Raw genomic sequence first — 63,491 nt, 5'->3', positions numbered from 1 at the left:
TAGAATTATGGCTAAGTCCGAGAGGGGGGACGAGGACCCTTTAAAATTATTTACCAATTAATTCAATTAAATAGGTTCAACATCATATACTATAAAGATACAATTATATGTTCAAGGTAGTCTATGATATAAAATGTGAATATCATGTGTGTGCACTAAACTCAACGTCTAACATACAATCTATTCATGCATCCATATATAATATACAAATCAGATCACAAATACAAATAAAATTGCATACACATTAACAATCGCAAACACAATGATGTATAGTGGTTCGATTAAATCCCTACTCCACTCTCGGATGACGAACTCAAACTCGAGTTTTTCAAATTTCACTATCTCAATGGTTTTCTATAGGTTCACAATTAATCTTTAGAATGATTTTCTATAGATTCACAATTAATCTTTATAATGATTTTCTATAAGTTCATCACTAACCTTTGCGATCCTACATAAAGATCTACATACTCGTTAGAGGCTTGCACGGAGACTACGTATACTCCTGTCATAGGCTCACACAAAGACTAACAAATGTTTTCTATAGGCTCACCAATAACCTTTACATATACACCCGTCGGTGGCTTACATAGAGACTTAGTTAAGTTTGTGTTTCAAACTCTATACTTAAATCTACACAATACTTGGGTAAACAATGGATTCAAAATAAACTCTTGCTAGTTGAATGAGCTCGTTAGATAACGTCTTTCTTGAGATGCTTCTTCACACTTTAATCAGCTTATCTTCAGCTCCCCCGATATTTGAAGTGAATCTTCTTCAGCTCCTATGTCTGACTACCTTGCAATGATATACCTATAAGTTCTCCAAGGTAAAAAGAAAGTAGTGGTTGAATCTCTTATAATTAATGGGATAGTTGGTTCCAAATGAAGATTCACCTATTTGGGCATTATAGAGGATGATAGACAAATGATCTACCTATATGATTGATGTCTAACCACTAAAAAATGTAGGAGAACATGTATGTCTTTAAAATGAGCTTAGAATGCTCATTAGAATGATGAATTATAAGCAAGATGACATGAACTCTTTGGTTTAGAGTTTAAATGTATATGATAGGAATTGTATACATAGAGCCTCAAAAACCACTAAAAACCATCTCTCTTGCCAAGATCCGAGTGTCGAATTTATAAGAGAAAGCCCTTAACGGATCTTTAACGACTTGTTGTTTGGTCAGACCTAAGAAGGTTCAGTTCAACTGAAAATAGCCAGGCTAAGTCCAGAAGGTTGTTCAACAAAATTTGACACTTCGGTCAAACCAAATGTATATTTCGATCTAATCAAAATGAGTTGAAGGCTCAACCGGTTAGACCAAAAATGTGCTAAATTTTCTAATTGCTTGCTTGACTATTTTGGTCCTTTGTGGTCGAACCGAAAATGATCCAGGTCAAACCAAAAATCCCTGGAATACCTCTAAAGCCTAGCTGATCTTATTCAAATTAATTCATAAGGCTTGGAATGATAAAACAAGGTTTTCCTATTAAATTGTATCATCTGGAGATAGGTTGTTTTGGAACTAAAGGAGTCTAACGTTAGGTTCACCATGCACCTAAATTTACCTGTTTCTTCAAGCCTTGATGCTTCAAGTCTTCAAGTCTTCAGTTGTCTTTGTCTTCCAATGGAAGCTCAATCGACTAAAGACACACCAACACACGTTATTGACAAACCGATGCACTTACAAATTACGATAATGCACCAGTATCATCAAAGTATTCCGTTCAATTTTTTGAAGGAATTGAAAGATGATTTCACTACATGTTTGATTCGAGAAGAGATGTTTAGGAAGACACATTTTGGTTATCTTTTTTACTTCTCAGTGGGAGCGTGGAAGGCCCACGGTCAAATAAGTCATTGCCTAATGCAAAGGCATATATGGTAACCTGACTTTTGATGTTCATGGAACCATTATGACTATTGGAGTTGGACTTTACCCTGATTATATATAGGCCTGAAGTATTGTGAACATTATCAATCTAAGGAGTCTGAAGTGGGTGAAGGAAGAATATGAAAGAAAAAAAGAACAAGGGAATTAGGAAAACTTATTTGCAGGAAGCAAGTGAGAAGAAGGAACATTTGATGGAAGCTTTTCTGTCACTCTATAGGAAGAACACACAAGTATGCAATAAAGTTGGCTCTATTGTTGTGTGTCAAACATTTAATAGTTGCATCTCTAAGTAAGAATAGTTGTGTAAGTAAGTACATAAAGTTTGTGAGTAAATTATATGAGTTTAATAGATACCCCTGGGGCGCTGCGGGGTACAAATATTTGAAAGAATGGGCCAATATAGTAATAAATAAGGAGTACCCCACTTCATATAACATATATGAAAAGGAGCATGTGCTACAGGTAAGTTATTGATGTCCTAATTCATTAAGGGTGTTTGTTTCTTGTGTTTGTTCGTTAATGTGTAATACATCATTTTTTGAGATAAATAGGTATGGGCATTCGAGTGATTCCCCAAGCTTTCCGGCGATAAGGGATGGGTTGTGAGAACAACTCCAACCCAAATCCTATGATTCCTTAACTGAAGGTTGTACAAAGTAGGCCAATATATAACCACATCGAGGGTCTTCCCACATGTGTCAATAAGGATGATTCTTTATTATTGCTTCATAATAATGCATTATGTTTATATCTTATAACTGAAAGATCATTATTGCTCATGCATGTGAAGATTGTCGGGGAGCTTACACCCACCAAGGAAGAGGAAGAGACAATCGCCAATAAAGATGTCAGAAATTATATCTTGACGAAGAGAGGCAATAGCAAAGAAGAGTTAGTGGAAGAGCTTGTGAAGAAGTACATGGCTAGAAAGAAGTTGGAGAGGAAAGAAGCGATACAGGAATAGAGAAATGAGTTGGAGAAAAAGGGGAAGAAGAAGTTCGGTAAGAAAGAAGTGGGAAAAGAAATGAAACCACGAAACTATAATTGGATTTAGGTGCCTCGCTTGAGGGATCAACGAGAAAAGTATTTAATCAGAATTGGAACACTAATTTCACTCTGAAGATGTTTGACAATAGAATTGGGAACATCACACTGAATGTGCAGGAGTATGTATCGGTTGAGTTGATAATCCAGGAATATCTCCATATTCTTCATATTCTTCATTGACCGGTAAGCCTATATTCAAGTTAATAAATGATGAAGCGAATTGAACCGAAGAATCAAGACATAGAGCATTGGTTGAAGGGATGGGGATATCATAATCACCAACTCTTTGATAATGACATGATCATTACTTGAAGAGCCGGGACGGGAATATCTGTCGCATCCTCACTATCAAGTAATTGAAACGATGATATCTCGCAATCGTCGGGTCTTTGATCATGGAACGGATCATTACTTGAAGTGCCGAAAATATCTGTCGCATCCTCACTACCCAACAATCAAAATAACCATATTTCACATTCATCAAACTTCAATCATGGCGCAGATCATTGCTTGAAGTGCTGAGAATATCTATTGCATCCTCACTACCCAAAAATTAAAACGACGGTATGTTGTAATTGTCAAGTCTTCAATCATGGCACGGATCATTGTTTAAAGTGCTGGGAATATTTATCGCATCCTCACTACCCATCAATCGAAATGACAGTATCTTACAATCGTTGAGTCTTTGATCATGGCATAAATCATTGCTTGAAGGGTTGGGAATATCTATAGCTTCCTCACTATTTATTTTCACACCAAATTCAGGATCCACTGTTGGTAGGGCTATCAATAGCCTAGGCCTGGGTTGGTCTTGGCCTAGATTTTCAACTGTTTCAGGCGGGGCCGTCGGGCCGACCCTATTTAAAATTCTGATTTTGCAGGCCCTACCCATTGACACCCCTAACTATTGGGCATTGTTCATTCAACTCTACTATCACAAATTCACGAACGTATGTAGGATCAGAAACACTCTAAACAACATACTGAATATCAAGACAGTATATTCGAATGTATTGGAGGGTGTGTGCTCATTTCTTGGACAAATGGTGTATGCCTCACGACAGGTGTACACTTCACTTTCTCTATATACAGTGGTATTTGTGAAGATGAACTTTTATTGCAAAAAAGCATAAATGCAAGGACATCTTCGTCGTCTTTGGTTGTATGTGGAGGAAGTAATTCATGTACTTCCTCAGCATATACAACCCTCATTCTCAAATCAAATTCATTTGGTGCTATCTTTGTAATCTCGCACATTTTATTTACAAGCACGGGTATGTAAATTCATTTATCATAACAAGACATTTTTGAGTCCCCACCAACATACGAGAAACTCCCATTTTCGTATACACACTCCCATTCGTAATAGCATATAATAGGTGAAAGAGCCATAATATTCTAATATGGGTTAACCTGCAATACAAAGTGGACAGTGTATTATTATGCTTATAACATAAAAGGTCTAGGTTGTGATGTATTAAGGGCAACGTTGACATGTGTTAAGGGTCTTTGTTAGCATTTGTTAAGGGTGGGTCCAGGTTGTTAACCTGTTTAGTAAGGGTCGACGTTATCATGCAGGTTAACAACCTCGACCCATAATGGATGATAACCTTGACCCTTGTAAATATTGTTATTTACATTGGATGACAACCTTGACCCCTGCGTATATTTCTATTTACCATGCATGATAACCTAGACCCTTAATACATGCTAACCTAGACACTAAACACATGACAAACTCGACCCAAGGTTTAAGATTTTACCTTCGATAACAACTAAAACTGTAGTTCACTAGGATGATAGGGACATTGGAGAATGGAACAAAGAGGCAACTTTGCCGAAAAATATAATGTATGAACGTGATGGTTGAAGTGGTTAACGAAGCTTCAAAGAAGGCGAGTTTTAGGATGAATGCTGGAGAATTGCACGCCGAAGAGAAATACTGGAGAGATGCTGGAGAAAAACGCCAGGGAGAAATGCTCGAGGGAGAATGGTAGTGGGTCCCACAACCAGAGGTTTCCCAAGAAATAAGAAGGGCCCCTTGCAAAAACTAAAAATGCAATGGTTGACACTATCCGAGGGAGATCATACATCATCTGTGGAGCCCACCATTGCCTATGTGTGGAATCCACTCCATCCATTATCTTCAAAATTTCATGGAAAGCCATGGTTGAGAGAATGACCAACATCCGTCCAATCATATGGACCATATCACAAGAAAATAGTTGGCAGTAAATGAACACCATTATGGGTTATTGAGTTTTGTGGGCCACATAAAGATCATATCAGCGTGAGGTCATCATCTTTCAACATAAATGGATGGCTGCAAAGAAAATAAACGGATTAGATCTACTTTTCAGTGGGCCCAACGACAATTCCCATTCACATTCTTCCTTTGGGATGAGTTTTACATAACTTTTTCATAGTATAAAAAAAGGGTAATTTTGTTTCAAAAAAATTGAAAAACATGTCAAAGGATCAAAGAAATAATTTTTTTTGTAAATTTCGACCTTGGAAACCGGTTCAAAAGGGTTAGTTTAAATTTGTGGACCCCATTGTGATGTGTATTATATATCCATTCTGTCCATCCATTTTACCATAATATTTTGAGGCATGATCCGAAAAATGAGGCAGATCCAACACTCAAGTGGCCTACACCAAAAGAAATAGTGGCCCCAAGAGGTTTTTAACTGTAAGCATTCGATTTCCTTTTTCCTATGGCGTGGTCCTCTTGAGATTTAGATATGCCTCATTTTTTGGCTCAGCCATACATTCAACTGGCATAATGGATGAACGGTGTGGATAAGCAATATGCATCACAATGGGACCCACAAATATTTTGTAGCCTTACATGGTTTATGCGTCTAAAGAGTAGCACGTAAAATCAAGCAAAGCACGAGTAATAATGCTGTAAATTAGAGATGAAATAATTATTACCCCAGGATATTTACCGCTTAATTGAAAATTCAAACAAGCCCCACGGAAAGAGGAAAAGAGAAACGCGGTGGGTTGAATTCGAGCCATGGACTATTTCGTGACCGAGGGAAGGGCGTCACATCATCTTAATAAAAAGAAGAAGAGAAAAAAGAAAAAAGAAAAAGAAAAAGCTGTTTTTGGTTCTAGAATTCAACGACTCTACGGAGAAGATGGTACTGAATCCTCTGCAACGGTGGTATTACCGGTGCGTAAAATACCCAAATTCTGCAGGGCCTACATGTGGTACATGTAAAATCCACTCCTTTAAAGTTTCCATCCTCCATATTAGACCCTTCCAAAAATTAGCTAGATCAACAGCTTAGATGGGCCACATGATCACATGGAACTATGGGGATAGGCTGCCAACTATATGTTTGTAGATGGGGGTACCATGGTTTGTTTCTTTAATCAAACCTGTTAATGAGGTTTAATTCACTAGGATGAAAAGAATGAAAAGAACATAAAAAATCAGCATGATACAAAACTCAAATTGAGCTACACTGTGTGAAAAACACTACATTGTTCCCATTAGTCCTTGTGGCAAAAATTGAGTCACTAATCCGACGTTGTAGACAAAAAACAGTTTTTAGTTTAGAATTTAAGAAGTCTATGCAAAGAATCGAAAGAGAGATCAGGTATTTGATATAGGGTCATCTTCCCATCAGCCAAACCATGTTTTTATGTAGACTTTCCTAGATTTAGATTAAAATAAAGAAAACAGAGAGCTGATTCTTCAGTTGTTGGTTGACGCAGACTCATGATGATATATATATATATATATTTATATATATATATATATATATATATATATATATATATATATATATATATCCATCCTCTCCTTTTGCACAATATATTCGATTCTGATAAGTGGGGTCCTTGGTTCAACGATCCAGATCATTCATACATCAGCCTCAACAGTGGATGGACTATGCCTCTAAAATCTCCTCGGTAGAACAATTCTAAACCTTTGATATATGGCTTAAACATAGACGGTTGTGCGAGAAATATAACAAAGGTCAACATTCTACTTGGAAAAAAAAAACCATCATAGGAGGCCAGATCTTTCTGGTGATGATCCATCGAGAGTGGGACGCAACGAACCAATGTCATGGATTACTAAACCTCTGGCCCCACTTACCAGAACTCGAAATCAGGGTATACCGTTCAGAACCTGGGTTGGAGGGGGTTATCAAACAATGAAGGAGAAGAACAACATGATGCATGGCTGGCGTATTTGCACGATAGAAATGCGTTTTCAGTAATTCAGACCAACTGTTACAGAATGGACGGTACAGAAGAGGAATTCAACATCTACCTTCTTCTTCTTTGTTTATTTATTTTATTTTATTTTTAAGGACCACTCTCATTTTGAGTTTTACACGTTGAATGTAGACAATTGACCACTTCTCTAAATATGCTTTGCCTGGGCTCATCTCTACAGCGGTATGCTGGGTCGCCATGCAATCGTAGCCCTTGGTGGAGCACCAAATCAATAGTCCTAATTATGATCAACATCCACAAGTGTCACGTTTATCAAGCAGTCTGGATCATCGGATTGATATGACTTTTTAAGTTCTTGGGTCATCAAGGAGGAGTTTGAAATGGAAGGAGGAAGAGCAGGTTAGAGCCATGATACCAACGTGGTCAGAAGACCTTCAAGGGCCTGCTCCACACATGATTTACATACCCTTGTAATAAAGAATTGAAGATGACTGATCACCTACCGGGAATGGCATGGTTAACTTGTCATGCAGGCCCAACTTTTCTGCCAACATGCCACTTGTTTACACACATTCACACCATGCAAACAGTAGGCCCCACCATGATAAAGATCTCTCATGTCAAAGTCAGGTTAATCCACTTGTTAGATGGACCACACGTATATGTTGAGTCAGCCCATTTGATGAGGCATGATTTTTATGCCAGTGGATCTTCATTGTGGGGACTAACATTTGCATTGTATGAATGTCCTGCACAAGTGGCATGTTGGCCGAAAAGATGGAAGCGTAAGCGACAAGGTGTTGCGCTTTCACCAGTAGGTAATTGGTTGTCTGCAATAGATGTAGGTGTTCCAGTCGCTGGAGCTACTCTCTGATGAATTTTCAATGTTCTTGGAGAGCCTGTTGATAATTTAGGGCAGGCCAAACCTAAGCCAGTCTAAAGAGCCCAACAGATAGGCTGTTGTTGGACTGAATTTAAGCCAGATCAGGTCAGGTCGATCCTCGACTGTTATCTGTCAATGGATCAGGGACTGAAGATTGGGCCAAAGACTGGACCCATTCTGTCCATCAACAGGTTGTAAATTTTGGGTCCATCTCTGCACCAAGAAAAATAAACAAAATAAAAATTTAGAATCTTTCCTCAAGACTAATCATATGACAAACACAACTAGAAAGAAAGAAATAAAGGAAGAAAACTAATTGCCACAACAGCCTCAAGAACATACAAACAAGGCCAAAAGCAGTTGCAAGTTCCTTTTAGAGGCATGATCAAACAAAGCCATTAACTAAAGAATGATGATACACATGTACCTAATATGTTATTAGGTGACCAATATTACACTGGATTTCAAGGATGCTGAGATTGCAAGGAATCCTCCAGGCATCTGTAGGAGCATTCAGTCCATGCTTCAGGCATCTCCCAAGCACACAACTGCCTGAAAGCTTCAGACAACGCTCCTTGCACTCCCAATTAAGCCTGTTTAGATCCTTGAATTGGCCAATCCTGGATTGAGCAATACAAGGATCCAAACAGACCCTAAGACTTTAGCCATCTATTGTGGACACTGGACCTGTGGATTCAAGAGTGTGATAGCTATTCACTCCCAACTTAAAGGAAGTACGTTAACTGTTGTTTCTTCCTGGAACCTCCTTCCCCATACAATTCGTTCCATTGCTTCAGCTCACTCATGATAGAGCCCTCGGATGCAAAACTGGCTGCAACCTGCATTGCAAAATCTACGTTCAGGAAACAAGTAGAGAATAACTACTGTCTTCAACTCAGTTGCTTGCTTTGCAATTCCCCAACATACTGAATAAACTAAACAGACAGGCGAAAAGTGCTAATTAGCTTGCTGAAACAGAGGCTCTGATGATGGGTCATAACCAGATAATCACACCAAATGGGTGACCCCAACTGCCTGATTGGAAGCCATCAAAGGCTTGGCTAAAACAGAAAAAGAGGTCAGTGTTCCAAAGTCAACAAAACTCTGTTAATTAGAGGTAGGAACAATCTGGTTTTGGGTGATGCCCAACCCACATTAGAGCCAACAATGTGGAACAGATCAGCTATAACTATGCCACATGTATGCGTAGAGAGAGGGAGGGAGAGAGGGAGGGAGGGAGAGAGAGAGACTTGATTCTTTGCGAGCCTCATGTCTTCCATGTTTAACGGCCTGAGGACAGTTACTCTTTCCTCCATTTCTTCTTCTTTACTGTTTGAACCCTCTGCTGCCTTTTGTCTTTCTTCTGCTTTCCGCTTCCTTTCCTGTGAAAAGGTATCTTGGTGAGACGACAGTGAGTCAAGGAATTGTCTTGAAAGTGTGAAACAGAATTATCTCAATATGAGTTCTTACCAAATCCTTTAGCCTTTCTTGTTGTATTAACTCTCTGACAGGCCGATATGCCGCCGTCATACACAAATTCTGCTCTCAACAGTTGTTCAAAGTATTCTTTTAGAAAAGAAGAATCAAAACAACATGTTAATTGTCAAATGGCTTTAAGAAACATACAGACCTTAAGGTCACTTCCACTATATCCTTCTGTCAGGGTCGCAAGCTCCTTATAGTCAAGTCCTTCTTTGACCTTCTCTTTTGACAAGAGTGTTTTCAGTATCAATTCCCTATTCTCAACGGATGGCAGACCAACCATGATTCTGTTCATTGCAGTAACGATTAAGGATTAGAATATTTAAACATCACTTTAGTTATTACATGACCATGCACAAATACCTGCGCTCAAACCGTCTGATGATTGCTTCGTCGAGGTCAAACGGCCTGTTTGTCGCTGCAAGAACAAGGATCCGCTCGCCAGGTTTTGTCAGGAGCCCATCCCAATGTGTCATGAACTCATTCTTGATCTTCCGCATGGCCTCATGCTCCCCTGCTCTAGTCCGTTGCCCCAACATGCTGTCAACCTCGTCCACAAAAATAATAGTAGGAGAGACCTTTGCTGCTAGAGTAAACAATGCCCTGACATTTTTCTCATCTTCTCCAAACCATTTTGAAGTGATGGTGGACATTGAGACGTTGATGAAACTCGCTCCAGCTTCTTTGGCAATAGCCTTAGCCATCATCGTCTTTCCAGTACCAGGTGGCCCGAACAACAATATTCCTCTGCAAGGCTTTAGGAGACCTCCTTCAAAGAGATCAGGTCTTCGAAGGGGAAGCATGACCAACTCCTGAAGTGATTCTTTTAGTTCATCTAAGGCACCTATATCTGCAAATGTCACCCCAATTTCACTGGCAGGGATGACCTCTGGTCTAATGCGCTTCTCGAACTCATTGTCGGGAGCAACTTCCTGTGGTCAAAACCAATGAACTTGATCTAGTAGTTTGGCAGGAATACATTATTGCAATTCAAACAAAAGGAAATAACCAACAGGGGAAGACTAAAGAAAAAACCAGCTTCATATAGTGATTAATATATAATGGTCTTGATAAATAATATCCAAAGAACTTAAATTAAGAAAAAAGGTAAGAAAATCTAATTTGTATCAGATACGGATGTGTCCATGAGTTGCCAACTGCTAACCAAGTCCAATTTTAATATGGAAATTTATTCATACTCATTGCCTGTTTTCCTTTGATATCTAAGTGCACGGGACCTGGATCTGTTATATGTATTGGCAGAACAGAACTGCAGGATATTATTACAAGTACCGAGCTAAGGTAAGAGAGTTATGGAAAGAAAGCCTGTTTACTTATTTCGGAAGAGAATTGAAAACCGTGGCATATCGCCACTATATTCTGGATGTCGAAGAAATAAAAGTTGCAACAGGACAGGATGTTTGAAGTAAAAAGCAAACTATTCCATGTACTATTGCATTTAAACTCAAAGATACAATTATAAATTGTACCAGTAATGCCAGTCACTACCATGCCTGAAATTGAAGAAATATCCATTGGGAACTAAAAATGCAGTGCTTTGAGCCAAAAGAAGAAGTTCCAAGGGCATTTTTGGTAGATGACTAAAAATGAGTTTATCTCATTTTAGTTCATCATAATAATGTACTAGAGATCATGATTGTTGGTTATCGAGATTATGATTCTAACATATAATTACAAATAACTAAAATGATATGAACTTGTGTTTAAGCATCCACCAACCAGACCCTAAACATTGCATTGGGAAATCATGGACATGTTTAATAACTTCCATTTTTTAACTCAATGGACGCATGGCTAGCAAATTCCAAGGGAGAGGGCCCACTCCAATTCCTTTGGTCAGCCATATTTCCATTCACAATATTTCACATATGGAAGGCCAGTAATGCAAAGATTTTCAATGACAATCCGTTTGGGAAAAGAGGAAATGCTCACAAGACTAGCTACAACAGTTACGGAATTCTGCTGGGTGTGGGGTTTGAAACCAGTGAATCTATAGAGGAAATGCTTGCCCCTGAGAAAAAAGGCAGCAGGATGGGTGAAATTAAACTTCAATAGATCTGATTCTGATTCGACGCCTATGGGAGGGGCTGGAGGCATGCTCAGGTGCAGGAGTCATTGATAGCTTTAGCAGAAGAATCAACCATTGGAAAAGGAATCTAGCTGAGTTGAGATTTCATTCAGTTTCATTTGATTTTGTTTTTAATAGACTATTCAATTCTACCAAAATATGAAATGCAAAACTACATTTAATAGCTAATTGCTTGTGCGGAAGGAACTTTTCTCCCTTCTCTTTTTTGTTTTGTTCTGCCAGAGCATTTCTTGAGTCACTATGAATGGCCAAAATCTGGAAGCTAAGGACAGCATGAAACCAAATTCGAGAAATATCATGCACAAAATTAGAACAAATTAAACTTACAGGTAATTTTGGCGGAAGAGATGGATTCTCACCATCTTTCTTCACTAATGCAACAGATTTCTCTGCCTCACTCTTGTTCTCAGGTCCCGGAGCTTCAGTTTTTGTTTCAGGCGTCACACCAACAGTTGCATTTCCCCCTTCACCCTCCTAAAATGAATGAAAAGAAATAGGCAGAATCTCGTATTAGTACTCTCAAGCCTTGATGCCATTCTGATGCAAGACAATTAACCACTTGCTCTAAAAGCTCGAACTGTTAGAGCATGGAGAATCAATCCCTTTATCTCATAGCCCAGGCCCCACATCTCATGGGTTAGGATCTCGGCCGAACCCCCCTTGTGGGTCCCAAACCACATGGGTATTGCCTCACACGAGCCACCCACCCCAAGTGTGCCCCTGCATCCCATAGGCAAACCCACTCGAGCCCGGTGTGAAAATGCCCCTGCATTACATTCCCTTTCCAGTGAGAAATAAAACCAACCTTGCTAGTTTCAGCGTTTGTTTCGAGCTTTAGAGCAGGTTCTTTGACACTGAGCTTACTTTCCTGGAATATGCTCAATCCATGGGACAAACTGTTCCATGGAAGAGTTAGTAAGAAATTGAATGATAAAAGGAAAACTACTAGTCATAACAGCAGAATTATATACTATTCTAACCTCTTGGATGAAATAACCAGTTTCCCATTTCTGTACTCAGGGTTCTTGTTATTCATCAGGTGGTGTGAAATTGCTGAAACAACAATTTCTTCTATGTAATTACTGAGAACCATCGTATCCGCAAGGCAGATTGAACCCAGATCATCACAGTCAAGATCATTTGCTGTGAGTACCTCGATGATGTGGTTTCTGTTGTCCCGAAACTGGATCACTTTCATGTCTTCTTCCAGTTGGGATTTCCAGTTGAGAAGGTGGGTCTCATCTTCAGGTGGCTTAATCTCAATGTTGTAAGGGAATAGAAGAGTCAGCCTCTCGTCCACATCTCTATAATCATTACCTGGATCCAACATCCTTGAACCAAGGATTAATATTGGTCCTGATAGTTTGCTCAGCATTTTCCGGAATAAAGTGTATAGCCTTTGCGATCTAAATAGAAGCTCTTCAACATTCCTGATGTAGAGGAGAATGGGATTGGTTTTCGATACTGAAATCAGAACCTGTACAGTGAAATCAACATTTATATGCACCCATCAACCACTCTTTGAATTGCTAAACACACCCTGGAACCTACATTTCATGAATAGTTTCTAACATCTTACATCAGAAAGTCATTCAGGCTGCATTTGGCTCATGAGCATTTCACAGGCATAGAAAAACAAATTTATGACTTTGGAATTTCTACTCTTAGGCTCTTAGTAGGTTTCGAATTTCTACTCTTAGACTCTTAGTAGGTTTCTGTAAATTGTGAAATATGAAGAAAAATCTCTTTAGTATCCGCAAGTATAATTTCATGAATTTTGGAAATTTTACGAAGAATAGAAAATTGTTTTAGAATTATTTTTCTCGTGGCATGAACCAAACACAGCCATTGTTCCATAACAAACCAGAGACAACTAGGATGAAACAGGTTATGCTGTAGTCTAGACAACAAAATAGAGGCAGTTTACCTTGTAAAGTGACTGTATAAGAAGTTTCTCATCAAAACACCAGATGCTAGTGTGCCTGAGAGGAGCTGAAACAGAATCAAATCACCAACAAGCTTTTAGATAAAGAATTCCAGACATCTTCAACCCGCATGTGCAATGTGAGGAGAAGTTAGTTGGTCAGGGTTGATAATGGACAGTTTTCCAGGTATAAACATATGGTCCGCTGACACAAAAAATCATGGGATAAGAACCTGGATTAACAGGAGCAGAGTTTGAAGCAAGGCTACTGATATCAGCGGCAGCAGAAGCATTTCTACGAAGCTTTTGAGCACCATGCTCAAATTCAGATCCCCTACAAATACAGGGAGATAACACAAGTGGGAACTAATATGCTGAAAGTAACTTAAGCTTGATTCTTATAAGCTGCGCATCCCCTAAGAGTAACCTCAAGTATGCTATACCTTGACCTTAAATCCATACCACTGCTTTGCCTCCTTAATGTGCCTGCAACAATCCTCTTAGTCAGAGTCTATAACTTGGAAGGAAGAAGATAGAATTTGATATGAAAAAAAGAGACATGATTACTATACAGTTTTAAAGCATAGAAATTAATGATAGGTAACATAAAGTACTACCAAAATTTCCAACAATAAAATCCGTAACTTGGAACTTTGGAACAAACAAGATGCCTAATGATGACAATTGTAGGACCAATATTTCCCCCGCTTACCAATTTGATTTTATGGACCTTTAATTGTGCCGATTAAGCAACATTTAAGTGATTGGGCAGAAAGATGGATAAGATCAAGAAGGTTGATAATCTGGTATGCAGTTTGTTAAGTAGGTATAACAAGAAAACTAGGAATTTAGTCATCACCCACTAAAAACTCATGATGACTGCTGATTTGTGGTCAGTGGTCAAAGGTGTTTCTCATTTTCCAAAATCTATATAATTGAAAAAGAATAGATTAGATCATTATGAAAATGAAAGCAACAAGAAATGACTTTAGAGATGTCTGATGTGGAACAAAATGATTTTTTTCTTTTTTTTTAATACATGAATATAGCACTCCACAATCGGGAAAGAATTTCCCATGACAATCTTAGAAAGACAAAATTATTCCAAAAGAAAATATACTGAAGGTGAGATATGATATTTTAGCGCATTCTATTCAAAATGAAATGCAAATAATAGACACTGCAAAATAGAAGGTTGATTGTCTAGGACCTCTAGGCCCCTCGGGCTTGGCCCTGCTTGTTTCATGACATATTTTTGCTGGAGCTGAGATATAGGTTGATTCTCTGAATACTATTGTAAGCTCATGATCCCATCAAGACTTTGTGGTAAGCATATATCAGTAGTGATATTGAGATGACATTAGAACCATGGTAGGTGGATCAAATTACTAATGAGCAAGGGACAAGTAACAAACAACATTCATCAGCCCCAGGAATATAGTTCAAATTGGGGACTTTTAACCTAAATGTGCTACCAAAGAAGAAGATAGGGCTTCCTTTAATACCTCTAGATTCCTCTCTTGGTGGAAGGATTGAAAATGATCCAAACAAATTGGACATCCGCTCCAAAGTTGTCTCAGAGATGGACCTTTTGAAAGTCTACAATAGAAGGAATTGAAAGAAGATAAGTTTGAATATTTGTTCTGCTTCAAGTTTGCAGGTTAAGTCATCTCTTCGACAAGCAGTGAAGGAAATAAATGATATATTGTTTTATGCAAAATCACCATACGAAGAAGTACACATGCATGTATGGGTATGAAGATACCAATGTCCCAAATTACTGGAAATCAATTTCTACTTCATTCTCTAAGAACTCTATCCATATCTGGAGGAAGTAATGCAATCCAATTACCAAATAGATGATGATTTGATATCAAATCAATGTGAATCCAATACTCGAATTGCTAAGATAGATGAAGAAAACACAACACACAGGACTATTCAATTAGAGAGGGATAAACAACTTATTAATATCAAAATCTTACAATGGTTACATGTAATAACAACTTCACAAAACTTAGAAAAAGTGTAGAGTGTTAGACATATATGATTGCCCATGTCACATGTGCCACACATGGCTAGGCCGTGTGGCTGGATGATCGTGGTGAAGGGGTCTGTCCCCTCACCCGTTTATATTATTGATGGGGACATCAGAGGACCTACTCGGGTGTACCAGATATGGAGACAACCACTCACATCAGCACAACTTTCTTTGTGGATGGGAGACAAGTTCCATATAGGGCCTGCCGGACCATTTTGAAGACTCCACATGCATTAGACATGCATACCACTAGTTACAAGTACCTAAATAACAACTTCACAAAACTCAGAAAAATTATAATGCCTCTACCTCCTAGGAATAACCAATTTTTTAAACGTTATAGACACATCTTAGAATCCTATTGAATCTTTAACCAAGATATCTTGATTCCAATCAATCTAATCAACCCAAAGTAGGATAGTTTATATCAGCAAAGTTTTAGCCAAATTATAATCGCTAAACAAAAAACGGCATGTGTAGATGATGCAGGACAATTAACCACTTGCTCTAAAAGCTCGAATTGATAGAGCATGGCGAAATAATCCCTTTATCTCATAGTCGAGGCACCAAATCCATGGGTTAGATCCTCGGCCGAACCCTCCTCATGGGCCCCAAATCCATGGGTTCTGCCTCACATGAGCTGCCTGCCTCACATGGGACCCAAATCTGTGGGTTCCACAGGCTGCCCACCCCGAGTGTGCCCTTGCATCCCACAGGCCACCCCACTCAAGCCTGGTGTGAAAACCCCCGCATTAGTAGATCCAGTCCATTGACAAAATCAGCACTTCTAGAAACAATGACTATAAACCAAAAAACTTAGCCCTCGTAATTAACAGCAAAAAGCAAGTCAGAAGATGTTGGACCCAATGATGAGCCTTGGACATGCATTAGGGAGCCAATTTCGTAGGAATGTATGGTTCTATTAACAGTGGGTATAGACAAGAGACAATTTTATACGCAGCACAAGATACCAAATGCTTGGAACTAATATAGAAATCTTACAGGTTCTTTTCTGGAGGTGCCATATTTGCTCTGTATCTGTGGCAAAACACCAGTGGACAACATTAGTATGATAAGCAAGTAAAAACCAAGCAAAACTGCAATGGTAGCTTCTCACCTTTAGTGAAAAGTCAGTTACATCAAGCAACAACAACTTGGCTTCAAAGTAACGTGCTAAAGCCTTGGCTAACATTTGCTGGTAAAGCTCTTCAAAATATGAACTTTCAAAATCAACTTTATTATAAAAATAAACACAAACAAAAAAGTATTTCCAAACTAAATCTAAAGGAGAACATATTCCAGAAAACCTACCAGCAGGTCCTGAGAGCAAAATGGTCCGACTAGCAGGAGAGAGATTTCGGGTATGCTTAAAAAAGTCAGCTTGCTTCAAATGAACATATGCTGCACTCGTCAGTAACACACGCGTTTGCTCGCTGTTGTAGACAGAAACAGCAGAAGGAAATCAGAACAAAAATGTAGCAATGTCCAAGAAAAGAAGTATGTAAAATTGCATGAAATTGCAGAAGAGACGTCTGATACAACAAAGCCACTTGACAACCACTGCCCTAAGATAACACAAGCATCCTTTTAAACAACTGGAGTCATTGCAGGGCAGATGTTAAGCTTGAGAGTCACTATTCAATGCCTATTATTAAAAGAGAAAAGATTGTGCTGTTATGGACAGAAACTCCTGTCTGACTAAAAAAAAACTTTCCATGTGTATAAGAGCTGAACCTTTCATCAGCAGGCCCAAGAATATATGTTATGTAGCTAAAAAATTGCACCAATTCGACATTCTAACTAAACGTTTTCATGTTGAATGTGCTATTACTCATTTATTTTATTTGTCCTTTTATCTCCCATTTGTGGACCTTCCATTGAATGATGTGGACCATCTAGTCTGTGATTTTTGTGTCATGGTCCATCCATGTCAGGATCACTAAAGAATGATTCACATCTCATTAAAATGTGTCCTTGCATACAACTATTAAAAATGGGACACAGTTCTGTCTGTGACTAACACAAAAGTTGGGTTTTTATTAGAATCTTAGGGCCTGTTTGGGATCAAGGAAATGAGAACGTGAATTTGGTAAGTCCATGAACTAGTCAAATTCATGGACTTGCATTGGAATTTGGTTCCAAAGTCCATTGTTTGGGGATCCAACTAAAAATTCGTGGATATGGACAGCTTTATCACAGTGATAGAGCATTTATTGCAAAGATATTATTATTTTTTTCTTTTATAAGTGTCTTTCATTTTGACGATTCGCCTAGTCTTAAGAGTTTTTTTTTTGGGGATTTCTATTTGCAACCCATGGATTTATGGAGAAGTGGATTTGGGAAATCTACGGATTTGGCAAATCCCCAATAAAAGACAAACATGGGAGATTTGAAATCCATGAATTTCTCAAATCCTAACCCCAAATCCCTCAATCCCAACGGGCCTTAGGGCATGTTTGGGGTTTAGGGAAATGAGACTGGATTTTATAAATTCATGGACTTGTCAAATTCAAAGATTTGCTCTAGGGATTCAGATTTGGCAAATCCCAAAGTCCATTGTTTGGGAGTCAACCTACTAATCCATGAATATGGGAGCACTTATGGCAATGTCAGACCATTTATTGCAATGGATTATAGGGGTTTTTGAGAAATACCTACATCAATGATAGGCTATTTGCAAATACCCACCTAAAAAGGTTGAATTTGTAAATAACCATGCCATTAATATGTTGTTATTGCAAGTACACATTTTTCTTTTTGTAAACAATTGTTAACTTTTGGAGCATCCCTCACCCTTTGAGGTTAAAAATAAAAACCTACCTATTGCACTAAAACTTTTAAAAAAATAAAAAATAAAAATCCAAAAAACTGCTGCCTGCTCTCTCCTCTCCCTTGAGATTTGGGGAATTATTTGTGGGGTCCATCCACACAACCCACACGATCCATCTTTAAGGCCCCATAGTCAATGGTGAATGTAAATTTTTTTTATTATCTAATAGTGAGGTTTGTTATTGTTTATAGTTGTTCATACTAATTGGCATTTTCGTCAGTTTATAATTGTGGGCCTTTTGTCATTATTTAACTATTGTTAATGGAAATTGTTGAAAATTTGATGGAATGTGGATATTTACAATCATGGGGAATTAATGATATAGTCATTTGCAACGCCAATTTTTTGTGTGGGTATTTGAAAATACCCTATTTTAATGTGGGAATATGCAAAAAAACCCCAACTTTTATTGCTTTTAAAACAAGTCTTTCATTTTGTGGATTTGTAAAGTCTTTATTTTTTATTTTTGGGATTTAAATTTGCCCCAAATCCATGAATTTATGGGGTGCGGACTTGGGAAATCTGCCGATTTAACAAATCATCATATAAGCCTTATCCCAATTAAGTGGGGCTGGCTACATGAATCATGTTCCACCATTCCACTCTATCGAGGGCCAAACCTTAACCTGCGGTTAGACAATAGGTCCTCAAGTCTTTTCTCACTACCTCCATCCACGTCCTTTTGGGCCTTCCCCTTGCCCTTTTAGAGTCTTTGACATGTACCAAATCACTCCTACCACTTGCGGTTCTTGATCTTTGTTGAACATGACCAAACCATCTAAGTCTACTTTCCCTCAACTTGCCACAATCCCTCTGAACATCTGCATTTCTAATTCTATCCTTCCTCATCTTGCCACAATCCCTTTGAACATCCTCATTCCAGCTACGTTTATCCTATGACATGCTATTCTTTAATTACCAAACATTATGTCCCATAAAGCATGGCTGGTCTTATACCTATCCTATAAAATTTTCCTTTCAATTTGAGTGGCACATGGGGATCACATAAAACTCCAAAGGCACATGTCCATTTCTTCCACCAAGCTTGAATTCTTTGGGCAACATCCTTCTCAATATCTCCACTCTCATGAACTATTAACACAAGGTATCGAAAGTGGTCATTTTAGGAAACTTCTTGGAAAACAACCTTAATTGATTCCTCATTTTCACTCCTATCGTTAATAAAATTGCATTCCATAGACTCTGTTTTGTTTTGGCCAATTTTAAATCCTTTAGATTCTAAGGCACCCCTCCATATGCCTAGCTTTGTGTTTATGCCCTCGCTTGTCTAGTCAATCAAAACTATGCTGTTTGCAAACAACATACACCATGGGATCTCTTCACACAAATGCCTTGTTTACTCGCCCATAACCAATGCAAAAAAGGTATGGGTTCCATGTTGACCCCTGGCTGAAGCCTATAGTAATTGGGAACTCGCTTGCCTCTTCACTAGTGGTTCTCACATTTGTTACCGCTCCCTCATGCATATCCTCAATCATGTCAATATATCCTCTTGAGACTCCTTTCTTTCCCAACATCCCCAAATTAACTCTCCAGGGACCCTATCGTATGCTTTCTCTAAGTCAATAGAGACCATGTCGAGATGCTTCCTCCTCTCCCTATATTTCTTCATCAATTGTCTAAGTAGGAAAATAACTTCAGTGGATAGTCCTCCTAGGCATGAAACCAAACTGATGTTCCAATACATTCGTCTTATGCATTAGTCTTTGCTCAATCACTCTCTCCAAAGTTTCATAGTATGGCTCATGAGTCTAATCCCACGATAGTTAGTGTAGCTCTGTATGTCTCATTGTTCTTATAAATAGGTACCATGGTACTTTTTCTCCATTTGTTTGGCATATTCTTCAATCTTACAATCTTGTCAAACAACTTTATCAACCCAAATAACCAAGTATCTCCCATACACTTCCAAACCTCTATTGGTATACCATTTGGTCCAAGGGCCTTTCACATTTTCATCTTTCTCAAAGCTTCTTTCACTTCAAATATCATAATCCTACGAAAATATCTCTAGTGTCCTACGTCATTTGAGTTTATAGTCCCTTCTATCCCTATGCTCTTAGAGTGGTTGTCTTTTAACAACTTAAAAATAGCTTCTCTACCTTTCATTGATCTCAATGTCTTTTACTAGTATCCTCTGGTTTTCGCTATTAATGCATCCAACATGAACCAGGGTTCTACTCTTCCTCTCTCTCATTTTTGGAAGTTTGAAGACATTTTTCTCATTTGGAAAATCCTCAATAAAAAACAAACAAGGGAGATTAAATCCATGGATTTCATAAATCACAACCCGAAATCCCTCACCCTAAACAGGACCTTAAAGAACAAAAATAGTTCTGTAGAAAAAAGTTGTGCATATAAAATCAGCACTTCAATCAGGAGAAACTAAACAAATGATGGATGTGCCTCTATATTTAGCTCAGCTTTCTTGCTTTATGCTGGGACCAGTCATGTTTCCAGTTTACAATGTGTAATGCATATTTGCCAGAGAAGGACGTTAAGATAAAACTGGTAGATAGTGGACAGGGAAACACTGAGAGAAAGAAACAGGAAAAAATGTTGAAGAAAACCAGGGAAATAAATTATTAATTAGGAAGGGACAAGAAATAATTTAATTTTTACTAATGTTAATTAATTAGGAAGGGAGATAAATTATTTAATTGTTAAACAATAAGAAGATGGAGATCTGCAACACATCACAACTATAGATTCAGACACCACAAAAAAGAAAAAAAGAAGGAAGAGTACTGTTAGGCAAAAGCAGGGGAAAACAAAAGATGAAAGACGAAAATGGGAATTTCTGTGACGCTAATTATTAAACAAGCAACCTATTGATGAACACTGGCAGCTTTAAAAATCAAATGAAGCCGTAATGTATCAAAAAAGAGCCAAACTTCTCCGCAGCGATTGGTAAACAAGAGATTGTTTACCAAAATCTTGCGCAGTGCATTGAAAATGAGGGTAAAACACTTTCACGCTTGCCATTATCATAGGGTGGGAAATTTTGGTACACGATCACTTCCATATCCAATTGGTAGACAGTATTTTCTCATTTAAAAACCAGATCAATTGATGGATCTGAAACTCTATCATCTACGTCAAAAGCCACCTATTTTGCCTTGATGGCTTGTGATGCTTGCATCCCTGCACAGGCTGCACTATTATCAGATATATTTATATAGTCAACGGTGGATTGCCTGTTTACATTGAGGGTATTTTAGCCTTTAATGGTGTTACAAGACCAATAGAGTTTGCTTGCCATATAAGATTATGCTGTCCCTTTACCTGAGGTAATAAGGGAAGTCATCGAAGTTGACATTGCTATCTCTTCCATCGATGACCTGTTGCCGCAGCTCCTGCTCGATCCGATCAGCAGTCACACCAGAAGAAGAAGAATTCGACATCCATTTACTTACTGTCTGTCCAGAACACAAGCCAAGCCCGACACCAACGCCGACTCCGACACTCAGTGCCGACATGAGAACGTTTTTCTGGTCCATCACGTTGAAATGCTTGAAAATCCAATTCTTTTATCCGAAACTCCACCTTTCCTCTCTCTATTCTTAACAAACAAAGAGATGGGCAGATCTTTAAAAAGAAAGCGATCTTTCCTTATCCAAGCAGAAACTCTTGATGTGAAGAAGGAAGAATGATATCAGTGAATGAGAAGAGAATCTGTTTATCTTCTTTTCCTTTTGTTCAGTTCCAGACTCCAACCGCAAAAAGAGATTTCAAAAGTGAAATAAATAAATAAAACAAAAAGATTTCGTGGAGAATTCAGTGGCTATGAGATTTCAAAGGGCGAAGATGGCTCAATTTTTACTTTGGACGTCGGAAACTTGAAAATTTGCAGGTCCGATTTAAATGAATCAGATGAGAAAGATCACAATCTTGTTTTAATTTCACAATGAATCTCAAATGTTGGTTTCTAAAGAGAATTTAAATGGAAATCTGGATCCAAAGGAATGAGAATTCGGGCCTTTCTAGATTAAAAAGATCCAAAAGAAATCACCCCAAAATTCGTGAATTTCTTGAAACTGAATCTTTCATTCCGGAACCGAATATCGACTGAGAAATGGATATTTCAACAGAGTTCAGAACTTGGAGATCTGGATCAACATGAAATCTACAAAATAAAACAGAGATTCTGAAAATTTGTGGCAGAAACTAGTACAAGAACCGAACGGTTTATTGAAATTACGACACGAAATCAACTTTTCCTCTGAGACCGTTCCTGGCTCTCATTCTCTCTATCTATTGGCTCAGGTCGCTTCTTCGATTACCTATTTATACGGAGACCGTATATAACCCTAGAAAGTAGCCGTTAAAGCAGGTCGTCCGGGTGCATTTTTTGGAATGAAAATTTCAGAGGAGGGAGTCGTTACTCATTTGGGCGGAGAGGAGAGTGGCTCGAGTCAGTTCCCGCCTTTTCCGCCCTCTTCTTTGTTTGCTTTTCGAGTTTCGCTGCTCCTCGACCCGAGGATCTGTACAGTAATTATCTCATCCGACGGTTCCCACATGCCACGCCTGTAACCGGATGTGTGGGACCCGTTGTTTAATGAATATGTTATTTATACGAAATGGGACTGCAGTACGCTCTTATCTTCCCGAGTAAACTCATTTGGGTCCACCTTCAATGCATGTGGTTTATCCATGCCATTCGTTTTTTCATCTAGTTTAAAGGGTTAGGCCCAAAATAGAAGCATATCCAAAGATCAAGTGGATCACATCACAAGAAAAAAGTGGGGATAATAATTCCCACCATTGAAACCTTTCTAAGCCTCAAAGTGATGTTTATTTATCAGCTAACGTGTTCGTAAGATCACACATACATGAGTGAAGGGAAAACACACATATGAGCTTTATTCAAAACTTCTATGGCCCTTGAGAATTTTTCAACTGTAGACATTCAATTCAACTGTTCACTATGGTGTAGTCAAGGTGTGGCCAATTTGAATATTGTATATACTTCAATTTTGGGCTAAGTCCTAAAATTATCTAGTAAATAGATGAATTGAACAGGATAAAATATATAAATGGTTTAGCCAGTACACTGAGTGTAGTGAGCACTAGGCAATCCACTTCCTATTGCCTATCCGCTTATTCAGCTCATTTTATGACACGATTCCATGACATAAGCAGATCTTAATCTTACGTGGACCACACCACTGGAAACAATAATAAATAACAATTAAAAGCTTTTCATGGCCTAGTAAAGTTTTAGACCAATTCTATCTTTGTATTTTACCTTTAACCAACTCTTATTGGCCTTACCAATGGGTTGGATGTTACACCCTGACCAGTAGCTCATGGGGTAGGTTGAGCGAAGATACCTGGTTTCAGCACTGAGGTGTATCGATTCGCTTCTGGGGGTGGCTAACATTGGAGTGTGTACTGACAATGTTGCTTGTACTAACAAGCTAACAAAAAATAAAAATATATAACACACACCTTATTAATATTTCACCATTACAACTCTGGCATAACATTAACACCTTGTAAACAGTTTTGATAGATTGTAAACATTAAGGTGGAGCTGAGGGAGGTTTAACGGTGAGAATTTCTTTTCTCAATTTCTCCTCTCGTGTGATTCACTTGAGTGTTTTATCTGCCTCATTTTTTTGTTGCAGTTACTAAAATGAGACTCGAAAAACGAATGGATGGAATCTCACATATATTGCAGTGGGCCCCACCCAGCATCTACACACGTGGACGATCCATCTATGTGGTCGGACCCCGCTTTTAGTTATACGGTCCGAGACCGAGGCTTTGCACAGTAAATAAGTTGTGGTCGGGCTAAGAGGTGAGCCCATGGTCCAGTGATCTAGACCATTGGTCTGCTGGGCCCAGGGAAATCTCCCGGATGAAAACCCACCTTTCCCTAGTATCTTAGGAATAGACTTTTGGAAAGAAGGAAAAATATAGAAAAATATAAAACAAAAATCCACATCCATCTAAAAAAGAGTCTCAAGATTGGTGGCTAGGATCTTCCAGTCTAGGGAGAGGTGTGGTTATATGTCGTCCCATTGAATTTAAAACAGTGGGAAGGAGGAACTTTTCAATGGCTCACGTCGTGAGTAAAAATGGCTTGACCCCCCCATAGGGTCAACTCGAACCCACGAGCACATACATCTGGACTAGAGTGCTCCTGAACAACCGTCTCATATCATTTTAAAGAGAGGACCTCTTCTTCCGTCGCAAGTACTCGAAGGTCTAAAAAGGGTAGATCAGATTTTTGCATCATCAACGGCTCGCGTTCACTATTGGTGATCAACCGTCAGGATCATCACTGAAGTGTGTGATTACTGGACTATAGTTCCACAAAATGGACGGTTCAAATCATGGGACCCTCCGAGCGATGCACTGCACAAGCTGGCGTGGCGATCTCAACGCAGGGCCGAACGAGCTCGTCCAAGGTAATCACGGATTTCCAATTTGCCGCGTTCAACAGAAAAAACCCCCCCTTCTCTCTTAGGGTTTTACAGGGAATGAATATATAGAAAAAGGAGGCAGAGAAGAAGAGCAAGAAAGGAGAAGACTGGTTAGTTTCGATGGAATTCTCTGATCAATGGAAATCTCTATGGTCCATCGCCTCCGTGTTTCCGGCACCTCTCCTCCTCGCCTCCTCAGAAACCTCCTCCTTCGGCCCTCTTCACTTCTACCCCACTCTCTCTCCTCCCACCATCCTCTTCTCTTCTCCATCTCTCTCCCCTCAAATCCCTCCCTCTCTCCACCCTTCCATCTTCCGCCGCTCCGTCCGCTCCTTCTTCGAATCCTCCAAAACCAGCTTCATCCCCTCCTCCCTCCTCAACTCCATCTCCCTCCCACCTTTAACAGGCCCCCAACCACCTCCCATCTCCCGCAACTCCCTCCATTCCATCCGTCGCCCCAACTCCGACCTCATCCTCTTCTTCTCCACCGGCCCCAACTCCGACTGCATTGGCTACGTCGTCTTCTCCCCCACCAACCAACAAATCTGGACTGACAAGGATGCTGATGTCTTCAAGCTCCAACTCCCCCTTGATCACCGCATCCTCATGATTTCAGCCATTGATGCTGCGACTGGTCCGTCGATGTCGGGTAATTCTGTCACGGAAGGGTTCTTGTTGGTCTGCACTCTTTACTCTGTTCATTGGATTAAGGTTGAGACTAGGGTTTCCAGTTCCAATCATCTGGACAGACCCATTCTAGTTCACCTGGCTTCTGTGGAATTTAAAGTCTGTGTCTTGCAAGCTTGTTGGAATCCACACATGCAAGAAGAGAGCATGGTTCTGTTAGAGAGTGGTGAATTGCGTCTGTTCGATCTGAGTCAATGTCTTGGGGTATCTCGATTGCCGGTGAAGTTGCGTGGAACTCGGGTTAAAGTTTCGGAGAGCGATTTGGCTGCAGGTAGCTTGGATTCGGGGAAGGGTGATTGGTTGAGCTGCGAATTCAGCTGGCATCCTCGAATTTTGATTGTTGCTTGCTCTACTGCTGTTTACTTGGTAGATTTAAGGTTTGAGCAAAGCAGCGTGACAGTCCTGGCAAAGATTGAAATGTGCGATTCAATTCAGGTCCACTCATTGCAGACGGACCGTTTTATCGCACTTTGCAAGGCAAGTTTTGACGATTTCTATTTTTCGGTGGCTACAAAATACAATCTGCTACTTTTTGATACACGGCAGCCATTAATGCCTGTCTTGAAATGGGATCACAATCTCAATAGCCCGTGTTACATCGATATGCACAGATTGTCAGAGCTGAGGCCGTCGATGGAGGATGGTGCATTCAAGTCTTCTTCTGAATTTGGTTTTGCCATTCTGGCAGGGTCTTTTTGGAACTGTGAGTTTAGTCTCTTCTTCTATGGCCCTCCTCTACCAGCATCAGGTGCATCGATTGCGTCTAAAATCTCAAAACTAGGCAATTCGCTGTATGCATGGGACCTTCCCTCAGCTCTCTCATTATCAGGGCGTGAATGCCGCTGTGGCAACTGCCTTGTAAGAGAGGACTTCTCCAAGGCCATGCTTCCGGTTGGTGTTGATTGGCAGCTGAAGAAAGAAATGGTGTTGGGATTTTGTATCCTCCCTGAATATCTCTTTTTGCCAAAGCCTGCATGTGGTTTGGAGAATGCTCCTGAAGATAATGGTCTTGGCGGGTTCACCTTGATTAGGCTCATGTCATCTGGAAAGCTCGAATTGCAGAGGTATCGAGCATCATGTGATTTTGTGGGTATAAAATGTGACAGGAAAGAAGCTTCATTACACTTTGAAGATTCTTTGCTGTACTCTTGGGATCAGGAAGACGATGCTCCTACTAAATGTCATTATCTGAAGTTGGACAATCTCTCTGGACACCTCAATGGAAATCTTGCTGACGTCTTGGCCTCAAAGATGCAGAACCATCATTTAAACCGTGCTGGAACTGAACAAGGCGACACCCGCAAGATATCTTATACTCGGGATGCAAGGGAACTTATACGTGATAGGTTGAAGGTTGCCGGTGTCGACCCAATTGGGTCATTTCCTGCAACTGTTGATGTTCTGAGTAGCATCAACTTTCCCACGAGCATACATGAAATCGCATCCAGTAGAATATGGTCAGGTTTGCAGTTGGATCTTTTACAGATGGCATTTTTCAAGCATTTGGATCTTCTCATGTGTCAAACGGACAGGTGGGTGGAATTCCTTGATGTTCCTGGCTTTCCTCCTGGGCAGATGCCACCATTTTTCTTGAGGAAACCATCCAGAAGAAGTGAGAAATGGCCATGCAAAGCAGAGCAAGGAGATACTCTTGCTGGCCCAGTCCTTCCTCTTACTGTGTTGCTTACCCTTCATCAAATCAGTATGGGCAGTACTTTTGGCCCGAAAGGTGGAGTGGATGGATTTTCAATGGAGACGGAATTGACCAATCACTGCAATGAATTCATTAACATGGCTAATGATTTGTTATCATGTGATGACACCCATTCTGTCTCCCTTGCTAGTGACAATGAGAAGTGGGTTGCTTCTCAAGAGGTGCAATGTCAGAAAACCTTTTTCTTCTATGAACCCAAGGCACATTTAGATGCTGGCACAATGTGCCATGAAAAGAACAACACTGCTGAGCGCTCGGTAAAGGAAGAGTCCAATCAGACAGACAGAGTGTCACTGCCTCACTTGGTGCCAGGATCCACTGTTGAAGACAAGAAATTCACAACTTTTGTTTCTCGGATACAATACAAAGCATCTTCTCCAAATGATGGGCAGGAGAATATTGGGTTGGAAATGTTTGATGATCTAAGCCCGGTGCAGTTGAAGTTTGATTCACCTGCAATGAACTTTGGCCCAGAGGAGCTCAATGTTTATAAATGCTTGAAGAGACAGTTTTCGAAATGGCAAGAGAGTTTCAAGCCATATGAAGATTTCTGTACTTCAAATAAGATTCCTAAGCAAACATAGGGATTTCTTGAGTTGAAAACAATAGCCCTTATCCCTGGCATGCCATGAATCTGGAGTCTCAAGAATGCACTTTCACAAAGCTACAAAAATTGCTGCTCCTGCTTTGTAGTCAGTAGTCACACTATTTGTATATGCATCCCAAGCAATCCCCTTCTACTTTGTATCTCTGCCACTTCTAATAGGTCAGATTTGCTGACTGTGATGATGCTTGTTAGTTGGATGTAGTTTTATTAGCAGCAAGTCAAAAGGGTTTTCTTTATTTTTATTAGAGGTGTGCATGCGTGCGTGCAGTAGTCCCAGTTCAGAATAAGATGTGTAGTTTTAGACCCTCATAAAATGTTGTTCTTTACTTCTACAGCAGAAGATCAAGGGGCTCATGGGAGATGTTCCATACTCTATGCGATCTCTTCCTTCAAACTTCTAGAGGTACTGCATCTTCATCTCTCAACCTTCTTCTATTTCTATCTTCCTCTCTTTTTAGTCTCTCCTTCTCCTTGTTAGATTTGCTTTCTAACCCTAGTTTATTTGGTGGTTGTCATTTCTTAAATTCTTGCACAAAATTGCTTTTATTTGGGTAATGCGAACGGATAGAAGGTCAGTGCTTAATGTACTTCATTTTTTCCCCACATTCTATTTTTCCAAGTTTCCATGGTTAACTTAAGTTGTATTGTCATCGTTTTCCTTATTATTATTATTCTTGTCATTATTATTATTACTACATGTTTTAACACGAGGTTCAATTTTAGTTTCATGCTGTTTTCAAATTTTCCTTGAAAATTTCATATGCGCTTAATTTTTCCTGCTTGTACTTCTTTATTATTTTCTTCCTCTCCTTTTCTGCAATTTATCTAGTCTTCTTTGTTTTTTATTTTATTTTTTGTGATCTACATGAAGGAGGGAGGGCAAGTTTTGGTTTTGAAGTTTTGCATCGGCCACATGGTACATGATTACAGTTACTTATGCGTATGAATTGCTTAACTTCTATATATAACTTGTGTTGATCTAATGATGGATATTAGAATTCATAAACCTTTCATCTCATGCACTAAGAAAGAGACATTGAATTTTATCTCCAGCAAGTGTTTTGTAGACCAGATGAGTCTTTTGACAATGTCGAATTCAATTGGAAACATTGGCTCGCACTATTGCAATTGTTTCCATTACACGGCCAACTTAAAATGAATGCAATTGCAATTTGGGACTGTCCCGGCTTAGCTATCACAATCCAAGTCAGTTGTATATCCAAACGCATTCTTACTTTGTCTATATATGCATATGCGTTTTCAGGTCTATAAACTTTTGATTTGCTCCAATGAGCAAGTCTTTGTTTGGTTTTTCATGGAATGCTTTTGTCACATTTCACCCAGGTATAGGAATAAACCAGTAGTTACAATGGCGATGCTTGATTTTTTTGAAGAAAATAATTGCTTCCATCTTAGTTTTGGTGCATGGTCAAAATCTTTTTATCGAAAAACTGTTATAAATTGGGTACCATATTCATCATCTTGATTGATACAAATGGAAAATTTTATTGCAAATAATTTTAGTGGTCATTTGATCTTTGAATCATGAACTAACCTGCAAACCGGGTAGTCATAGTTCAGGTGTAATTCCTCCAGTTATTAATCTGCCATAGTAATTGCATTTCATCACGTGCCGAATCCTACGTATTCTCTCATAATCTTGCCATCTAATATCTTCATTACCTGGAATCCCTGCCATATTTTCTACTCACAAGTCACAATTCTAAGCAAGTATCGCCAAACTCTCCTTGTATTAAACCAACTCGTGGGCCATAGCTGTCTAGTGACTCAAGTCGTCTACCCCAAGCTAGCCCCGAAGCCCCAAGCTCCTACTAAAATATAAATATATAATGTTAAAACAACATTATCTTAAACAAATACAAACTAGAAATTGAAATTGAAATTCGGATGAATAGTGCCTGGCCGATCTGGGACCACTCTAATGCCCCCAAAATGATCTGAATTTTTTGTAATCTGTGGGATTCATCCCACTAATGCATATCCATTTGGCACTATTTGCCTTAAGAAATTTGAGGAAAAATTAAAATTAAATTCGGATGAATAATGTTAGGTTGATTTGGGAACACTTAAATACCCCCAACGCCTGAAATTTATGCTATCTGTGGGACTCATCCCACTAATGTATATCTCTAATCATTTGACACAATTTCCCTCAAGAAATTTGAGAAAAAAAAATTAAAATTGAATTCGAACGAATATTGTTAGGCCGATTTGGGTACATTAGAATGCCCCCAAAACAATCGAAATTCATGCAATATGTGAACCCACTAACACATATCCCTAACTATTTGACACCACCCCCCTTAAGAAATTCAAGAAAAAAAAAAATAGATAAATAGTGTTGGGGCGATGTTGTTACACTTGGACGGCCCTTAAATGGCATGAAATTCATGTAATCTATGGGATTCATCCCACTAATGCATATACTTTGCATTTGATAAAAATCCCCTCAGATATTTGAGGAGAAAGTGCCACTATTCATCTAAAAAATAACCTATAATTCCCAAAAATATCAAAAAATAGAAAAAGAAATGAAGAACATTGATTTAGTGTGTGCATATTTAGATTTAAACTTCATACATGTAATTGAACAATCTACACTCCAAACATTTTGCAAAAGATAAAACTTTTAAAAAGTTGCTGGAAATTATATAAAAACTAGCAAAAATACAAAAGAAAAGAAAAGAAAAGAAAAATTATATAAAGTGGCAAAATCGAACACAATTCTAGCAAGATTGGTCGATTTGGTAATATAATGTTGAATCAATACATTTGCAGCAAGAAAAGCTTACCTTTTTTCTTTTTTCTTTTTTTTCTTTTTTTTTTTTTTTGTCGAAAGGAGAAAATTTTATTAGAAGAATTTTTGTTTCTGTGATGGAGGCCCTTAGAAAAATGTTAGAGAAAGGAGAAGAGATAGGTCTGGTGGAAGGATTTGGGGTAGATAAATTAAAATTTCAGATTTCGTATTTACAATATGCAGATGAACACTTCTATTTTGTAAGGAAAATAGTTTTAAAGTGCAGAATCTTAGGTCGATTGTAGTTTCTTTCGAGGCAGTTTCCGGGTTGAAGGTGAATATTAGCAAATAGCAAAAGCGAGATTCTTGGAGTTGGGATCTCTAAAGAAGATACAAAATTTTTCTCGTCCATTTTTGGTTGGATCTTTTCTGACTTACCTCAACCTTCCATTGTGTATAGGCAAACCAACAAGGCACATGTGGGATATTGTTGTCGAGTGATGTGATCGGAAGATATCCAAATGGAAATTGAGTTATCTATCTGTAGGTGGGAGAATGATTATGATAAATACTATGTCTAATCTTGCAGTCTATTTTATGTCATTATTCAAGTGTCTAAAATCAGCGTTGAATACTTTCGAAAGATGAAGAAGGGATTTTTTTAAATGGAAAGGATTGGAAGAGAAACATAAGTTTCATCTCATGAAGTGGGAAGATGTATGCAAACCGAGGGATCAAGGAGGAGCAGGATTGAGGAAATTAGAGGAAATGAATCTAGGGTTGCTAGGAAAATGGGTGTGGAGGTTTGGGATAGAGGGTGGAGCTCGATGGAGGGAGATGATAGAAAGGAAATATGGGGTGGATGAGAGTGGGTGGTGGACAAAACCTTCTTTGTATCGTGCCTCTTATTTATGGAAGTTGGTGGCGTCCCTAAAACAAAGGGTGTGGGAAGTGATAGGTTTTGAGTTGGGGAATGGGAAAGACATTTGCTTTTGGGAGGATAGGTGGTTAGGGTAGACTGCATTGGCAACCAACTTCCCAAGATTGGCAGGGTTAGCTAAGGTGCCAAATATGAAGGTTTCTAGTTGTTTCTCACGGAGGGGTGATAAAGTCATTTGGGCTCCCCCTTGTACAAGCCATCTCCGAGATGAAGAAATCGAAGATTTTATTAGGCTTCTCCAACTATTGGCAGAGGCTTCTCTGGTTTCTTCAAACACGGATTCGCTAAGATGGTTAAAAGATAAAGCAGGATTTTTTTCAGTTAAATTATTGTATTGGTTTCTAACCGAGGGTGAGGGAAACGTGGGGATATCTTCGATGACATACGTACGACAATACGGGGTTGTTGTTTTTGGATGGCTAGTTGGAAGGAACAAGGTGCTAACAATTGATAATCTTTGTAAGTGAAACATGGTTCTTCTAAATGTATGTTTCCTTTGTCTCCAAGATGCAGAATCAGTGAATCATTTGTTCTTACTATGTCCTTTTGCAAGGGAGGTTGGAACCATTTCTTTTAGCTATTTGGGGTTCTTCGGGTGCTTCCTGCCCCTATAGACGATTTCCTGCTAACTTGGCATGGAGGGGTTATAGGGAACTCAAAGAAAAAGACATGGTGATTGACTCGTCTAGCAGGTCTTTGGGCATTATGGTTAGAAAGAAATGGTCGATGTTTCAAGAACAAGAGCGAGAAAGCGATATATGTTTTTAGGAGGGATCGAATAGTTTGTTGCAACTCTTGTTGGGGTGCAAATAGCGTTGCGTTTATTGGGTTTCTAATATTCTTTTGTACATATTGGCTTTTTGTCTTTTAATGAAATTACTACTTTAAAAAAAAAAAAAAAGGAAAAAAAAGAAACAGAAGCAACAGAGAAAAAAAGCTGCAGAACCAAAACAAAAGGCACCAGAAAACAAAGAGAAGAAAAGAAAAAAGAGAACAAAAGAAGAAAAAGAAATGAAAAAAATATACAACAACCCTGGCCCATGGCAGGAGCAACCCGAAAGTCCAATAAATCTAGTGGGCTTAAATTGCACTAAGTTTTCAATTTTCTCCAAGTTTGGCCCTGAATCTTTGATTCTTTGAAAATGTCTTAAAATTTGTGCATTAATTTAAAAAATTGCACAAATCTAGTTGAAAATACCTTAAAAACAGTCTCAAGAAGCAAAAATATCAAAAAGAGGGAGAAATTGGTGGAAAAATGAAAAACAACTTCCTTTTGGGGACTTATATATATGGGCCATTACACATCCTTCATAATGGACTGTTACAGGCCAGTTATATCTGATAGTTTTTTGGCACAGGAATGGCCTGTGTCATTACCATTGTGTTACTCATTTTGCATACCTTGATCCAAACACTCCCACCTTTGGTGGACCTGGATACCACCACATGCGTGCTATCGGATCGAGATGCACTGATCTTCCACCAGAACTCATCATCCAGTAAAAATATTTTAACTGAGAATGATCTTGCTTTTATTTCTTTCCATCGCCATCTATGGTTAGATATTGCAAAATTGCGCATCTGGTCTTAGTGCCTGGCAGAATCTTCTCTCTCCTTATCTATGAAGTTCCTACAGAATGTAGGATATCATGGCATCACGCCCCTAATAGTTCTCCCTTGTAGCTAGATATTCTGTCAAACCTGTCCCAATCCAAATAAATAGATCTTTCATAGAGCCATGCATCTTCCTTGAACCTAATCACCTTCTTCACCCACAACAAGGTATACACCTTTTCTAAATTCAAGGTATACTCCCATCACTACCTTCAAAATACTTGGGGCTCTATACAACGAAGAGTTTTAGGTATACCATCCTCCCTGCTACAATTGATATTTGCATGATATGGTTTGTTTCCAGAGGCTATTATCTTCCATGCCAAATCTCCAAATCCATTTTCCTAGCAGTGCGGTCTTCATCGCTTGATATTTTTAATTCCCATCCCTCCAAATCCTGTGGTTTGCACACCTCATTCTGACCAAGCAAGTGTACTTTTTCTTTTCTTACATACTTCTCTGACACCCTGGCACTTGATAGTCTGCTGTACAGTGGAACTTATTCCCCATTCCTGATAGTGTTTAAATATTGGGGATGGTTCTGGATTCCATTCAAATGGCTTAAGAGGAATTCCCCTAGTCTTGGTTTATGAGGTGGAAATGGAGGTGGAAAAGCGAGAATTTTGAGATTTGCTTGCTACCGTTGTAGTAAGACCATTGCAGAAATTCAAGCTTTCTTGGGCAGGCTGAAAGCTTGCAAGGCAAGACAGTAGCAGAAATCTGAGCTTTGTTGGAAACTTGTAAGGCAAAATAATTGAAAGTGATTTAAAATTTTTAGTTGATGTGTGCTCTAAAGGGGATGTATGACCTTAGTCTTGGGAGTGTTTCTTTTATGGTGTATCGTAAATTCGTAATGGCTGTTACGGGGCCGTGAAAGCCGTTACGTGAAAGTAATGGTGGCAACCGTTACACGTTATGGGGTCGTAATGGCCATTATAGGAAAAAAAGAAAAAAGACTTGTAACGGCTGTTACAGCCCCCTTAACAGCTCGTTACGCCTCCCATAAAGGCTGTAATGGTCCATTGCAGGGCCAATACAGGGTTTTTGGGTTTTTTTTTTTTTCTATAAAAGAAAGAGACTGTAGCGGCCATTATTACAGCCCGTATCATAAAGGTAACATTACCATTAAGGAATACATTGGTAACTTTATAACAGAAGCTTTAGTCAATTTTGTTTGTGATTCCGGCATAATCATTTTTTTAACACTTACCATTGGAGATGCCTTGTTTGCTGATAGGTCAGCGGTTTTTAATATCAGAATCAAGTGATTCTATGTTTTGTTGGGAAGGATTGGCTCTTATTGTTCTTGGGGTTCGAGGGGTAAGGTCCAGTCTCCTCATTTGCATCTCTCTCTCTCTCTCTCTCTCTCTCTCTCTCTCGTTATTGGTAGTGAAATTAGTGAATTAGTGTGTGCATGTTTAGTGGAGTATGGAATGCATTTTCATTCGTCTTTATAAAAGTGAGGAGGGGCATTAATTAAAAAAAAAAAAGTGAGAAGAGGCTGTCCTCCCAACCCTCGCTCATATTCTCCCTCCCTCCCTCCCTTGCACTCATTTTTATTTGACTAGAAACTCATCCAAGGAATCTTTATTTGACTCAACTTGGTAGTTTATAATTAAATTAGAAATATTTATAGTAGTAAATGTCAAGTTAATATAGAATTGATCACCTACAGTTGGTTGTATGCTAACTTCTAATGCAGTACATCTTTCCCACCAATATGCCACTTGTGTAGGACATCTCTGCCACGAAAATGTTAGGCCCAATGAACAAAGATCACCTGGTTCAAAAATCAGGCCGGTCTGCATATCAGGTGGGCCACACTGTTGAAAACGGTGGACAATTAATGGTCGGACTCAGCATACAAGTGTAGCCCACTTATTGTGTAAGAACTTTATTTTTTGAGAGGTGCGACCTCCATGATAAGACCTACCATTTGCATACTGCGGATGTCCTACTCAAGTGGCCTGACAGTGGGAAAGAGTTGGATGCTACCTGTCTTTCATGGAATCTGGTGAGTTCCATGTCCCGTCACTGAATTCTGAAACTGTGAGTACCCCATAAAAGGCCCACCAACTGGATCACCCTCGGTTGGGGTAACATGGGAATGCTTATTAATCCCCTCTCTCTCTCTCTCTCTCTCTTTTCTTTTCTTTTTTTAATGTGTAGCTGCCACTGCAAAATTGGGATGCAGATGCGATATGGGGATCTTACCTGTTGTGGTTCAGATACTTCAGCCAAGCAGTGGAGCATTGTCTATCTGTACTCTGCTGGGGATGGTTGTCCTCTTCTGCTCTTAATAGCTGGACTCCCCAAACACAGAAGCCTGCCCAGTTGGATTTCCTTATAGATTGCAGTATTACTCCTTCCTGATAGATTGCAGTATTACTACAGGCACGGTTAAAAAACATGGCCGAGTGATGATTCACCTGTGTGTGGCCTTTTAATTCTGAAGCATCAAGCATGTTGATTTTTTTTGGTTATTGTAATGATCGGTAATTTGTTACCAGACCCCAAATTACTGGAAGAAAGGCTAAGATGATGATGTAGATTACCTGTAATTTGTGTTATTTTTCTGATTGGTTTTTCATCAGTTTGTTTTCGACTGTTGGTGAAATGTCTTTACACCGTGGATGATAAGGAAAGTCTGCAGCTCCAAATTTAGGCAGATTCAGAACTAAATTGGACCACACCATCAGGTATGGTGGGATTGAACACCACCATTGAAACTTTCTTAGGGTACACACAAGTTTTAGATTAAGCTGCCATTCATGCTCTTACAAACCATTTAGATGGAATGTAAACCCATTGATGGGCCTAAAAAGGTTTCAGTTGGCATTTTCATTTTCTTGTGGTATAGCTCATTTGAATTTTTCAATATGCACTCATCTCCTAACATGTTCTTGTAAAACCAATGTAGAGCGGATGTTGCACAAACATCGCAAGGAACCGCAAAGCTATTACCATGCCTTGAAATGCCAATCTGTGATTGAATTAAAAAATAATAATCCAAAATTAGAATTCATTGGCATGAATGGCAAAATAAAAGTATTTAATGATATAAGAGAATTGATATACATTTATTAAATAAAGTTCAAATGTTGGAGGTGTGATTTTAGCTTGAATGATGAGGTATCATATATAATTCATACATCAGTCTATATGGCAATGATAAGCATAACAAATGATATGACTCAAGTGATGTTGAACAAGGCCAAAGACAGTATGGAACAAAATTTCAAAATTCCTAATAGTCCAGGCCCTATAAAATTTTCAACACCATTCACTGAAGACATTTGTCGGCCTAATCACTTTGATACCAGTGGAATTGCCAAAAAAAAATGACAATTGTAAAAATTTCAAAAATTGAAATTACTTTGAAATGTGAAACCACGGTCATTTTCCTCACTGCATGGAAACATGCATAAAGATTATTAAAAAAAAAAAAAAAACTACTGAAAATATGAATTCTCAATCACATGAGGAAAGAAAATACTCTGCTTACTATGAGACCTTTTAATATGGTAGGCTAGGGTTCTACAAGGGAATAGAAATGGTTAAGGTTGGAAGGAGAGAGAAGTGTCTTAAAGTTCAACCCTTCACTTATATTTGTAAACATTCATTGTAGAGAAATTTCAATTAGAGATCAACTCTAGAATCCCTTCTCTATTGTAATAATAAGATATACCCAATCATTACTCTCCTAATTAGAAAAGCCAACCTACACACTTCAGTAAATGAGATTGTAATCCTTCTTTGGAAATAATATCGTATTAAATTCACAAATGGACCAGAAACAATTCGTCCCCATCTCCTAATGTTGTTTTAGACCAATAATCTAATCATACTCAATCTAACATGCTTGATTTAATATGTGCACACGCACAAATCATAATGCTTTGATCGTGACATACATTTACCTGCTTTTGAAATTGAATGTGTTTTATATTTGCAAACTTAATTGATCAAAACTCATTTTAAATAATAATTTAATAATATATGAACTGTTAAAAAAAAAAAAAAATTTGCAATAAAATACATCTGTTTGTCTGATCAGATGCCTTAGATAAATCTCATGTGCTTCATCATTTCTCTGTGATCATCTATAATCTTCCTTCAACCCATCTTTGACTCATTTTGATTTGGCTGCTTTTCTAACATGCTTTTGACCTAGCAGAATCTGTGCACATGACCTTGACAATGCACACCGAAGTAACATCTTCTTATCTTAATCTTGCCACATAGCATTGAGTAACGAAGATACAAGAGTCACATACAAGACTAGCATACTTATACAAGGGTTAAATTGGAATCAATACATCACTTACAAGTAATTGGTCTTGTTGCAAATGTGGCTCAATTTATACATAATTAACAATCAAACATTTGTTGTCTACGTGATCACCACTTGGGATCCAATTAATCAAATAATAATAAATCCCTGCTACAATACATAGTATTACATGATTTGACCAAGTACGGAGCTGATTTGTGTGAGATCTCATTTTGATTATCTTGTAAATCAAGGTAAAAGTATATCTAATATGTATATGTATCTTAAAATGCATTATCCCTATTGTGCATACATGCACAATAATTTATACCATGTGAGAAGTGGACCAACCCTTTAATAGGTGAATATCGACTATTTCTCATTACGATGGCCAATCTAAATATCTATGTATATACATCATCATGAAAAGTCATATCATATGAATGCAAACATAAAATAATGTGTGCGTGTGTAACAATGTGATGGGCCTCATAAAGTTTAACACAGCCCATGTCAACTTCTCCTCCTCAGTGTAGCCACCAGAAATATCGTGTGTAAAACACACAAGCCGAGCTCTGTGGGTCCACCATGTGGCACATGTAATATCTACTTTATTCATAAGGTGAGAACTATTATTCGAATGGTACAAAAGACAAGTCCAATTAAAAGCTCATACGGGTCACACCAATGGAAATGATATAAATTTGCTAGGAAACATCCACTATTTGTGGTCCATATGGGTCACACCAACGGAAAGGATATAAATTTGCTAGGAAACACCCACTACTTGTGGCCCATCTGAGTTTTTTTTTTTATTATTATTATCATGTTCAATTTTGCATATCCTCTTCCTCCGGGTGATTTAATCTGAATAACAGGATTGCTGATAGATACACCACATGAGACCCCACATACTAACCTATGATTGCATCCCATTCCGTAAACAAAACAAAGGACAGATTATGGAATTGCTGTGGGGCCACCATGATGTATGTGACACATTAACTCAGTTCATCATCTATGGCCCCATCACGATGTTTATATGTCAACTAACCTGTACATAAGGTCATCTCACTGGGGACCTCAGGAGGTATTGGGAGGCGTCCCCCTCCTCACACTTTCATGTAGCATGGCCTACTTGACTTTTCGGAGAAGTTTACTTTTGGGCTTGCCTTCTAATATGGACCGGCTTAAATGAAGGATGAAGGGGCCTCCACACCCATCACAGTGAGCCCCAACTAGCTTTTCTTTCGCGCACTCCCTACACTTACATGTGGTATGGCTTACTTGAGTTTTGGATGAACTTTCCTTTTCAGTTCATGTTCTAATATAAACAGGCTAAAATGATAGACCATTCGAGTGGACGCCACAACCATCACAGTGGCCTGAGATTCTTAGTAGGCTAGTCACCCTAGGTTTATGGGGTTGGAACTACCTGGGTCCACTAAGATGTCCATGAGAAACATACTTCTCTAACTCGTGTTAGGACATGAACCACAAAATTAGGCAGCTCCGAAACTTAAGCGGGGGATCACGTTATAAGAAACAATGGAGATGGAAATGGCCACCATTGAAACTCTCTTGGGGGCATCGACATATTTATATGCCATCCAAACTGTTCATAAAACTCATTCTAACTTGGGATGAATTGAAGATACAAATATTAGCTTGACCTATAACTGGGTATTCTATTCCCACTGTTTCCTATAGTGTGGTCTGCTTGAGTTTTTGATTTGCCTCATTTTTTTTTATATATTTTTTTTGGATAGGACACTAATGGACGGGGTGGGTAACTCCCGACCGCAGGAACTCCTGTTGGGGCGGTAGGCTTGCACACGTTCTCTAGTGGGGTAAGAAGGAGAACGGATTGGCTACTCCCCTGCTAGCTGTTGGGAAGCGCGGAAGGTGAGCCCTCAAGATCTGACGGTTTACACGAAGTTTGGAACCCTCACAAAGCAGAAGAACGGTGCTTTAACGGCCCGCCTATCTACTACTGGAGCAGATGGAACTATTCACACCTTTGATCCTACGGTATATAGTGGCCCCGGATTGCGATCATGGATTAGATCGTTCCAAGGACAAGCTAAAATGGACAGACTATAGCGCACACAATATCTCTCTGTATACTCACGGTTTATCGTATGACTCAATGCTTTATATGAGAGAAGCGCATTCCTTTTTATAACAAAGGAAGGAGAGTTTGGGTGGGATTGGGATAAGGCCAAATAATCCGATCAAATTCCTATCTTCAATTAAAAATCAAATTCATATTTGAATTTGAAATTTAATTCAAAGGAAGAGACCGGAGAAAACATGGGACGTACCTACTAGTGATTGCTCACAAGTGGGCCCCATTAGCCTACGTCCAACATCTTCCACCCAATCACATTGTGGGATAGGCATATAAATTCGTCCATCTAACTTGCCTAATAACAATCAAAGAACCAAACATTGCGATCAAAAGAATCAGAGGTGTGGGACCAGCTGGATCACCATAATCTCCTCATAGGTGCTTAAGTACTAAGTGACCACCTAACTAGTACTCAATAACCCAAGCTTTGTAATACCTGTTCTAGTCCGCATGACCATACCAGATGGAATTGACTCCCGACCTGGAGTACTCGGCCAACATACGCACTTATCCAACTTATCGAGTTATTCTGAAAACTTGATTTTTCACAGACTCCAATTGAAACCAATTTAAAGCAATACTTATATATATATATATATATATGCTTTTTAAGAAAAATATTGTTTGCAAAAGTCTAATAAAAACAACTCGATACTGTCGGCGGATAAGTCTTCAAGTGCGTATTTATAGTTCTAGAAACTTGGTGTAGCTGTCACGGGATCTTCCTCACGCAGATGTGTAATTTGGAATTAATCAAGCCGCTTTCCTAACGTAACTGAGTCTGGCCAATCAAGGACCTTTCGTCATCGTACACTAAAGTAGCGACACTCAATCTCATCCTCATATACACAAGAGGAGGATAACTAAGGACATAAAGAATTACCTACGGGACTGGCTACTCGCACGTTGCAATGATTAGATCGAATCAAAGCAATCTGTAAGTAATAGGTTCCAGCACGTGGCCACAATCCACGTCATAAAGTAGACAATACTAGGTGAATATCGGGTCTACAATACGCAAGTCATTCTACATGAGGTACGACTTATCTCATAATCCCATAACCTGACTTTAATTTCAAGCCATAACATTTATCGCATGTAACGGAATAGTGCGATTATGTTATTCGACTTTATCAGTCTCATCTTCAATCTTTATAAGATTGTAGGCAGATACGACTCACTCATATCCTTATCTTTTATTATTCACAATAAAGGGAAGTTCATACCTCAATATATAAACATGACCCCAAATGTACCTCTCTTGTACATTCAAGGTTGGTCAACCTGTGCGAGTGGGTGACCGGCCTGCCGACAAAATTAGAAATCCTAGATGATCTCAAGGTAAATGCTGATGATCTACTTACCTAGTTTATATTAGTATTCAATACTGAATAAATGAAATATATTATTCATGAAAGATCAAATATATTACAAAATAAGTACATTAGTCAAACTTTCCTCAATCCCATCTGCTTGACGTGAACCTGAAATAGATCTCTAGCTATACGTTTCGTCATGGGATCAGCCATCATCTCCTTAGTAGGAATGTAGCTGAGGGCGACCTTCTTATCTCTCACTTGATCACGGACGTAATGATACTTGATCTCAATGTGCTTAGATTTCTGGTGGTGTTTAGGGTCCTTTGCCAAGTCAATGGCAGAAGTATTATCTATCTTTAGCGATATAGGCTGATGAACACTCGGTACAACACCCAGACTCAATAAAAATCTGCGAACCCATACACACTCCTAAACTGCAGCACAACATACAATGTACTCGGCCTTCATAAATGAAAGAGCTGTGGATGTCTGTTTCTTACTCGACCATGAGATAGCTCTTCCCCCGAGTAAGAATACATACCCTGAAGTAGACTTTCCCTCGTCGGCGTCATTACCCCAAGTAGCATCAGAATATCCTTTGAGCTCGAGGCTTGTGCCTTCATAACACAACATTGAGTCTTTTGTTCCTCTGAGATAGCAGAATATACGTTTGACGGCTTGCCAATGAGACTGTCCTGGGTTACTTTGATAACGACTGACTATGCCAACTGCATAGCTAATATCCGGTCTGGTGCAAAGCATAATATACATTAAGCTTCCTACTGCGCTAGCATAAGGTATTGAGGACATAGCCAATTTCTCGGCTTTAGTCTGGGGACACGATTTCCTGTCTAGCTTGGTAGCTTTACCCATAGGGGTTTCAACAACTTTTGAAATTTTCATCCTGAACCGCTCTAAGATCTTTTGTATATAAGTTGCTTGAGACAAGCCTAAAAATTTCTTAGGGCGATCCCTGATGATTTTTACCCCAAGAATAAAGTTGGCTTCACCGAGGTCTTTCATCTCAAAGTTAGAGAATAGCCAATCTCTAGTCAATATCAATAATTGCATGTCATTACCAACTAACAGGATATCGTCTACATATAAAGATAGTATCAGAAAAGATATTCCAGACCGTTTCATGTATACACAATGATCTTTTTCACTCATCGTGAATCCAAAAGTGGTGATGGCTAAGTGGAACCTCATGTACCATTGTCTTGAAGATTGCTTTAGCCCATAGATAGATTTCAACAACTTACAGACTTTCTTTGGATGCTTTTTGTCCACATAACCCATGGGTTGTTGCATGTATCTCTTCATCCAAGTCACCATTTAAGAATGGGGTCTTTACATCCATCTGATATAACTTTAAGTTTAAACTTACAACAATGGACAAGATTATGCGGATTAAGGAGAACTTTGTAATAGGTGAAAAAGTCTCCTTGTAATCAATGCTTTCTTATTGTGTAAAACCTTTAGCAACTAATCGTGTTTTATACTTGTCCACTGTATTATCTGTCCTTCTTTTGATCTTAAATACCCATTTATTACATATCGCTTTGCGATTGGAAGGCAGATCAACAAGTTCCCAGACTTTATTCTTCTCCATAGAAGCGATCTCTTCATCCATAACATTTACCCAATCGGCCGAGTTAGATGATAATAATGCATCCTGATACAAATCAGGTTCATCATCATCAACTGCAACACAAGAGAATATTTCCCCCTCAATATCGAAGTATCTTCAGGGAATTAATTCTCTTTCGCTTCGATGTAACTCAGGAGCCTGCTGAGATCTCCTCCCACCGTCCTAACGAATGATAGGAGCATCATCATCGTGAGAAGCAAAACTCCCACTCTCCTGAGATACATCGGGTATTTCAAAAAGTTCTATTGAAACCTTTTGCTTCATTCGGCTTGGGTATCTATCTTCAACGAAGGTCACGTCTCGAGATTCTATCTCAATCCATCGTCTATGGTCCTCATAAACTAGAACGTATCTATTTAAATGCATATGGTACCTTATGAACACGCATTCAATGGTTTTACTATCAAGTTTACCTCTATGCGGAGTAGGTGGCAAAACATATCCTAAAGATCCCTAAGGGAGTAGGTTGGCCAGAGAAGGAATCCTCCCAAACTACATCTCATATGGAGTCTTAAGAATGGATTTGGTTGAGACTCTATTAAGGACGTAGACGACTGTTAATAGTGCGTTTCCCCAGAATGTGGTAGAGAGATTGGCTTGTGCCATCATCGATCTAACCATGTCCAATAGTGTCCTATTCCTTCTCTCTGCAATACCATTTTGTTATGAAGTGTAAGCCATTGTGTATTGCCGAACTATTCCAACATTTTCACAATATGACTTAAACGTTTCAGATGTGTACTCGCCACCTCTATTAGATCGAAGGATTTTAATCGTTTTCTCAAGTTGATTTTTCACTTCAGCTTTATATTTAAGAAAACAATCAAAAGCCTCAGATTTGTGTGAGATGAGATACACATATCAATAGCGCGAGTAATCGTCAATAAAAGTGACAAAATATTGACATCCGTTTCTGGCATGTATAGTAAAGGGTCCACAGATATCTGAATGGATTATCTCTAGTATGCCCTTGGACCTAGCCACTTTGGGAAATGGTTTCTTCGAAGTCTTCCCGGATATACAATGTTCACAAAATGACAAATCAACTTTGGATAAGGAGTCTAACAGACCAGAACGTACTAGTCTTGTCATGCGATCCTTTCCAATGTGACCTAACCTCGCGTGTCATTTTTGAGATTCAGATACTACATTTTTATTCGACATAGCAGATAAAGCAAGAGGGGCATTATCACAATCTACGTCTAGAATAAATAAATCTGAAATTAAATTTCTCCATGCAAAGATGAGGTTATTCAGTCTCAAAGAAACTCGTCCCGGAAAATTGAATATCAAAACCATCAAATAATAACCTAGAAACAGAAATTAAATTCCGATGCATCCCCGGTACAAAAAGAGTATCACGAAGGATTATTGTTTGCCCTATGCACGTACAGAGATGGAGAACGGCAATCCCTAGTACGTCTTCAACAGTGTTATTGCTCATGTACAGCTTGTAACTTCTTTTAGCTACAGGTTGGAATTCCTCGAGTCATCGATGACTCTGTGTCACGTGCTTTGTTGTGCCTGAATCCAAAATCCACTCGTTAGATATAGTATCAACGGAAAAGATTTCAGAACAAACGCCTACATACAAAGTATCTTGTGACTGAGAAATTACCGTCTTTTTGTGGGCACACTGCCGAGCATAATGACTGAAATTTTCACAGACAAAGCAGATTATATTTGTCTTTTTCTACTTCTTCTTTTCATTCCCCTTCTTGAGATTTGGAGGAGGTGTTGTGGTCTTCTGTTCTTGATTATTCTTCTTCGCCTTCTTGTGAGCTTTGAACCGTTTATTGTTAGCTTTCCGCTTATAGGTCTCTGCTACAAAGGTCTTCGCTGAACCTAGCTGAATTGCATTCATTTCAACCTCACATACCAAGTGGCCACAAAAGTCTCTGAACGTAGTGATAGAATCAGTATGGTTCAGAATTCTTTTGATTTGGGCCCAAGATTCATGCAAGGAACGGTGCATGGCTATAATCTTCTGATTTTCAGTCAATTTACACCCAACATTCCTAAGGGCACCTATCATTTACTCTGTCTTACGAATATGATCTTTGATGGGGCAGCCGACAGACATCTTGTACTCCTGGAATTCCAATTCCATTGCCCTAAATCTCGCATCTGACTTCTGCGTGTAGGCATTTGTCAGTGCTTCCCAGATTCCCTTAGCGGTTTCATACACTTCATACGTAGGTATGAGTTCTTTGTGCATAGTGCTAAGAAAGACATTACGAGCTGAACGATTTTATTTTTGTTACTTATTATAGTGAGTCATCGCAACCCTATGTTCTTGTAAATTCCTATTTTCAGCTAGGATGGGTTCCTTTTGAACTACATCGAGTGTGTGAGATATGTAGTCCTCATCCAGAAGGCATCGCACCGCGTGGGACCAGTCTTCATAGTTGTTGCCGTCGAAATGTTGTCCTTTCAGTTGTTCAGCGATGAACGCTTTGGTGGTCATTTCTGCATTGCATGAGTATCACTACTTAGTTATGATCTAAGGTATTGACACTAATCATCAACATTTATACGTGTTATACAAATTTTTAAAATATAAAAATAGTAAACGCATCTTAATGAGATCTGAAAGTCCACATACCCGAATGGGCGGTGTAGAACAATCAAGTTCTCTTTTTAAGATGATATTTAATGCTTTTATAAGAATAAATTTATATAACGTGCAACCTACCATTACTTAGTTGCATGCATCATTTGGTGGAGGAGAATAAACTCCCACTCAGGTTATGCATAACCTATTTTTATGTTTATAGGGAGTATATAAGCACTAAGTTTTTCTATATTTTCCAATGAAAAATAAGGGGGCTTAGATCTAAGCACATCAAGCCTAATTATATCACATATATAAACATCATCATCAGAAAGAAAAATAAAGTGCTAAGATATCAAGAGAGTTCTATCTTCACCTGTGATCATGACCATTAGTGATGGATCCGATCATTACCGATAATGATCATTGTTGATGATGGATCGTTTCATCAACATTGATCATCATAGTTGATGATCATTTTGATCACTAATGAGCTTTAGATCAACAGTGAAGAAGATATAATAAAAGAAACAACATTCTTGATATGTGTCCATCATCTCATAAGAAATATATATGATCAAATTAAAAAAAAATCAGGATATCATATTCAGGTTGCAACATATCTGAATGTAGGCTACACAATTGTTTCGTAGATTAAGCATGAATTCATCATATATGTGCACTTGTTTTTCAACAAATTTACACATGTGGAATTGGCAAAACTAAAACATAGTTGCTGCACTTGTACATCAGCGTACATCCGCCAACACGTATACACTAGCACATTGACCAAGTGCTTATTGTACTTCTCCAGTATAAATCCAAGCTCATCAGATGGATGGACGGTTTGGATTCAGCACATATATAGTGAAGAGATCTGTGTTATACACGGATCAGATCCACATGTGTGGCTGATGTATATTGCCACATGTGTTATAGTACAATACGGCTTGCCAATGATTGGTACGCACATGTGCGGTTGATCTGTTGTACAGAACAATATGTGTTTAACCAACATGTGCGGCTGATGTTTCATAGTTCAGCGAACGTATCATAGTGTAATACGTTGCTAACATGATTTGCTGAGATGTACATCAGCCAATGTTGCACGTGTACAGTAGCCACCATGTGAGATGTACATCAGCTAACGTGTCATAGTGCAATACGTTGCTAACATGATTTGCTGAGATGTACATCAGCCAACGTTGCATGTGTACAGTAGCCAACATGTGAGATGTACATCAGCCAACGTGTCATAGTGCAATACGTTGCTAACATGATTTGCTGAGATGTACATCAGCCAACGTTACATGTGTATAGTAGCCAATGTTGCACGTGTACAACATATGTGTTGCACACCAACTACATATGTGTAAAACACATCAGCTAATCACATGTGTTTCAGTTAGATTTTTAGCAGACATATTATTGTAAACAATCTACATGTGCAACATGCTAACGTGTTATAGTACATCATGTAAACGTGTTGTTGTTAAACTACATGTGTAAACAACATGCTAGCGTGTTATGATACATCATATAACAATGTTCTGACCTGTGTACATAACAACATGTTGACATGTGTACAGAAACCGTGTGTATAAAACAACATATGTACAAAACAACACGTATACAAATGCAAGGGTCTATTTTGTACACACGTGTAAACATGGGTCTGATGTGTATACTTGCACATCATTCAAGTATGGTGAAATACGTCACCAACAACTTAAGTACACGTGGAGTAGTTCAATACAACAACAATTGCTGTATATTAGGTGATATGTACACGCATGTACTTCAATACAACAACTTATGTAAAGTACCAGAATGTATACATCCATGCCGTCCATCCGTTTCAACGGCTTATTTTAAGGCATGCTTACAAAAAAAAAAAATCATATCCAAAGATAAAGTGCTAGTAGATCATTTTTAGTTCATGCATTAATGGCTAAGAAATTGTCCATTCCGAAAATCAATTGGACCACATGTGAACCTTTTATTTAACTGTTGGTTAAAATTTTGGTATACATGAGGGGCTCACTCCATTGATATGGGGAACAAAAGCAAGATCTTAATCATTCATATGAAAATCTACCGTTGATATAATATGCTGTGGCCATAAATCAAGCATGACAGCTAATCAAGTGATTTAGATTTCATATACATCAAGTGCACCATTGTAATCTGAATTCTATTTTTCTTCTCAAGCCTAAAAACAAGCACGTCGAATGAATGGACGTTAATACAGAAGCAATATTTCTGACGTACAACAGCTATATTTCTAATGTACAGCCTAAAATCAAACATGAATTCCAATCCAAAAAGAAAGGATGGGCCGGTTACCTTTTTAGATGAATATAATCGGAGATCCGCCGTTGATTACTCTGATACCACTGTTGGGAAGCGCGGAAGGTGAGCCCTCAATATCTGATGGTCTACACGAAGTTTGGAACCCTCACAAAGCAGAAGAATGATGCTTCAACGACCCGCTTATCTACTACTGGAGCAGATGGAAGTATTCACACCTCTGATCCTATGGTATATAGTGGCCCCAGATTGCGATCTATGGATCAGATCATCCCAAGGACAAGCTAAAATGGACAAACTATAGCACACACAATATCTCTCTGTATACTCTTGGTTTATCGTATGACTCAATGCTTTATACAATAGATGCGCATTCCTTTTTATAACAAAGGAAGGAGAGTTTGGGTGGGATTGGGATAAGGCCAAATAATCCGATCAAATCCCTATCTGCAATTAAAAATCAAATTCAAATAACATGGGACGTACCCACTAGTGATTGCTCACAAGTGGGCCCCATTAGCCTACGTCCAACACCAGCAACCTGGTGGCGAGTGGTCGGTGCTCTGTGGGCCCACCATGATGTATGTGTTTCATCCATGCCGTTCATCCATTTTTACAGATCATTTTATCACTTATTTACAAAAATGAGAGGGATATAAATCTCAGGTGGACCACAATACAAGAAAACAATAGTGATTGGATATCCACCATTAAAATCCTCCTAGGGTCCACTGTACTATTTATTTGAAGTCCAATTTGTTGATTAGATCATACAGACCTAGATGAAGGAAAAAAACAAAGATCAGATTGATCCAAAACTTTTATGGGCCCCAGAAAGCTTTTAATGGTCTGCGTTCAATCAACAATGTTTCCTGTAATGTGGTCCACTTGAGATTGGTTGTATCTCATTTTTGGTCTCGTACCATAAAATGATATAGAAAATTAGATGAACGGCATGGATGAAACACATACATCATGGCGGGGCCCATAGAGTACCAACCACTAGCCATTGGCTGGTGGCAGGGGAGTGGCGAATCCATTTCCGGTAAGGAATTGGAAGCGTACAAGTATAGCCTGCTAACGCGGATTAGGTGCGACCCCGGACCCAGTCAGGTGATGCGGCCGTTTAGATGTATGTGTTATATTTCAACATTGAGGTCATGGCATCGATTCCCTAGTGGGGGTGGCTAACAGTGAAGTGTTTACTAACAATGGGATGTACTAACAAGCTTTTTAAATTATTATTTTTTTAAAAAAGAAAAAAAGAAAAAAAAAGATGTATGTGTTATATTGTATTGTTTTGTATATACTTAGACCAGACAACCCCAAGCGTCACTGCCCCAGCTGTCATAAGGGGAATACCCTACGGAACTCCATCGATATAGCTTTCAGTTTCCTTCGTTAGGTCAAAGTTCGGTTCACTGAAGTATGTTGGTTTCCTTTGCCTTCCCTAGAACTGAAAAATACGCCACCTTTCTCTCGCCCCTTCTTTCCTCTGCTTTTCTTCATCGCATTTGTGTTTCGAGGCATTGTTTATTTTTTGTTGACGTCAGGACCGTGTCTGTTGGATCTGTGGTCACGTTGTAATGATTCAAACCGTTTATATGATAGGCTTCACCGTGGATTGGTATTCCCTTGAGGAACTTTCAGACCCTGTCAAACAACTGCCGATGGAGACAGTGCCTATTCATTCAAAGGAAATTAATTAAATGATTAAAGTCTAGAAATATTCCAAAATTAGAATTTTCGGCACATGATACAATTGGTAAACATGATCCCAGTTACAACGGCTTCAGTCTCGGGATAAGTAGCGATACGTCCGGATGTACGGTAGCCAACCGGCTGCGGTAAAAAAGAAAGAAAGATTAGGTGTTTGCTAATTCGACACACGTGTGGGAGCCGTACACATCCACACGTGGTTTGGATGTGTCACAACGTGAGAGAGAAAGGAGTAGATGTTTTCTAATTCGACACGCGTGTTGGAGCCGTACACATCCACACGCGGTTTGCATGTGTCACAATGTGATACCCATCTCAGATCTTAACTTAGTCATCAAGTGATTTACCCTATTTAGAGCTCCAGGCGAAAGATCAGGCCATTTCACACCTCAGGTGGGCCCACAGAATATGAAAACAAAATGAACGGTCAGAAAAACATTTAACTATCAATTTAATTCATACAAAGAATGAAATTATTTGATGTTTTAAAGCAATCATTCATTCATCTACTACAACTGATTCTGAAACACCTATTTTATATCTACACGTGTGACCTGTTATGGATGTGGTGTGGATGCTCAATACCAAAAGGTCCAAAACCAAACCTGGAGAGGGAAACTCCAGAAGAATCTATAATCGTCCAAAAGAAAACCTCCTCTTCTACTGCTTTTTTAAGATCTGGAGCATCAGCTCCTCGTCATCGACCTGTTTCTGTCCAAGATAATTTTCATAATTACAAAAAAGGGCACTTCCCTAATATCCATATTAGACGATATTCAATGAACATATCGAGTCGGATTTCCACAACCTCTGATTTTTATTTATCGATCATGGAACTGCAGTATCGATTCTCTCCCTCTCTCTTCTCTCTCTATAAACTAGAGGCCGAATGGCATTTCTCTGCAAATTCGGGGAATGTTCCTCCATTTATAGAGTTTGGGAGCCCTCTCATACGCACTTCGAGGATTTACATCGTTGAAGGAATAGGATGCAGAGACTTTCCAGTCAATATCCCTCATCCGGCCTTTCTCCTTTTCTGTTATATTTCAAATTCAAAATTGAATTTGATTTATGATAGGAGATAGGGATAAGACCGGATGATATGGTCTCATCCAAACTCCATTCCTTTCCCATAAAAAGGCATGCGCTCTCTCTCGCATAAGGAGATATACAAAATACTGAGAGTATACGGAGAGAGAAACATTGTGCACGAGAGTCTGTCCATCTTAGCTTGTCCTTGGGACGATCTCGATCCATAGATCGCAATCCAGGACCACTATATACCGTAAGATTAGAGGTGTGAATAGTTTCATCTGCTCCAATAGTAAATAGGCGGGCCGTTGGAGTACCGTTCTTCCTGCTTTGTAAAGGTTCCAAACATTGTGTAGACCGTCGGATCTTGAGGGCTCACCTTCCGCGCTTCCCAACGGTGGTATCAGAGCAAATTTAACGGTGGATCTCCGATAATATTCATCTAAAAGGTAAGTAACCCATCCTTTTTTTTGGATTGGAATCCATGTTTTGCGAATGGTATCAAATCAGCATATGTATGGTGGATTAGTTTTTTGTATACACATATGCCATGTGCATGTAAGCCCGATTATGATGGACCAAGATGATCATGTAGATCTTTATGATTCCATACATCTTAATGTACAACATGTAATTGGTTTATGGAATGGTCCACATATTGTACCCCATGCGTGTACATCATATCCACCAATAGTTATTTAATAGAAATACATCCACTAATAGTTGTTGTATTGAACTACACCACTTAAAGGCATGCTCACCTACACACCTTTACTCACGTGTCATTGGTGTCGAATCCGAATGGTCAATAAGATGCGGAATCCCATGAAACCTCAGGAGGTGAATTTTCACACTGATCTAAGATTCTAGTGGGCCATAACAAAGAGAAATTCAAATCGAGGGAAGAAAATGTTTGAATTTGTAATGGCCCACCAAAGTTTTAGTTCAAAGTAAAAATTGGTACCAGGGGATTTCATGAGGTTCTGCTTCATGTGGACCGTTCAAATTTATAAGACTCATCAGATGTGATGAGTTATTATTATTATTATTATTATTATTATATATATATAAAGCTAATCTGCAATAGCTTATCTGCATTAGCTAATGTTGTACACGTGTTATTTATAAGACTCATGAGATGCCAGATTAGCTAATGTTGTACACGTATTTTCCCAGATTAGCTAATGTTGTACACGTATCTTCCCAGATCAGCTAATGTTGTACACGTGTTATTTAGCCACTGTACATTAGCTGCTGTACACATGTTGTACACGTGTTGGCTACCATACATGTGTACACGTGTTGTCAAGTTAACACGTGTTGTACACATACAAGTTCACACGTGCTGTACATGTTGTACACGTGTTATACATGCTGTACATGTGTACACGTGTTGGTACCATACATGTGTAAGCTGCTGTACGTGCATAAGCTGCCATACATGTTGTACACGTGTTGTAAGCTAATGTAGATTACATACATACATACATGTGTACACGTGTTGGCTATCTGTATAGCTGCTTCACAAGTGTTGGCTATCTGTACACATGTTGGCTATCTGTATAGCTGTTGTACACGTGTTGGCTATCTGTCCACGTGTTGGCTAATATGAACGTGTGCACGTGTATACATGTGTTGGATGATGTGCTAGATATAAACTACTAGCAATATAGATATTGTCTTGAAGTACACCACAAATATATTGCTGATGTAATACTGTATTGGGAAGTCGATTGGCTGATGTACATCATATGTGTATAAACATGGTATAAGAAATTCATGTGATGTATCCATGTGCGTCAGCAATTCATGTGTTGTATCCATGTGCTAAAAGAAGTCTTCTCAATGCATTACTATATAGCTTTTAAATTGACGTCAGCAATTCATGTGCGTCTGATAGCGAGATATGTGTTGTATCCAAACCGTCCATCCATCTGATGAGCTTGGATTTATACTGGAGAAATACAATAAGCACTTGGTCAATGTGCTAGTGTATACGTGTTGGCGGATGTGCACTGAAGTACAGGTGCATCAACTATGTTTTTAGTTTTACTAATTTCACATGTGTAGATTTGTTGAAGGATGAAGGACACATATCAAGAATGTTGTTTCTTTTATTATATCTATCTTCACTGTTGATCTAAAGCTTATTAGTAATCGAAACGATCATCAACTATGATGATCAATGTTGATGAAAGGATCCATCATCAACAATGATCATTATCGGTAATGATCAGAACCATCACTAATAGTCATGATCACAAGTGAAGATTGTACTCTCTCTCTATCTAAGCACTTAATTTTTCCTTTCTAATGATGATGCTAATATGCATGAAAATATTAGGCTTGATGTGTTTAGATCTAAGCCCCCTTATTTTTCATTTGAAAATATAGAAAAACTTAGTACTTAGATACTCCCAATACTCAAATAAAGGTTGTGCATAACCTGTGTAGGAGTTTATTCTCCTACACCAAATGATGCATGCAACCATGTAATGGAATGTTGCACGTTATATAAATTTATTCTTATAAAAGTATTAAATCTCATCTTAATTAGAGAACTTGATTGTTTTACCCCGCCCATTCGGGTATGTGGACTTTCAGATCTCATTAAGATGTGTTAACTGCTTTTATACTTTGAAAATTTATATAACACGTAGAAATGCTGATGATTAGTGTCAATACCTTAGATCGTAGCTAAGTAGTGATACTTATGCAATGTAGAGATGGCCACCAAAGCGTTGATCGCCGAACAACTAAAAGGACAACATTTTGACAGCAACAACTACAAAAACTCGTCCCGCGCGGTGCGATGCCTTCTGGACGAGGACGACATATTTCACACACTCGATGTAGTTTAAGAGGAACCCATCTTGGCTGAAAATAGGAATTTACAAGAACATAGGGTTGCGATGACTCGCTATAATAAGTGGCGAAAACAAAATCGTTCAGCCCGTAATGTCTTTCTTAGCACTATGCATAAAGAACTCATACCTACGTATGAAGTGCATGAAATCGCTAAGGGAATTTGGGAAGCACTGACAGATGCCTATGTGCAGAAGTCAAATGCGAGAGTTAGGGCAATAGAATTGGAATTCCAGGAGTACAGGATGCCTGTCGGCTGTCCCATCAAAGATCATATTCGTAAGATGGAGCAAATGATAGGTGCCCTTAGGAATGTTGGGTGCAAATTGACTGAAAATCAGAAGATTATAGCCATGCACCGTTCCTTGCCTGAATCTTGGGCCCAAATCAAAAGAATTCTGAACCATACTGATTCAATCACTACGTTCAGAGACTTTTGTGGCCACTTGGTACGTGAGGTTGATATGAATGCAATTCAGCTAGGTTCGGCCAAGGCCTTTGTAGCAGAGACCCATAAGCGAAAAGCTAATAATAAACGGTTCAAAGCTCGCAAGAAGGCGAAGAAGAATAATCAAGAACAGAAGACCACAACACCTGCTCCAAATCTCAAGAAGGGGAATGGAAAGAAGAAGCAGAAAAAGACAAAAATAATCTGCTTTGTCTGTGGAAATTTCGGCCATTATGCTCGGCAGTGTGCCCACAAAAAGACGGTAATTTCTCAGTCACAAGATACTTTGTATGTAGGCGTTTGTTCTGAAATCCTTTCCGTTGATTCTATATCTAACGAGTGGATTTTGGATTCAGGCACAACAAAACACGTGACACTGAGTCGTTGAGGACTCGAGGAATTCTGGCCTGTAGCCAAGGGAAGTTACAAGCTGTACATGGGCAATAACGTTGTTAAAGACGTACTAGGGATTGGCGTTCTCCATCTCCGTACGCGCATAGGGCAAACAATAATCCTTCGTGATACTCTTTTTGCACCGGGGATGCGTCGGAATTTAATTTCTGTTTCTAGGTTATTATTTGATGGTTTTGATATTCGATTTTCTGGGACTAGAGTTTCTTTGAGACAGAATAACCTCATCTTTGCATGGGAAAATTTAATTTCAGATTTATTTATTCTAGACGTAGATTGTGATAATACCTATCTTGCTTTATCTGCTATGTCGAATGAAACTGTAGTATCTGAATCTCAAAAATGGCACGCGAGGTTAGGTCACATAGGAAATGATCGTATGATAAGACTAGTACGTTCTGGTCTGTTAGACTCCTTATCCAAAGTTGATTTGTCATTTTGTGAACATCGTGTGTCCGGGAAGACTTTGAAGAAACCATTTCCCAAAGCGGTTAGGTCTAAGGGCACACTAGAGATAATCCATTCAGATATCTGTAAACCCTTTAATGTATATGCCAGAAACGGATGTTAATATTTTATCACTTTCATTGACAATTACTCGCGCTATGGATATGTGTATCTCATCTCATACAAATCTGAGGCTTTTGATTGTTTTCTTAAATATAAAGCTGAGGTGGAAAATCAGCTTGAGAAAAAGATTAAAATCCTTCGATCTGATAGAGGTGGCGAGTATACATCTGAAACGTTTAAATCATATTGTAAAAACGTTGGTATTATTCAGCAGTACACAATGACTTACACTCCACAACAAAATGGTGTTGCAGAGAGAAGGAATAGGACACTATTGGACAAGGTTAGATCGATGATGGCACAAGCCAATCTCTCTACCACATTTTGGGGAGACGCACTATTAACAGCCGTCTACGTCCTTAATATAGTTTCATCCAAATCTATTCCTAAGACTCCATATGAGATGTGGTCTAGGAGGCCTCCTTCTTTAACCCACCTACGCCCTTGGGGATCATTGGCATATGTTTTGCTACCTACTCCGCATAGAGGTAAACTTGATAGTAAAACCATTGAATGCCTGTTCATAAGGTACCCTATGCATTCAAAGGGATACATTCTAGTTTATGAGGACCATGGATGATGGATTAAGATAGAATCCCGGGACGTGACCTTCGTTGAAGATAGATACCCAAGCCGAATGAAGCAAAATGTTCCAATAGAACTTTTTGAAATACCCGATGTATCTCAGGAGAGTGGGAGTTCTGCTCCTCAAGATGAAGATGCTCCTATAGTTCACCAGGACGGTGGGAGGACATCTTAGCAGGCTCCTAGTTACGTCGAAGCGAAAGAGGATTGATTCCCCAAAGATACTTCGATATTGAGGGCCAAACATTCTCTTGTATTGCGGTTGATGATGATAAACTTGATCCATATCAGGATGCATTATTATCTTCTAACTCGGCCGATTGGGTAAATGCTATGGACGAAGAGATCGCCTCCATGGAGAAGAATAAAGTCTGGGAACTTGTTGATCTGCCTTCCAATCGCAAAGCGATAGGTAATAAATGGGTACTTAAGATCAAAAGAAAGGCAGATGGTACAGTGGACAAGTATAAAGCACGATTAGTTGCTAAAGGTTTTACACAGCAAGAAGGCATTGATTACGAGGAGACCTTTTCACCTGTTACAAAGTTCTCCTCAATCCGCATGATCTTGTCCATTGTCGCAAGTTTAAACTTAGAGTTATATCAGATGGATGTAAAGACCGCATTCTTAAATGGTGACTTAGATGAAGAGATATACATGCAACAACCCATGGGTTATGTGGACAAAAAGCATCCAAAGAAAGTCTGCAAGTTGTTAAAATCTATCTATGGGCTGAAGCAATCTTCAAGACAGTGGTACATGAGGTTCCACTTGGCCATCACCACTTTTGTATTCACGATGAGTGAAGAAGATCATTGTGTATACATAAAACGGTCTGAAAGATCTTTTCTGATACTATCTCTATATGTAGACTGGTAATGACATATAATTGTTGATATTGACTAAAGATTGGCTATTCTCGAACTTTGATATGAAAGACCTCGGTGAAGCCAACTTTATTCTTGGGGTAAAAATCATCCAAGGATCGCCCTAAGAAATTTTAGGCTTGTCTCAAGCAACCTATATACAAAAGATCTTAGAGCGGTTCGGGATGAAAAATTTTAAAAGTCATTGAAACCCCTATGGATAAAGCTACCAAGCTAAACAGAAAATCGTGTCCCCAGATGAAGCCGAGAAATTGGCTATGTCCTCGATACCTTATGCAAGTGCAGTAGAGAGCTTAATGTATGCTATGCTTTGCACCGGACCGGATATAGCTATGCAGTTGGCATAGTCAGCCAGTAACCCGGGACAGTCTCATTGGCAAGCCGTCAAACGTATATTCCGCTATCTCAGAGGAACAAAAGACCTAATGTTGTGTTATGAAGGAACAAGCCTCGAGCTCAAAGGATATTCAGATGCTGCTTGGGGTAATGACGCCGACGAGGGAAAGTCTACTTCAGGATATGTATTCTTACTCGGAGGAGGAGCTATCTCATGGTCGAGTAAGAAACAGACATCCACAGCTCTTTCATCTATGGAGGTCGAGTACATTGCATGTTGTGCTGCAGTTCAGGAGTGTGTATGGGTTCGCAGATTTCTATTGAGTCTGGGTGTTGTACCGAGTGTTCGTCAGCCTATATCGCTGAAGATAGACAATACTTCTGCCATTGACTTGGCAAAGGACCCTAAACACTACCAGAAATCTAAGCACATTGAGATCAAGTATCATTACGTCCGTGATCAAGTGAGAGATAAGAAGGTCACCCTCAGCTACATTCCTACTAAGGAGATGATGGCTGATCCCATGACGAAACCTATAACTAGAGATCTATTTCAGGTTCACGTCAGGCAGATGGGATTGAAGAAAGCTTGACTGATGTACTTGTTTTGTAGTACCTTTGATCTTTCATTAATGAATATTATATTCCTTTTTATTCAGTATTGAACACTAATATAACTAGGTATGAAGATCATCAGCATTTACCTTAAAATCATGTAGGATTTCTATTTTTTGTCGGCAGGCCGGTCACCCACTCGCACGGGTTGACCAACCTTGAATGTACAAGAGAGGTACATTTAGGGCTATGTTTATACATTGAGGTATGAACTTCCCTTTATTGTGAATAATAAAGGATGAGGATATGAGTGAGTCGTATCCGCCTACAATCTTATAAAGATTGAAGATGAGACTGATAAAGTCGAATAACATAATCGCACCATTCCGTTACATGCGATCAATGTTATAGCCTGAATTTATAGTCAGGTTATGAGGTTATGAGATGAATCGTACCTCATGTAGAATGACCTGCGTATTATAGACCCGACATTCTCCTAGTATTGTCTACTTTAAGACGTGGATTGTATCCACGTGCTGAGACCTTTTACCTACAGATTGCTTTGATTCGATCTAATCATTACAACGTGCGAGTAGCTAGTCCCGTAGGTGACTCTTTGTGTCCTTAGTTACCATCCTTTTATATATATGAGGATGAGATTGAGTGTCGCTACTTTAGTGTACTATGACAAAAGGTCCTTGATTGGCCAGACTCGGTTATACTAGGAAAGCAATTTGATTAATTTCAAATTACACATCTACGTGGGGAAGATCCCGTGACAGCTACACCAAGTTTCTAGAACTATAAATACGCACTTGAAGACTTATCCGCCGGCAGTATCGAGTTGTTTTTATTAGACTTTTGCAAACAGTATTTTTCTTAAAAAGCATATACATATATAAGTATTGCTTTAAATTGGTTTTATTCGAAGTTTGTGAAAAATCAAGTTTTCATAATAACTCGATAAGTTGGATAAGTGCGTATGTTGGCCGAGTACTCCAGGTCGGGAGTTAACTCCATCCGGTGTGGTCATGCGGACTAGGACAGGCATTGCAAAGCTTGGGTTATTGAGTACTAGTCAGGTGGTCACTTAGTACTTAAGCAACTGTGAGAAGATTATGGTGATCCAGCTGGTCCCACGCCTCTGATTCTTTTGATCGCGATGTTTGATCTTTGATTGTTATTAGGCGAGTTAAATGGACAAATTTATGTGCCTATCCCACAATGTGATTGAGTGGGAGATGTTGGACGTAGGCCGGTGGGGCCCACTGGTGAGCAATCACTAGTGGGTGGGTCCCACATATTTAGGCATCTTCCGGCCTTTCTCCTTTTCTGTTATATTTCAAATTCAAAATTGAATTTGATTTATGATAGGAGATAGGGATAAGACCGGATGATATGGTCTCATCCAAACTCCCTTCCTTTCCTATAAAAAGGCATGTGCTCTCTTTCTCGTATAATTAAAAAAGTATACAAAATACCGAGAGTATATGGTGAGAGAAGCATTGTGCACGAGAGTCTGTCTATCTTAGCTTATCCTTGGGACGATCTGATCCATATATCGCAATTCGGGACCACTATATACCGTAAGATCAGAGGTGTGAATAGTTCCATCTGCTCCAGTAGTAGATAGGCGGGCCGAATGGCATTTCTCTGCAAATTCGGGGAATGTTCTCCATTTATAGAGTTTGGGAGCCCTCTCATACGCACTTCGAGGATTTACATCGTTGAAGGAATAGGATGCAGAGACTTTCCAGTCAATATCCCTCATCCACGGTGCGGTCCACTAAACTAACAATGTGGATCACCTAAAGACGGGCCCACTTGTATGGGCCGGTGTATTGTGGGACAGACACTGCACTTTCGATATCTCAATTCTATAAAATCATTGACTTTCTGATGCAGTTTTATATTCGAATGGCCTGTCTGGTTTTGGCGGTGCAAGAAATATAGATTTCAAACAAGTTCTGTTTCTGGTAATTAGATTACAGTTTTCATTTGTAGCTTTCGCTGCATTTGTTTGGATTGGAACATCTTCCTCGCTTTTCTTGGCGTTTTTTTATTTGAACTCTTTTGGATATTCTCTCTATATATTGAATTAATCTGCTCTTTGACATTTTCGCAACGGTCCCTTTCGCCGCCTACTCCTCTTTTGTTCATTTGGGAATTGTCGAGAAATTCTGTTTCCTTCTCTTTTCTTTCCTCTCTCTCTCTCTCTCTCTCTCTCTCTCTCTCTCTCTCTAATCCGAAGGTATGATATTTCCGCAGCCAAGAGCTTTAATTCTCGAATTGAGTGAATCCTGGAAGATGGCACGGAATTTGTTTTGGGTTGCTTTTAAATTTATATTTTCAGATTTCTCTCGGTCTTGAGCTTTCTGGCTTGAAAGCTTATACTGACTATTAATATCAGTTATTATTTGTTCAGGCAAATGCAGGATTTGCTATTTCATTTTTTGGGCTATTGTCGGAAACCCATTTTCATATTTTGGAAATGTATAACAATTAATAATGACAACAAGCTGACGATTAATATCTCTGGAGGAAATAAATATGTTTTTCCTAAGCTGGCGTGTTTTCACTGGTGAAAGATACATGTGATTTTTTTTTTCCCCCCTTAAAAGTCTTGACTAGTGATAGTCCGTTTGGTTTAAAAAAATTTGGCCCACCAAATAGAAGTGGCGTTGTACCTAAGATCATGTCTCCCATTCTTTTATAATCTTCCCTGTTTATTGTTTTTTTTTTTTTTTTTTTTTGAAGCGCATGAATTTTTTATTGGTCAGCATAAAAATCGTGGCATTATCATGTAAATCTGCTCCATTTTATTTTAATTTCAAGCGGATTCAACGTAAATGATAGCAACGACTTAGAGTCTTATATTTATTTTATTATGTCTCTTCCTCCATTTTGAAGATATGTGCTGTCATGTTTTTCTATTTAACTCATCACATGCATTACCATAGCTAGCTAAAGTGATGTTTGCTTTTCTCAGGAATTGGAGCTGTGTCCGTGAAGAATTATGTATATATCAGTCTGGTGTTTCAGCTGAACATCTATTGTCCCATTGATCTGAGTGGCTCTAGTCTGCCATCTGTTTCTTGGGTCGATTGCCATATTGGTTGAAAAGAGGTTCCTTTCATCTTCGGTGGTTAGAGCTGATTGACTTGTGTTAAACAGGATACTTAACAGTATTTTTGGATTCCTGTTTTTTGTTTACTATTTTGAGTTTCTGTTATATTCTCTTAGCTTTCGGGCATAATATTCTCCTGTTCTGATTTCTTTCTCATGAAATCTAGGCGAATTCTTGCTTCAAATTATCTCTGCAGATGACTTCTTGCTTCATTGCATCTCTGCATTAAATTCATTATATGTAAAAACAAAAAGAAAGGAAGAAGAAGAGATTTTGGTGTTCTGACATGTATTACATCCTGATTCATCCAGTCTGTATGTGGGACCCATGGTTCAGTGATCCAGACTGTTGATCTAATGTGCCCCACCACGGATAGGGATGCACCAAGAGTATTCCTGATCGGGGCAAACCCCTACCCTTCAATCATTGGCCTTTTTTCTAGACTGTTGCTGCTTTTTTTTTTTTCCTTAACTATCTATTTGTGGGCTGCTGATTGGAAGAGTATAGTCTTCCGGTAGGATACTTTTGGAGCATCCCCTTCATTGATGGACCCATCAGATCGATGCTCCAGATCAGTGAAGCAGGGCCTGCTTGCATATATTGGGTGATCAGGACACTGTATAATTCCTCCCATTTCAATTTACTACTGTTGTGGGTTGAAATAGAAGATGATGAGCTATTGTTGTTGTCGTTATTTATGATAATCTTGTTTTGTTGTTATTATCATCATCAATTAATATTCAATTACTCATATGTATGGGCAGGTAGGGGAAAAAAAAAAAACATTTGTTACAGAGGAAGTATGCTCGTGACAATGCAAACAGAATTGAGGCATGCCCATAATTATATGCATCTTGCATACACGTGGCATTCGCCATTTCCATTTGGTTCTTCATGGAACTTTTTTTTAAGGAAACTGTCCCAATAAAAAGAAAGGGTTGAAACCTGAAATCCCAAATTTTGTCTGAACATGGAGCAAGATGACCCAATTTTCCTAATATTCTAGCACCTGCTTAAGAGAGGAATGGGTCATGTTTTAATGAATATGCATGGATAGCAAAGAAGAAGATGGATTTTTTTTTTCTTTTTAATTCCTTTATTTAACAAGGTTTGCTAGAATACATTCCGATGTATTGCTTAGGATGCGCAGAACTTTACCCTTTGGATTTGGATTCATCTTTCAAGAATCCAAGCTATTAATGTGATGGGGGATGCAACCAAATGGCCACCCAAGCTGGTTGAATAATCCTACCATTCAGAATGTCTTGATTGATGATCAGGGCTCGATCAATGGTCTGATGATCAATGATCAACTTAAATTGTGGGACATATGGGATCAATCATATAATCATCAAATTTGTAGCTTTTGTTTGTTTGTTTGTTTTTTTTTTTTTTTTTTTGAGAGATAAAACATATTTATTTCCTTCAGAGATATGAATCATCAGTTTGTTGTCATTATAAATTGTTATACATTTCCAAAATATGAAAATGGGTTTCCTCCAAAATATGAATCATAGCTTTTGTTTGTTAATTAGTCTTTATGATGAGATTGAGTCATGATTTAGTCAATCGCACATTTTTGTCACTTCCTTGGTGGCCCAACCAAATGATGTCCCAATGGCACGAAATTGGTCCCATTTGATAGCTTATTTAGTAAGCTTTGAAATGAGCCCAAGGTCATGCAATTCTGGGCTGTTTGCGTTAGATATGGCCCATTTAAAGCCTATGTTGCAGAGGGGTAATGTATTATTATTATTATTATCATTGAATAAAAATTCTTTTTTCATGTTTTTTTAGTTTAGTTTGATTTGGTAGCAAATTTGCAGAGAGGGCTTTTTCATGGTCTCTAACATTCGGCAAAAGGATTGTTGGAGTCTTTCTCACAATCCATACATACAAATACATGGTATTATTGATAGATAACAATTTTAGAAAATTACAAACATAATAAAATTATATAATAACAAAAAAAAAAAAAAAAAAAAGATAAACTAAATTTTGCCTCAATAGCTGTCTACATGTCCGATGCGTGTCTAACATGGCCATGTTTATTTGAAATGGAGGGTTTCTTATATAGATAACTAGGTGGAGCTAATATTCCATTTCTTCTAATGACAAGTTGCTTGAGTGTATATGAAATCCAGTTAAGAGTCATCCTACATAGATTAATTGCATTTAGCTGATCAGATGAAAAGCTATCTACAATAAGGCCAAGCTGGAAGTTAACTAAAGTCAACGCCCGTTACAAACTGACAGTATGAAGAAACTGTTTTGTCTAGCTTTATCTTGCTTAAAACCATCTTTCTTACTTTGTTGATTTTTTCCTTCTGTTTTCTTTTTCTTTCTATTGAAACTTGACACCAATGGAAAGAACAATGTATGCTAAGATTGTTTACACAATGCAGGTATTCTTGCTTCATCATGGAAAACAATGAATTTCTGGGTTCATCAAAGCAGGATTCCCCTGAAGAACTTCCATCTCTTTTCCAGAATATAACATCCCATTCAGTGCCCGGCTTCGATAATATTGGAAACAGTGGTGGCCTGAATTATCCATATCAGCCAACTGTGACTCCAACAAACAATCCTTCACCCAATCATACATCAGTTAAAGTAAGCCAAAATTTCAAAGATCAATACAATTATTGGATCTTAAATGAATTTGAAATGATAATTATACTATGTGGAAAAGGATATTGGTTCTTAAATTTGTTACTGTCTGCATAACATGTTGGCTCTGCACATGCTTGTTTCGATGTGTTTGCTACCGATGCACGGCTTAGAATGACTTTGGTGTTAGGCCTATCTTTATTTAAATTTGTTGTTGTTCCTCTTCTTCTCATGTATTTATTTATTTATTTATGTCATTTACAACAGGTAACAGAAGCATCAGCCTTTCCAAGCTGTGCATATTCATCAATGGACTGCTTACCCAAGTCATCACTGCAAGCAATCGATCCACATCGATTACATTCTATCTCCATAAGCATGCCTTCTTCTCCTGCTGGACTTCAATTAGAAGGAACCAAAAGAGGTCTCTTCAGCGACAAAGGTGGAACTAATTTCAACCATGAGACCACACACCTTCAGGAAAACTCTTCTGTTTCTAACACGCGGCAGCCAAAGCAGGCAAAGTTCCATTCTCAACCCATACCTGCAGGCCATGCATATGCTAAGGCAGTTACAGAGGTAAAGCTTCCTCCGAATCCTTTGGAACAACCGCAGATGAATTTGAGGAATAATCGGGCTAAGGACAAATGCTACGACTCTTTCAAGACATGGTCAGGAAGACTTGAGAGGCAGCTCTCAAACTTAAGTAGAAAGCACCAGGAAGCAGAAGCAGAGATTAACAGTACACAGATTGCTGAAATTGAGGTTTTACCAGTAGATCGCTACTATGATGCCTTAGAAGGGCCTGAATTGGATACTCTCAGGGTATGTGGCCTTTTCTTTTTTCTTTTTTGTTGATGCTGCTGCTGTTGTGCTCCATTTGCTTCATTCAGCTGACAGGATATCATCTCTAGAG

At 38.8% G+C, this 63,491-nt stretch overlaps 4 protein-coding genes across 9 annotated transcripts in view; 3 read left to right on the top strand and 1 right to left on the bottom strand.

Annotated features, from left to right (window-relative positions):
- Positions 1-8,399: 8,399 nt before the first annotated feature.
- LOC131241327 (uncharacterized) lies at positions 8,400-22,504 on the bottom strand. The gene is made up of 15 exons (XM_058240129.1): positions 21,727-22,504; positions 16,708-17,023; positions 16,593-16,628; positions 15,055-15,148; positions 13,993-14,035; positions 13,783-13,883; positions 13,553-13,617; positions 12,606-13,102; positions 12,431-12,521; positions 11,953-12,099; positions 9,879-10,447; positions 9,664-9,802; positions 9,504-9,572; positions 9,284-9,415; positions 8,400-8,872 (listed from the first exon to the last, which is right to left on the bottom strand). The coding sequence occupies exons 1-15, from the start codon at positions 21,939-21,941 to the stop codon at positions 8,759-8,761; spliced, it is 2,628 nt and encodes an 875-aa protein (XP_058096112.1). The 5' UTR covers positions 21,942-22,504; the 3' UTR covers positions 8,400-8,758.
- A 2,218-nt stretch (positions 22,505-24,722) lies between these two features.
- On the top strand, positions 24,723-27,936 carry LOC131241325 (uncharacterized). The gene has a single exon (XM_058240126.1). It carries the CDS (start codon positions 24,993-24,995, stop codon positions 27,855-27,857), a length of 2,865 nt encoding a protein of 954 aa, XP_058096109.1. The 5' UTR covers positions 24,723-24,992; the 3' UTR covers positions 27,858-27,936.
- A 169-nt stretch (positions 27,937-28,105) lies between these two features.
- LOC131241326 (uncharacterized) lies at positions 28,106-35,785 on the top strand. 3 transcript variants are annotated; one of them, XM_058240127.1, is made up of 5 exons: positions 28,112-28,128; positions 28,216-28,283; positions 28,752-28,796; positions 34,430-34,512; positions 35,387-35,785. In XM_058240127.1, exons 2-5 carry the CDS (start codon positions 28,241-28,243, stop codon positions 35,540-35,542), a joined length of 327 nt encoding a protein of 108 aa, XP_058096110.1. In that variant the 5' UTR covers positions 28,112-28,128; positions 28,216-28,240; the 3' UTR covers positions 35,543-35,785. The 3 variants fall into 3 exon arrangements, 2 of the variants coding, with proteins under 2 accessions (XP_058096111.1, XP_058096110.1); XM_058240128.1 differs by lacking the exon at positions 28,752-28,796 and having other exon boundaries at positions 28,106-28,128; XR_009168994.1 differs by lacking the exons at positions 28,112-28,128; positions 28,216-28,283; positions 28,752-28,796 and having other exon boundaries at positions 28,803-34,512; positions 35,362-35,530.
- A 22,861-nt stretch (positions 35,786-58,646) lies between these two features.
- LOC131241324 (S-type anion channel SLAH2-like) overlaps positions 58,647-63,491 on the top strand; it is an 8,008-nt gene continuing 3,163 nt past the window's right edge. Inside the window, exons 1-4 of one of the 4 annotated variants that reach the window (XM_058240123.1) lie at positions 58,647-58,814; positions 59,828-59,983; positions 62,371-62,578; positions 62,843-63,400. In XM_058240123.1, the coding sequence (XP_058096106.1) occupies positions 62,387-62,578; positions 62,843-63,400 (750 nt within the window). In that variant the 5' untranslated portion in view covers positions 58,647-58,814; positions 59,828-59,983; positions 62,371-62,386. The other 3 variants (XM_058240122.1, XM_058240124.1, XM_058240121.1) reach the window with 3 other exon arrangements.

Source organism: Magnolia sinica, chromosome 3 (assembly GCF_029962835.1).
Source record: "Magnolia sinica isolate HGM2019 chromosome 3, MsV1, whole genome shotgun sequence".
Classification (NCBI taxonomy): domain Eukaryota; kingdom Viridiplantae; phylum Streptophyta; class Magnoliopsida; order Magnoliales; family Magnoliaceae; genus Magnolia; species Magnolia sinica.
Note: the sequence above shows the minus strand (reverse complement) of the source record. Positions and strands in the feature narration are given on the sequence as shown.

Excerpts from the sequence above, each read along its gene's own strand:
- LOC131241325 (XM_058240126.1), top strand. The coding sequence starts at position 24,993 with ATGGAATTCTCTGATCAATGGAAATCTCTATGGTCCATCGCCTCCGTG.
- LOC131241326 (XM_058240127.1), top strand. The coding sequence starts at position 28,241 with ATGTTCCATACTCTATGCGATCTCTTCCTTCAAACTTCTAGAG. Across the intron at positions 28,797-34,429 it reads AGTTTTGCATCGGCCACATG|GTCAGCGGTTTTTAATATCA; the intron begins GTACATGATTAC and ends GTTTGCTGATAG. Across the intron at positions 34,513-35,386 it reads TTGTTCTTGGGGTTCGAGGG|ATGCGATATGGGGATCTTAC; the intron begins GTAAGGTCCAGT and ends ATTGGGATGCAG.
- LOC131241327 (XM_058240129.1), bottom strand. The coding sequence starts at position 21,941 with ATGGACCAGAAAAACGTTCTCATGTCGGCACTGAGTGTCGGAGTCGGC. Across the intron at positions 14,036-15,054 it reads ACCAAGAGAGGAATCTAGAG|GCACATTAAGGAGGCAAAGC; the intron begins GTATTAAAGGAA and ends GGATTGTTGCAG. Across the intron at positions 13,103-13,552 it reads TTATACAGTCACTTTACAAG|GTTCTGATTTCAGTATCGAA; the intron begins GTAAACTGCCTC and ends TTCACTGTACAG.